Source organism: Budorcas taxicolor, chromosome 14 (genome assembly GCF_023091745.1).
Source record: "Budorcas taxicolor isolate Tak-1 chromosome 14, Takin1.1, whole genome shotgun sequence".
NCBI lineage: Eukaryota > Metazoa > Chordata > Mammalia > Artiodactyla > Bovidae > Budorcas > Budorcas taxicolor.
Window position 1 is genome coordinate 35,602,887 of NC_068923.1, and position 72,089 is coordinate 35,674,975.

A 72,089-nucleotide genomic window follows, 5' to 3' on the forward strand; every position below is an offset into this window, starting at 1 on the left:
TCTTTAAAAATATCTCTAACTAGAGTTTTAAGGGAATGGAAAACTGAAAATACCATCATAGAATTGTCTTTGAGGCCAAATTTTTAAGACATTAACCTAAGTAATGGCATATTTATAAAGAGGTGGAAGAATCTGGAAGTGTCTATCTCCATTTCCTCCTGATTTTTTTTTTTCTCATACTTGACATTCCTTTTATTCCCGAAGAGCAGGCTCACATCTGCTGTATGTTTTGCCTTCATTGATATGGATGCTCCAAAGTCAACAGGTGTTTTCTGATGTCAGAAGTCTCTGTGTTTCCTTTGGATACCTTCCAAGGCTGGATAAAGACATGTGTGGCTGAAATGGCTTATCTCTGTCATAGCACCAACCAGCTAGAAGATGCTGGAGGCTCTGTTGCCAGGGAATTCTCCATCAGTTTGTCCACATGAGTCTTCAAACTTCCAGCTCTGAGTTCCAGGTAGCGTGTGTCGTGTGATGTACACTGTGGCAGCGTCCACATGGAAACCAACAGAAACATTTTGATTCAAAACTTCGGTCTCTAGCAATATCTAGGACTTGCTTTTAAAAGGAAATTGATGTAGCACACGGCAGGCCTTGACGTCTTACAAAACTTTTGGTCAGAGGATCCACTGAGAATCTGAAGTCTGAATATATATTGCTGTCTTAAAGTACATTGTACTCAGTGTGATATTTAGAGAGTTCATATTAAACAGTCATCTTGTATGGCAGCCCATTAATTTATTTCCATCAAGTCACACTGAAAGAAAAATTCCCAAATTCATCAGAAAAATAATTAAGATACTTTACCATATTAGTACCTTTATGTTCATTGAAATATTTCATGTGTTTCATTACCGGTTTATTTAAAAGATATGTTTGGGGACTTTCCTGGTGGTCCAGTGGTTAGGACTCCACGCCTCCACTGCAGGGAGCATGGATTTGATCCCTGACTGGGGAACTAAGATCTCGCATGCCATGTGGCAAGGCCAAAGAAAAAGAGAAAGGAAAAAAAAAGAGACATGTTTGAATGTTCACTAGATGGACCTGTGAATTATATTATTCTCCTTTTCAACTTCACTGAAGGTCTATCCAAAACAGTAAGACATTTTTTGGTGTATTGTTAAAAGTAAAACATAGTCTACACACAGAACTTTGGGGACTAGAATCCTTTTTCTCCTGCTCTACTTGCTCATGCCCCTCGTGAGCTCAGATTCCTAAATACCCCCTTTTCCCATCAGGATTTACTTTGTTGACTTGCTCAGTGGCAATCAAGTTGGTTTTCCTTTCAAAAACAGATCCAAAATCTTACACTATCATAATATCAAAATCAGAACGTACTTAAGGCCTAACTTCCTAGGCTGTGGACAAGAGACGGAGGAGAACAGGTCCATCTTCCCGGGTATTTGAGATGAACGAGTCCACACACATGAATTCCTTAGAGCAGAGTTGGGCAGGACAGGACATCAGCACAAGTTTCGTGCTCACAGATCACATTAAAGGGCATTTATGAAGGGTGACATTGTCTACAGACTAATCTGAAAAAGCAGAGATGGTCCCAAGTTCCCAAGCCTTTGGGTTACCCTTTACTAGAGTTCTAGCAGTTTGGGACACGGCTCAGCAAGAGGTAGACCCTACTCCAGGATTTCCTGCTTATATCTGACTGTGTTCAGCAATCCCATGGAGGTCTCCCCCAACCTGGGTAGCCTTAGGACAAATCAGCAGAGAGGGAACAGCCCCTGCTCACAGCGGGCCTCCTAGGCAAGTGCCCCAACATCATCATCCCCTTGCAGGGGTCACACAGGCCCTCTGATGGGCTCCTTTCCCTGGGGGAGCATCAGAACAGTATCCCCCTACCCTCCTTGTCTCTCCACCTCCCTCTGACCTAGCTAGCCTCTGGCACCCACCACACTCCAGTGGCTTTATTTAGTGACCCCAGCCCTATCATCTCTTAGTGTTGGTGACCTCATTGGTTTCTGAGTGACCCTCCCTATCACCGCCAGTGCTGAAGTCTGACAGTTGATGCCTCTTGGACCTTTAGGCATTCCTCAGATTCACTCTGATTGTTCAGACAAGGTCTATTTTCACTCATCTCTTATCAAGCAGGCTGAATAGTGCAGTTTGGCAGGGTTGGGCTGGGGATTACCTCTGACTGCTTATTTTAGAGAAAGTGGATCACAAAGCAATGGAGACATCTGTCTTATGGGGGTAAAAGCAGAGATTCCAGATTCCATCGCTCTCATGTGTACTCGGTCGAGTCAGACTCTTTGCAACCCCATGGACTCAAGTCCGCCAGGTTTCCTCTGTCCATGGGATTCTCCAGGCAAGAATACTGGAGTGGGTTGCCATGCCCTTCTCTAGGGGACCTTCCTGACCCAGGGATTGAACCTGCATCTCTTGTGTTTCCTGTATGGGCAGGTGAATTCTTTACCACTTGAGCTACCTGGGAAGCCTCCATACTACACTAGATCTTAGTCAAAAAGCCTAGAAGCAATATCAGATTTGATGTTCTCCAGTTTCTGACTCTTCAGAGAAGGAAATGGTAACCCACTCCAGTACTCTTGCCTGGAGAACCCCATGGACGGAGGAGCCTGGCAGGCTACAGTCCGTGGGGTCGCTAAGAGTCGGACACGACTGAGCGACTTCACTTTCACGCGTTGGAGAAGGAAATGGCAACCCACTCCAGTATTCTTGCCTGGAGAATCCCAGGGACAGAGGAGCCTGTTGGGCTGCTGTCTATGGGGTTGCACAGAGTCGGACACGACTGACGCGACTTAGCAGCAGCAGCAGCAGCAGTTCCTGACTCTTAGGGCCTTTTGAGAGACAAGAAAAGACTGGAGAGTCTACTGAGAACCTGCGGGACTGAATTTCCTTGTTGATAATTTTCATCAGCTCAAACATGCCACTGCTCTTCTGACACAATTTGCATTTTTAGAATGAGCCTTTACTTTTCTGTCTTGTGGTGTAGTTTTTTTTTTTTTAATATATAGGAGTGATTATTTTAATATATGTCTTTAACCAGGTTATTTTATTTTGCTGAGATAAGTAATATTCAAAAAGAGGGAATCAGTTAGCATTATCTTAAAATACATATGAAATCTATTTCTATGTCTCAAGTGTCCCCAGCATTGATAACCCAACCAGCCCTCGGCAGTGGAGTGAGCTGAAGGAAGGAAGGAAGGAATAAAACCAAACTGCACCTTCAGAGAGCCTCTAGTGACATGTTAACCAGCCCCTGTGCCCAGACTCCTACATCCTACCCCCAGGAGTGGCTTTGATGTGCAGCTATTCATTCTCTGGTTCCTGCATTTACCCTTGTGACCTGCGTTCCCTACCAAGGGTAGCTGTAGCTTTGACAAAACAGAATGGTGTGAAAATGTACCTTGTTTGATTAGATGCTTCCTTTGCAATCTGCCAAGGCTAGCATTGAGGTCAGTGTAAGTGCATCCAAGTACCCACATGGGGGCCACCATCACACTGACCACAGCCATGGGATGTGGCACCATTATGTCCTGCTTTATTTATTGATCCTATTTCAATTTTTATAAGATTTTTATTACACAGGGAAGTAAAATGAGTATAAATCAAATAACACTGATATTAATTTGAATAAACTTCTACCTATAGCAGCATAATCTTCCACTGCCCATTTTTCAATCAATTTTTATTTCATATTGGACTACATTTGTTTGACAATGTTGTGTGAGTTTCAGGTGTACAGTTAAGTGGTTCCATTAAACGTATACATGTATCACTTCTTTTTCAAATTCTTTACCCATTTAGGTCATTACAGAGTACTGAACAAAGTTCCCTGTGCTGTACAGTAGGTCCTTTTTGGTTATCTATTTTAGATATACTGGTATGTATATGGCAATTTCAAACTCCTAATTTATCCTCCACACCCACCTTTCCCCTTTGATAATCAAAATTTTGTTTTCTGTGTCTGTGAGTCTGTTTCTGTTTTGTAAATAAATTCATTTATATCATTTTTTTTTTAAATTTCTCATGTAAGTAATGTCATACAGTATCTATCTTTCTCTGACTTACTGCACTTAGTATCATAATCTCTAGGTCCTTCCATGTTGCTGCAAATGGCATTATTTCATTCTTTTCATGGCTGAGTAATATTCCATCGCATATATGTACCACATCTTCTTTGTCCATTTCTCCACTGATGGACATTTAAATAGCTCTGCTATAAATATTGGGTGACTTGCTTTAAAGACAGGAGGCTCAAAATAAATAAAGACAGGAGGCTCAGAGAGATTTGCCCAACCTCACACACATAAATGTGCCAATATTTGAAATTAGACTATTAAACATCAAATTTCATACATGACATTTTTTTCTGTCATTGGCTTCTTTCCCCCGAGTTTGTAATGAGCTATTTATTGCAATTGGAACCCACAGGAACTGAGCTGCTTCTTACACAGTCTTGGTGCAGGAATTATGGATGGAGAGATGGAAGCAGCCTCCCATTCTTCCTCCATTGCAGGTGCTGGCAGAGCCCACCTTGATCGGAGTAACACACCTTGGGGATCACAGAAACTGGTCCTCCATGTCCGTCAATCCTGCTTCCTCTGCTCCTCCACCTCCCACCTCTCCTGACAGTTCAGCTCTTCCTCAGATTTTCTCACTTATCCACATCTCTCTTCACCCAGCCCTTTTGATAAAATTAGCCAGATCTGACTCCTGCTGTGGGCACTCAAGAGAACCTGCATCTTTGGAATTCTTATAACATTCATGGCATCATGTGTGACACCAGCTGGTTTAATCCTCATGGCAAATCATTCCCTGATTTATAAATTACCCTCCCGAGGCATCAGATGGTGACTCTCTCAAAACCATGTAATGATTGAGTGGTAGCACGTATTCAAATCAATTATTCTTTATCCAAAATTCTGAAATGCAAGCAGCTCGAAAAACTCCTGACAAAACCTGGTTGCAGTTGATGTGTGCTTTCTTATAGTTGTTGCATTATTCAAAGTAAAATTCAAGTGGATGTGACCAAAAACCCATGCTCTGCCCCACTTGAAAGGGCTTTGAGGCTTCATTGTTTGTGATGGGCCCATTGACTGAGCCCAACGGCCAAACATCTTTTCATGAACATCAGTAGCTTCCAGGGACTGAGGGTGGCTGGGGCAATACAGTCTCTCTTACAAAACTTGCAAACCTTGGGCTAAGTCCTGTCAAATGCATAAACATTTAACAAGTAAATTTAAAAAGTCATTCTTTCTGATCTTTTAGGCCAAAAGAAGTCCTTAAGTCCTTCCTCTCTCTCCTGAAGGTGTATGTGTTCAGTTACTCCGTCGTGTCCAACTCTTTGTGACCCCATGAACTGTAGCCTGCCAGGTTCCTCTGTCCATGAGATTTCCCAGGCAAGAATAGTGGCGTGGGTTGCCATTTCCTCCTTCAGGGGTTCTTCCCTACCCAGAAATTGAACCTGTATCTCCTGCATCTCCTGCACTGGCAGAAGGATTCTTTAGCACTGGATATTGGAGCAGCTAAAATCTGTAAACATGTCCCTGTGGAATCATTTTGAATGAAAGTGGTGTTCACTTATTGTCAGCTTGAATGTGACTATGAGGAAAAGAGTCCATTTTCTCCCAGTGGTTTTATATTCCCTATAGGGATGGTTTCTTTTCCAGTGGAAGACTATAGTTATTTATATTATAGACTATGGACAAATGAGGGAAATACCGACTAAATGTCTAGCGCCACCTATTGGTAGTCAAGTATACATTGACTTGGTGAATGACATTTCTGTTAAAAGGTAGAGGTGATTTTGACTCCTTTTTTCCCCAATGTATATGTCCATCTGCAAACTTGATGATACCCAATATATTTAAACATTGATGATAATAATAATCATTGAATATTTTAAAGTTATGGTTTGAATGATTCAGTTTCACAGTTCCTTTAAAGCATTACATGAAGTGATGGTCTACTTTTAAATAGTAAAACAAAAAAAGTAGGATTCTGAAATATAAGGAAGGAGCAATGACAGGATAATTTTACATTAAAAAATACTTGTCTTGAAATACAGATCCTGGGAGGGGGCTTCATTTTTGGGAACTCATGTACACCCACGGTGGATTCGTGTCGATGTATGGCAAAACCAATACAGTATTGTAAAGTAAAATAAAGTAAAAATAAAAATTAAAAAAAAAAGAAATACAGATCCTTACCCACAACACAAAGCATCTTGATTATACTATTATTCTATTTCTTTTAAACCAGTCTTTGCCTTTTCCCCCACCCCCGACATTTAAGCATTTGAAATAACAGTCATTTAAATTCAATTACTCATCTGTGCTAAGAATAAATGGGCCACAAATAGTGCCAAGACAACAGGATTTCCACATACAAAAGAATAAATGAAATTGGAATACTTCACACCATAAACAACAATAATGAACTCAAAATGGATTGAACACTTAAAAAAATGTGGTCTATACACACCATAAAATATTATTCAACCTAAAAAAGGGAGGAAATTCTAACAGATGCTACAACACACATAGACTTTGAGAACATTATGCAAAGTGATATAAGCAAGTCACAAAAGACAACTATTTTTAGGAGGTAGTCAAATTCATAGAACAGAAAGTAGAATGAGGGTGGTCAGAGACTTGAGGGGATTTGGCTGTTGTTTGATTGCTATCGAATTTAGGCTTTGAAAGATGAGAAGAGTTCTGGATATTAGTTGCACGATTCTTACACTATTGAATTGTACACTTAAACAACAGTTTTTAAATTATGCTATGTGTTTTTCATCAATTAAAAAATAAATAAAATTCTAAGAAATGGATCAAACATAAATGTAGGGCAAAAATTATAAAATTCATAAAATATAGGCATAAATGTTCATGATCTTGGATTAGGAAATAGCTTCTTAGATACAACACGAAAAAACACAAGAAACTGATAGATAGACAAAAATGGACTTCATCAAAATCAACAAATTTTGTGCTTCTAAGGACTCTATCAACAGTGAAATGACAAGCTGGGAGAAATATTTGCAAATCATACCTCTGATAAGGAACTGATGGTGGTGGTGGTGGTTTAGTTGCCAAGTCATGTCTGACTCCTGCGATCTCATGGACTGTAGCCAGGCTTCTCTGTCCATGAGGTTTCCCAGACAAGAATACTGGAGTGGGTTAACATTTCCTTCTCCAAATCCTTTTGGAGAAGTGAAGTGAAAGTCGTTCAGTCGTGTCCGACTCTTTGCGAGTCCATGGAATTCTCTAGGCCAGAATACTAGAGTGGGTAGTCTTTCCCTTCTCCAGGGAAGGAACTGGTATCTGAATATAAAAAGAATTCTTACAACTCAACAATAAAAAGACTGTCAACTTCAAAATGAGCTTAAGAGTCTGATTAGGACTCTTACTCCAAGGAAGATACATGAATCACCAATAAGCACATGAAAAGATGCTCAATATCATTAGTCATTAGGGAAATTCAAGAGAGACCACACGGAGAGACTGGTTCATACCCATTAGGATGGCCATAATAAAAAAGACTGGTAATATCAAGAACTGGTAAAGATGTGGAGAAACTAGAAACCTCACACATTGCTGGTAGGATTTTTAAGATGGTTTTTGGAAAACAGTGCAGTAGTTCTTCAGTTGGTTAAACATAAAGTTACTGTGTGGTCTAGCAGTTCTGCCCCAAGAGAACTGAAAACATGAATCTGCACAAAAACTTGTATACAAATGTGGAGAGTAGCATTATTCGTAACAGCTCCAAAGTAGAAACAACCCAAATGTCTGTCAATGGATAGATGAAACGTGGCGTATCCGGTCGATGGAATATTATTCAGCCAGAGAGAGGCATGAGATCCTGACACCTGCCTGACACCCACAGGGATGAGCCTGGAGAGCATCCAGCCACGGAAGTGAAGCCAGTCACAAAAGACCACACAGGCTGTTATTCCATGTCTGTGAAATGTCCAAAATAGGCAAAACTACAGAGACAGAAAGTCCATTATCAATTTCCTGGGGTCCTTGAGGTTGTAGGCGGTGAGGAGGAGGAGTGACTGCAAAAAGTTTCTTTTCAGGGTGATGAACCTTTTAAAATTGTAGTTAAGGTTGCAGATATCAGTGAATATAGAGCCACTGAATCAAACACTTTTAAAGGGTGAATTACAGGATACATGAAACTTACCTCAAAAAGAGTTGCTATTTAAAAAAGAGAGAGTGGATGGGTCAATACTGGATTCTGCATTACTAAACATTGATTAAACTAGCTTAGAATGAGTAAGACTAGAAAGAGCAATTCTGAACATCTCTTAATGGTATGAAGGCATATGAAACAAACAGGTGAGATTTAAGGAATGTGAGGCTTTTCAGTGATTCATAGTTTGAACTTTATTTTGTTATAGGAAATAATTCACACTAAAATTGAAAATAGGGACATTGTTCTTATCATTCTTTATCTCCCAGACTGTTCTTCACAACTAGCAATGGGAATGTGAAGCTTAAATCTAGAAATTGTCCCCCAGCTAAGACTAAAGCCCCTCTTCCTGGGATTGTCTTTTATATATGTTAAATTCCTAAATGCACAAGCTGTTATTTCCATTCAGAATGTTAAAAATACCCCTAGGTAAATTCGTTTAAAAAGTTCTGATTTTCACAGCCTTAGAAGCTTAAAGAATCCCGAGGGCAAGTCTTCCCAAGCCTCTTAAGAGCCATCTGGGTGAGAATTTCCTCAACTGCTTGGTAAAAATGCAGATTCATGAGTTACTTCCAACCTTCCACATCCCCAGGTGATTTTTATGCAGACTAGAATATGTAGATTTAGTAATACTCTACTCCCCTAATGCATCAGAGATCTGGGACTTTTCGAAATCTTGTTGCCATTTGGAGAAGTGCAGAATCCTAGAATGTGAAAACTGAGCAGCACCGTAGAGTCATCTGGTGCAACCCTCTCACTATGTGGAAGAAGACACTTGATGGTTAACCCCAAACCACACTGCTAGATAGATAGGGGTACGACAGAGACCAGGCAGACTGTGTTCTGATGTCAGAGCAATGCCCTGGATCACCTGGGACTGAACTAAACTGCCTGGGCACCAAGGAAGTCCATGCTCTGTCCATCTACTACTAGGAACCCTGAATCTTAGTTCTAAACATACATAGGGAACTCCAGAACAAAGAGGATGGAAATGGCATGAGAAAAAGGGAAGGATCCTCTGCAGAGACAATATTTTTAAATTTTCTCTACCACAGCTTTTTTCTTTTTTTAAAGCTTTCTTTCTCTCTCCCTCTTTTTTTTTTTTAAATCTTTTTGATGTGGCCCATTTTTAAAGTCTATTTCTTACAACACTGCTTTGTTTTATGTTTTGGTTTTTTGGCCACGAGGCATGTGGAGTCTCGGTTCCCTGACCAGGGATTGAACCTGCACCCCCTGAATTGCAAGGCAAAGTCTTAACCACTGAACTGCCAGGGAAGCCCCTCTATCACAGCTTTTTTACATTCAAACAGCTTAATATTTAGTTTTTATAAAGCATTTTGTGCTGTCTCTTAAATACTGTGTGTGTATGTAAGTGAGAAACTCTGGGAGATGGTGAAGGACAGGGAAGCCTGGCATGCTGCAGTCCATGGGGTTGCAAAGAGTTGGACATGACTGAGTGACGGAACAACAAGTAAGAAAGCTTACTTCTGTGTTGCTGGAGTTGACTATTTCCCCTTTTCTAGTTGCACGCTAGTGGCTCCCTATGTAGAATTTTCTACAAGTTAAAGTTCTTCAACAAAACATTTTCCCAAGATGGCTCTCTCTCTCTCTCCCCCGCTCCTCCTTCTTTCCTTCCTTCTTCTGCCCTGGAAATTGGCCAGCAAGATTATTTATGGCTCCTGGTTCACATCACACCTTAATAATAAACAGGAGCAGTTTCTCTTTGTTTTCCAGTTTCAACAGCATGGTAGTTAAAAATTGGCTCCCATCAGAAAACTCTTTCTCCAGATCTAATGTGTTGTGTGTATACATGATTAACCAGTACAATACGTACAGCAAAGAAACCAGGTGAGAGATTTATTGATTCTGGCTGAAACAAATTGAAAGGTAACCTTGAACACTGTGTGAGTCCATAATGAGTTCTGCAAATCAGCCTGGGAGCCACTGTAGCCCATCCATTGAGTTGAGGCAAAGAAACTGTTTGATCTAACTTAAAGTGATCAGAGTGAAAAAAGTAGGTCAAAATGATGACATTCTAAAAGTCAAAGATTTTTTTTTGACTAAGAGAAATGCATTTATTTTAAATGGGATTAATGAATTTGGTAAAAGACGGTATTTTGTTAGCTATTTTGAAGGTCCTTCTACCAACAAATATTCCCAATTGATCAGTGGGATGAATGACTGTCCCCAAATTCAGAGCCGATTCCAGGTAACTTTCAACAACTTGGCCCTTCTAGAAAATGTCCCTCCCTCTGATGAGTCAAAATTCAAACTGGGACTGTAAACTAGAATATAGAATTATTTAGTGCCATTCACATTATAGAACAAAATTCTGTTCTACTGACGATCATCCCATTAGGTTAAATGTTACCTGACTCTATTCAGAGGCTACATCTTCTGAAATTAAGTATAAACTTTTAAAAATCTGAATAGTCAGAACGGTATAGAGAGCAATAATTATTAAACCTTCCTCCACCAATTAACTTTCTGAAATCAGAAATGAAATGACTGTGTGTCTGTATAAGCATGTGATAGCAGATTTCTAACTCAATTTTCAAACTTAGATTTTTCACTGTTGATTTTTTTTTTGTTGGTTTGTTTGTTCTGTTTAAGAACCATAGGAAGAATATGCCTTTCCATGATCTTAAGTTTTATCCATAATGCTTTTCTGTTTATGTTAGGAATTAATAAGTTGTATAGAAAATAAAGAACTACATTTTTATGAGAAGAGGGAAAACTAGTTTGAAGTGGGTAAAGATAAAACGCCCACTTGGTTATTGAGAAATCTTGATTCTTTTCAAGGCTGCAACCCCTCTTTTCTTCCTGGCCAAAAATGGAAGTGACTAAGTTCCCCAAAGTGTGCCATAAATAAAAGAATCAAAAGTGAGTTAAAGTTTTCATTGTGATTACAATATACTACTTGTTTGGATAGGGAAAAAACCCACAGATTTAAAAACTGAATAGTAAGTTCTTGGTTTGTTTACCAATAGAAGAACTCTTGCTTTCTCGTCTAACAAAAACAGATAGCTTACCACAATGAATCGTAGAAAAATATTTCTCTGAGGACAAATAAGATGTTTAGAAAGCAGCTGGTAAAGACTCTTGGTGTGGAAGAAGGATGCCGACCTTCCCCACACCTGGGACGTCCCACCTCACAATGAAACCGCAGTGTTCTTGCACCCAAGAGGAACCTTCTAGAAATTGCCATATTAGGGTACGTTGCCAAGGACACTCAGGCTTTAATCTGAAAACTCTAGTTATAAACAGCTTGATTTGTAGAGAAATAATTATTCTTTTTTTTCATTTTGAGTTCTCAGGCATTTAAAGAAATGCTTTCAGCCAGAATATGGTCATGAATCTTTTAAATCCATTTGTAAAATTATTTTGCTTCTTATGTAAAAAGTTGAAATATTGACTAGTGATAAAAATTTCTTCCTACACAAATGTTTTTCAAGCTCATTTAGCCCCGACCTTACTAAACATTAAGCACAATTTTTCTGAAATATTTCTTCAAGTCCCAAAATGAACAAGTGAGATTGAGAAAAATCACTAAGCAGCATGTATTAGGGAAGTGAAAGAAGGTTGTATGTTAAAATTATCTTCCATTCCAATTACAAACATCATTTTAAAATCTTAATTTTATGTTGGAGAATAGTTGGTTTACAATGTTGTGTTAGGTGACTCAGTTATACATATACATATATCCATTCTCTTCCAGATTCTTTTCCCATGTAGGTTTTTACAGAGTATTGAGTAGAGTTCCCTGTGCTATACAGAAGGTCCTTGTTGATTATTTTATATATAGAGAAGTCTGACATTGACAGATTGATTAACTGAATGCAAACTTATCTTTTTTCTCTTTTAAATATTCATCAGTATTCCTACCACAAAACTTAATTGTCACTTAATCTTAGTAAGACTGAGAGAGAGAAGGTGAAAATTCACTTTATCCATTCCAGGCAGGAATCTGGGAGGAGGGTAGACATTTAGGATTCTGAATGAGATTTGCAGAATGCTTTAAGAAAGCTCCAAGGTAACTATGAATTCAAGTCTAAAGTAAGACATAAAATAGTAGATAAAGTTTAAAAGCAAACTTGTCAGATGATAGTATCATCCTATGACTAATCACAAATCAATTAGTTTATGTGCTAGAGTCTTTTTCTACTAACTACCCTGGAAGAGACAGTAATCTACTTAGTGCCAAGTGAAAATGTGCCTGGTAGGGGAGGGGAGAGGGGGGAATTCTGTATCAATTGATGTCATCTAACGTGACGCATTGTCCAACCAGTGTTCAATTTCAAATAAAACATTTAATATTGGAGTCTTCTCCAGATAGTCTCTAATTTATAATTTTTCAAATAAGAGTTTCACGAAAATATAATATTCTAAAATTTGCCCATTTAAAGTGTATAATCCAGTGGGCTTTAGTAAATTCAGTTGTGCAGTGATCACCACAATCAAGTTTGTAATATTTTCGTCACCCCCCAAAGAAACCCCGAGCCTTAGTTATCACTCCCTGCCTCCAGCTCCCTTCAGCCCTCTACCCCCAGCACCCCTAAGCAACTGATAGTCTCTTTTCTGTCTGTGGATTTGCCTATTCCGGGTATGTCATATAAATGGAATCACCTAGTATGTGATCTCTTGTGACTGGTTTCTTCTCTCAGTGTAATGTATTTTCAAGGTTTAATGTCTAATCAAAAAGCCAACTTTCATTTGGGAAGAATGTCAAACTAAGAGAAGAGTTACTAAAGATAAAAACTGTACACAAAAGGGGGAAGGTGGTGGGGGAGAAATGGATTGGGAATTTAGGGTTATCAGATGCAAACTATTATGTATGGAAAGGATAAACAACAAGGTCCTAGTGTATAGCACAGGGAACTATATTCAATATCCTGTGATAAACTGTAGTGAAAAAGAATACGAAAAAGAACATTATGTGAAACTGAATCACTTTACTGTAGAGTATAAATTAGCATAACATTGTATATCAACTATACTTCAATAAAATATATTTTTAAAGATTTGTACAAACTGCATATATCATTTTTCTAAGATATATTGCTAATCAGATGTCTAAAGGCTTTCAATGTCTTTGTTACTGCGGCAAAAAAATGTTTAAAATTATATTTATTTAATGAATGCTTATAAGGAACTTGGATTGCCTTTTTGAACCTTCTTAAAATGACTTAAAACCCAAGGGCTAACTCAGTGGTAGACACATATTTAAAACAGGCCAACTGATTTTTTTATGTGCCCAGCAGTACATGAGATTGTAAGACTCTAGAAACTGAAATGAACTGAAAAGAATACACAAAAAACAGGATTTCAGGAGGCCAAGAAGATACTAAGTTCTTTCCCATCTTTCTTATTAAATCAGACTCATAATCAATAAGCATTTATTAAGTACCTTACCTTGTGTCCAAAAGTGATAGAAAGTGATATACAGAGAAATAGGACAAGTAGTCAACTGTAACAAAAATAACCAACTGCAATATATTATAGCCTAAACTCTGTAAGCAAAATAATGAAAAATAGCTATAATTAATGTGCATAAATAAGGCACAAACAATTCTTTCTGGGAGGAAGCCACTCCAAAAATCTCAGAAGGGGTTATACCTCCAGAAAGCTTTGAGAGGTTTTTTTCCTATTGGTCAAACGTCTTAAAGATGTTCAAGGTTATGTCTTTTTTATGGAAAAAGTGATAAAATTAAGATGTTTCTTTCCTCTGAAATGTTATTTTTTTATGAATAATCAGGGAGCTAGGGCCCCAAGGAAGCTTTTTTAGTTTGTGTTTTAGAAAAAATAGTACTTGGGTACCCTAAATTTAAACTGGCATATATTATAACTTTCTTCTATGTTGCAACAATTTTAGTGCGCATCATTAACAATTTACTACTTCTAATATGTTAAAGCAGTGTTTTCCAGCCCTGGAAACGGCCCCACTAGGATGCTTGTAATACAAATCTGTGACTCTCTCCAGGTGGAACAGAATCTCTGCTGGCAGAAGTCTGGGAAACTTTGGAGCATGTTCCCCCAGGAGTTCATGATGATAAGCTAAATTTAGAATTCTGTTACCATATTTGTTATCAAAGCTTAGTTTATGGACATAGAAAGTGTCACTGCAAAAATACTGAATGAAAAGCATGTTGCCCTCAGTCTTCAAGACAGGCTGAAGTGCTATAGTAATCTAAGGGGACTGGAAGCCTTTAGGCAGTGGAAGAATCATCAGTGGCTAATAGGAAGATGGTAGAATGGTGTTTTTGCCTGTGTGAAGCCATGTTAGCATAATGGAATTGTAGAAAAAGCATAAATTGTGGAATCAAGTGATCCAGTCCTTCCTAGATTTGTGACTCTGGGTGAGTCAATTCATCTCTCTGAATGTTATCATCTTTCAGTAAACATTTTAAAAAAAATAAAAAGAAGTTTATAATAGCCAGGACACGGAAGCAACGTACATGTCCATCAGTGGAGGAATGGATAAAGAAGGTAATGGTACATATATACGATGGAATATTACTCAGCCATAAGAAAGAATGACATAATGCCATTTGCAACAACATGGTTGGACGCAGAGATTGTTATACTGAATGAAGAAGTCAGAGAAAGATAAATATTATATGATATCACTTCTATGTGGAATCTAAAAAAAATGGTACAAACCTATTTACAAAACAGAAAAACACAATAGTAAAGAAACTTACAGTTACTGAAGGGGAAAGGAAGGGGAGGGATAAATTGGGAGATTGGGATTGACATATACACACTATTATATATAAAATAGATAACTAATAAGGACCTACTGTATAGAACAGGGAACTCTACTCAATACTCTGTAACGACCTTATGGGAAAGGAATCTAAAAAAGAGTGAATACGTGTATATGTATAACTGATTCATTTTGCTATACACCTGAAATTAACACAATATTGTAAATGAACTATACGCCAATAAAAATTAATTAAAAAAGAAAGAAGTAAGAACTTCTAACTAGTAGGGTTATTTTAAAGATTAAATTGAAGTATGTATATAAAATACTTTTGAAGTAATATATAAACATTAATATTTTGTAAAACAGTGAATCACTTTTCCATATTCATATCCTTTAAGAAACAATATCAACTTTTTTTTAAAGGAACCAACATACCACTGTAAATTTATTATGCAAATCCATTATATCTGAAAATAAATCTACAAAAGAAAAAATTTTTCTTTTTGGTGTACTACTCCAGGTTGTGGCAGTTTTTATAATATCACAATTTTAGGTCTTCTCCTTACAGAAAGTTCTTGCTCTAAAAGACTTGAAGATATTTGCAAATGCCTGGTTTACAGAATACCTACAGATATATGAAATAGTAAAATAAGAGAGTTTGAAGATCATTTGAATTCAAGAAAGCTATTTATGAAAATATTTAAAACTGAGGGAATATGACTAGACAGTTTGAGTACCTTTGAGAGTCCAGTTAATTGTAATTTAGAATGGAAAGAATCTTAGAAACAGTATCTGCCTGGATAACACAAATTCACATCAATTAACGATTTAAAACCCTCTCTCTGAACAAAGGCCTTAGTATGGTGATAATATACAAATGGTAGCAAACAAGTCAATATTTTATTATATGTAAATAAGTTCCACAGATGGAAACTTGCAGTCACAGCCCTTTGTTGATGGTGATGGGGACAAAAGGAAGATGGAAAAGGAAGGGATTTGTGGCAGCCAGAATTTCAAGGGAACTCATCAAGTTAGAAGGCGGAATGAGTTGGGGGATGGAATGAGCAGAACTTGGCCAAAAAGCCTGATCCCATTAAAAGACAAAGGGTCCCCACAAGTCAGGGAGTTAGCCCTGGCTACCTAGAGGAGCAGCACACTGTTGCTCCGGTGTTGTCACAGCCACAGACACTTCAGGTGATGGACTGCATTCTCTAGCTTTGGCTTCGGGTTCCAGACCCCCTAGACTGACTATGTGAAACTTCAGTTTCCCCACCGCTAAAACAAACACAAATGGATATACACATACATTTTTCCTTTCATACACACTTCTGTTTTTATTATACATACATAATTATTTACAAGACATACAATAATTGTATATAATAAATTGTGTGCAATATAGTGTTTATATTTTATATATATCATTTCTATATTTTATATAAAATATAGAAATTATATTGAATCACCAATATTATATCCCATATATTAGATACATGCTGCCTAGGAGTAGTTACAGCTAACAATATAGCTTTAACTATTTGGCAGCAGAAGAAAGAATTCACTTCAGTGACATAGAAGCAGATCACTGAAGGGTTAGTGAACCTGAGCGATCCATCTGCCCGCTCTTTCCTCTTCGCCCCCACCTCGCTGGCCAGGCGCCCCCTCCCGCCCCAACATGAGCCCCCCAGCAGCGAAGCTGAATGCGTTCAGGGAGCCCCCACCCCTACCTCACTCAGAGCCACTGCCCAGACCCAGCTGTCAAGGTAAACAACCCCAGTGTTTAACAGTGAATAATGTCAATAAACCACCTATTGTTGAGTTGATGCTTATCTGTGACAGAACTTCTCATCTAATATCACTCATAATATCCATTAGTATATCCATTTTAAAAATTAAATAAGGAAGTAGGGATCTAAAACTGCAAAGTGAGGAGAGGACTGCAGGTTTAAGGCCAGTCTTCCGTCGAGGGCAAGGGGCTGAGGTCTGACCCACCCGGGTCTGGGGTGGGATTCCGGGATGCGGTTGCGGTGGAAACAGCCCTCGAACCAGGGGGCTGAGGTCTGGGGCGGGATGCGGAAAGCAGCTGGGAGCTTTGGGAGCAATTGAGAGCAGGTTGATGTCTGAGGATCCTCCTAATAAAAAGTGTGAGCTCGTATTAATATTTTGCTTGACTTCGTTATTTTATTTTTCTAGGTTTTTTTCTTTTCCTTTTTTTTTTTTTTTTTTTTTTTGTATTTTAAAAGTGTCAGTGGGTGACAGATTTGGAATAAAGGGGAAACCTGATCCTTCTGCGCGGCTACTTTCAGAAGGTCCGTTTCGGACCACCCTTCATTCTCATCAGCTTTTCAAGCCCGGAGGAGTCATTTTCCCTCCAGAAATAGTGACCCGGGCGAGGAGGGAGCGGGTGGGGCTGGGCTCGGGTCTTCAGATCTCCAGGCTGTTTGCGGCGGGCGGTGGGATCTCGCTAAGTCCACCCGCAGGTGGTTGGGCCGACATGCCTTCCTCCAGCTCCAGGCTCCAGGTGAGCGCTGCGGTCCCACCTCCTCGGCAAACACCTTCAAAGAGCCCGCTGCAGATACCAAGATGGCCTTCTCCAAACACAGCGAGATTGTGGAGGGGGGCTAGGTGAAAATCATATTCTTGATCACAAACAAACACAATTAACTGGCAACTGGATTAAGATACCTAATCAGCCCAAATTATTTAGAGGCTCTTGTAACCATCACCCTTCTTTTGAAAGTGCTTAGTTACTCTGGGAGATAATACTCTGTTAATGAAATACGTGTCCAGAGGGGGCATTCCTCTTCTTAAAGTGACAGGATGAGGCTTTAGCTAGGAGCGATACAAGCTCTGAGGGAAAAGGGTGTTTTCAAGAAAAATGAATGACTGTGCAAAAGACCAACCAGTAGTCAAAGCCTCTGCAGCTTTGGCAGGGGGAAATCCTCTGATGAGCTGTCTTGGGCTGTGTTTCATTCATTCAACAAATCTTGTTGATGTATCCCTGGGTTCAGGGATAGGGCAGTGCACAGCACCCATAGTATCTCAGGGAGTTAGCATTTTAATGGGGAAAGAGAGACAATAAACCGATTTAAAAACGTGATGACTGCCAGGAACAGGTACTTTAGGAAATTATAAACCAAGTGGGAGAAGAGAGTCTGACGAGTTTGTGGGGGCAGTGGCAGACATTGACTATTTTAGGTAGGATGGTCTCCTGGAGTTGGTGTCTTTGGAGGAGGGGGCTAACCATAGCAGAATCTGGGGGACCTTGGTTCCACACAGATGGAAGAGATTGTAGGCTTCAAGGAGGAAGGAACTTGGCATGTTTTAGAAGCAGCCAGAGGCCAGTTGGCAGGAATATAGCGAAGGAGGCAGAGAGCAGTGAGAGAGGGGTAGACGGAAAGGAGAGAGTCCCTGAATGTGAGGTGTATGTGGCTGTACAGGCTGTTGTAATGGACAGGGTATCTATGTTATGCACTTGCATCGGAAATGTTCACTAGTAAAATGTACCCAACTCAAAGGCTAAGTGGAGGTGTTGGAAAGTATTTACTAATTTTCTTCATAAATATACTATTATAATTCGTTTGTTACATACAATAAGTATTGGCAAAATCAAATTAGCAGAGGTCCTTGAACTACTGAAGACTTAACCTGCTCTTAAGAATTAAAGCTTCAGTATGAACGACCACCCTAAAACTGAACTGGTATATCAGATATGTTTGGTGAGTCTCACTACATATAATGCCCAAACCAGTTAATACATACCCATATGATTAAATATTTGTTCAAGCATTCATGCTTCTAGTCTTTGCTTAACTAGAGCCTGCCTTTTCTAGCCCTGGGATGTTTTATCATCACACTTTCTGTAGAAAGGACACAGTAACATTTTCCTCCTTTAGCTCTGGAAAAAGAGGAAAGATGAGTCAAGGAGAGAGGTCCTTGTTAGGTGTCCATGGCTGTCCATTGCAGCTGAACTTGGATTCGCTCACCTTCAGGGTTGTCCTGAGCTCTGCAAGGAGAAACAGCCATGGAAGGTGGGGGGGGGGGGGGGAGGCTGAGCCTCATCTGAAGGCTCAGGGGATTGGTCTTCATGTTAACATGGTTCCACAGAACTCTCTCTCTGAAGATGAAAATGACTCATGGGAATTCAGTCATGCATAGAAGCAGTGTAAATTAGATTGGCCAACCTCTGAACTTGGGGAGAGTCATGAAATCTGACTTGGTATGCCTTATTTTCTTCATTTAAGATCATGGAGAGTAATGTGTGTGTGGGTGTGGCTGACAAGAGGGGAGAGGCTGCGTACTTATGAAGTATTTCCTCAAAACTGCCACAAATTCTGTGAACGCTTCTGAAAAAATATTGTTTAATTCTTACTGCCCTTTCTTATCATTTTTAGTAAAAGAAAGCCTATTAGGTCAAGCCAATTTCTAGTTTTTGTTCTGGCCATGACTGAAAAGAAACATTTTTTTGGATTTTGAGATTCAAACTTACAGTCTCAAAACTGTGTGTGTGTGACCCCACTCCAAACAGACAAAAATAATCCCTTGTAATTTTGTTTTTAATTGAATCCTGAGGAATTTGCCACCAAGGAAAGGCAGTAAAGAAGGAACTTTTGTTATTATAGTTTATGGTCACATTTTATACTTAAAATAATTGAAAAATGGCTTCCCTGGTGGTTCAGCAGTAAAGAACCTGCCTGCCAATGCAGGAAACTCAGGAGACTTGGGCTCAATCCCTGGGTCAGGAAGACCCCCTGGAGGAGGAAATGGCAATCCACTCCAGGGTTCTTGCCTTGGAAATCCTGTGGACAGAGGAGCCTGGCTGGCTACAGTCCACGGGGTCGCAGAGAGTCAGACATGACTGAGCACACACACACAATTTAAAGATAAATTTAAGCAAGTAATTATTATGTTTTTGCCTTGCTTTTGAAAATGGAAACAGTGGAGCGCTGCAGGAGACCTGCACAGAGGTGCTGGCCTGGAAGTCAAGAGCAGGCAGGTGGGGTGGCCAGGATTACAGCAAGCAAATGGCAGGTATATTAGGGTAGTGGGAGCCAGGTTCTTTACATTCAGAAAAGGCATTTAGAAATACAGAGAGGCAGCAGGCTAGCAAGAACCCTCATATGTTGGATCAGAATTGGAGGAATCTTCAAGTAACTCAGAGTTTTAATAATTTGGGGAGGAAGATAAGAAATAGCTACAGATATATGCAAGATGCACATATATATATATATACTGCTGAGAGTATCTAGAAATGATGATAGCCCAGTACTCATGAGAACCCAGATTCTCGTTTCTAAACACCCTCTTTCATTAAAAGATGCTCTCAACTCATGCAGAAATAACTGAATCAGGGTTAAGGCAGGAAAATACAAGATGAACCTGGAATATCTTTCTTTCTTTTTTTTTTACTTTTTGGACGCCTCACGTGGCTTGTGGGATCTTAGTTACCCAGATCAAGGATCAAACCCACTCCCCTTGCACTGGAAGCATGGACTGCCAGGGATGTCCCAAGCCTGGAATATTTTGTTAAGCTAAAGTGTAAAGAAATAGTCAAAGAATGATTAGGACAAATCAAAAGGATACAGGAGCTAGCTTAAAAGGTGCCCCACATGCCAAATCGGTGACAACCTGAGCATCCAAACAAATAATATTAATTAAGGACAATAAAGCACTGAGTGAAGAAGGAACCTATGGCCTATGCTAATATAAAGGAAAGGAAAACTTTCTTACAGCAGAAGGAACACATAAATACAGAGGAATGATGGGAATTCAAAACCACCCTTTGTCACCCATCTTAGCAGATGCTAAGGCAGGTGGGTGAAGGCTTGATGAGGATACTGGTATAATATAGGGCACAGTTCCCCCTACAGAAAATACTTATCCATTGCACTTAGGGGAAATAATGATTTGAAGCTAGAGAAACTGGGCAGACACCAGCTGATCAGGTGGTCAAGGTTAACTCAGCAGTATGATGAGGCTTCAGGCAGCCTCCCTTGTCATGCTCTGGGAGGGGCACATCACTGTCTCTGTAGTTTTCCTGCCAGGAACGCAGGAGCCAAGACCAGACAGACTGCGTGTGAGACCCTTATGGAATGAAAGACCTGCACTCTTGAAAACCATAAAGAACTATTAGAAAAGATGGAAGTCTAAAGAGACATGGTACCTAGGGGCAATGTGTGATCCTGGATAGAATGTTGGACCAAAAGAAAGGGACTTTGTTTGCAAAATGTGAATTGGGCAAGCAGCTTAGGTAGGAATGCTATTTCCAAATAACCAATTTGTTGGCTATTTGATGGCTGGTTATACGGGAGAATGTTCTCTTGAGTATTTAGACTGAGTGAGACATTATGTCTCAGCCTGCTCTCAGGTGGTTCAGAAAAAAGGCTAATCGCACACATTCAGACATACACACATAGGTATTAATATATAACATGCTATATAGATGTAGTACGTATTTAGGTAGTATCTACAATGTATCGGTATATGTCAGTATGCTCTATGATAAATATGACTACATATTTATATTGTTATATCCATTTACTTACTTTTTAAAAAAGAGAGCAAGAGAGACAGCAAATGTAGGGAAATTTTTGTTGTTGTTTTAAATCGAGATGAAGCCAAAAGAGGTAAAATGCTAAGAAACTGGAGAGTCTTCTTTATACTATTCTTGCGACTTTTCTGTAAGTTTGAGGTTATTTTAAAATAAGTGATTTAAAAAGAATGCTGTGTACCAGAATAGCTGTATGAGTAACAAGTGCATTCATATATTAGCATTTAATATATGTTATTTCCTATATAAGGCATTCCCCTGTGTCCAAGTTCTCACTGGGGTAATTTTACAGAACCTGAAGAGTAAGGGTGGGTTATGCAGTTCTCTTCAGCCCTAGGACTCCCTGTATATGTCAGGTGAGTTCCAAGGAAGTGTTACATATCAATAATAAGAAAGTGTAAAAAAAAAGAACTGGTTGTCTGTTTGTCTCCAAATTTCAGTTTTAAATTAGCCACTGGGAAGAAAGAAGAAAAAAAAAATTAACCACTGAAATAATCGATATTTACTAAAATAATGGCTGTTCAGTAAATCCAGAGCCTTAGTTCACAAACACAGAACCTGGTTTGTCCTGGACGAAAGGTGGGACCTGTTGTGCAGTAACTTTTAAAACATTTTTGCTTTCAGAACAGCAGCATTCCATTATTTCCCAAAGCAGTACAGTCTTCTTTACAATCTCTATTTCCATTTTATCTCAATTTGCTAGTTTTCTTTAATGTACAAAAAACCTTCTCTGAATGTCCATAGACCCATATATCTGCAGACACATGAGCCCTGTTTCACTGAGCACTCTTATACTGCAAAACTGAGTGATCATTTGTTCTCTTTTTTACCTGGAACAGTGGGTAAGAGATTGGATATTTTCTCCTTTCTCATCTGAGAACACTGAAAATGAGGCAGTTTGAAGTGACTCGCAATTACCTGGCAGAAAGCTACTGAATAATAAAGACAAGAATTTGGGATCTTTTCATACTGAAAGAGCTAGGCAGGGCATGTACATTCATGGGTCTTTTTTCCTTTAAACATGTGAGTCCCGGGCATAGTTCTCAAAATTAAACTTTTCTCTGTGCCTTTAGGAGAAGAATTTAACCCAGGTTAAATGCTCACTGCAAGGTGTCTTTGAATTTCAAAGATCTTTTAGTGGACTACTGAATGTTTTACAATTCTGTGTATTTTTTTTTTCCTGGCCAGTCTTAACTGAGTTTTAGAAGACTGACATGCATAAAACACTTTACTTTACCACCAAAGTAAAAATGTTGACATTTCAAATGTAATTAGAAAATGCACAATAGTTAATACACCTCTAGAAAAGCTTTTGCCAGCATAACAAATAATTTTGATTAAAACATGATAATGTTAGTTATTACTCATTATCACAGATGTTACAATATTTTTTCCTTGAAAACATTTGTTTTAGCTGTTACAGTGTACATACATTCAGTATCATGGTCACCTTTTCTTATATATTCTCCCAATATGTCTTCATGTGCACACATTCATTAATTTAAATTTTATTTTATTATGAAATACCTGTGTAACACTTACTATGTGTTAGGTCATAGTCTAAGCCGTTAGTGAACAATTAGCTCATTTAATCCACATAAAATTCTCTGAGACCATTACTATAATTCTTCATTTTACAGAGTTGGTACAGAAAGATTCAGCAATATGTCCAAGGATGCACAGCTGGTGAGCTGCAGAACTAGGGTTCAATTCCAAGGAGTTTGACTCCTAAATCTGTGGTTGTAACCAATATACCATGCTGTACTGTGCCTTAGATTTACTGGTACTGGGGGAATTATTGGTTGATTAAATAAACAGATGATTCTCTCGTCTCTTAGACTGGTTTGAAAACAAGGAAATCACCCAATTGCTCCAAACTTTAATTTTCTACTTCATAAAATAGAGTTGATAATATTTGCCATCCATTTCTCTCCCAAACAAGAGTATACATGAAGGGAATTTACCTAGCTGCTACATGTATGTTTTGCTCCAAAGGTTTGGTCAGCTACAGGTGTAGAGGAGACCAGCAGCTTTGACTTTAAACATGTGACAATGCCACACAACTCGATATAGTTAACTATGTCTCTTTCAGTCTGAATGAAGTACAAGAGCAGAGCTTCAGAGAGCTCAACTTCTTTATATCTGAACTTTATCCCCGTATAACTTTGAACTGTTTTCATTTTTTCAGCTGAATTAGAATTTGTTTGTATAAAATGATACTCAAAATATATGAGATGTCATCTCGGGCTTTGATTATGTGATCTAATAAAATACCTAATTACAAATCTTCTAAATGAAAATGTTTTCTTGTTACAGCTCTGCAGCTATGATATTTAAAAAACAAAACAAAACGATCCTGCGATCGTGATCTGATTAGGAACCACACTGGAAGTTTCTGTGCTAAAGTCCTTAACCCATGCCTTCCTACGTTCTGGTTTTATTGAGTTTCTACAAATCCCATAAGGTCTATTCACTGGCACAGACAGGGCATGGAAAGAAACTCAAGACCCACCACTGTTAACAGCAATGGCAAATAGCTGGTCGGAGAATCCTTGCTCAATCCCCTCTCTGTTGCCCTGCCTCCCTCCAGGGCTCTCCTGACACTCAAATGAGTTAACCTACAAGAAACTGCTTTGTAAACTGTAATCTATGACTACAAAGAAATTAACACCAAAGGTTTGGGTTTTGAAAAGTCCCCCAAAGACAGAAATCTATGTATGCATATATCCACATGCAAAATTTTTCAAGTACAGTCTTAGCCTGGACTTACATGCTGAGTGGGTTCAGAAAAGCCAGAGGACTTGACCTCAGAAAAGGTGAGATTTCAGGTGTTTAGTGCCTGGAGATTGAACCTCTGGCAAAGGAGAGGGTGAGAGAGGATATTGCAGGCCTGAAGTCTGATGACTGTGTGTCTACACAGATGTGTCTCAGATGAAAACAGAGGTTTACAGAGATAATTCTTAGTGCCTTGCCTCCAAAGAAGATGACTCCACAATCTAATCAAGAACAACTGTGGCAGTCTGGATGGCAGGGGATTTTGGGGGAGAACGGATACATGTGTATGTATGGCTGAGTCCCTTTGCTGTCCACCTGAAACTATCATAATATTGTTAACTGGTTGTACTCCAATACAAAATAAAAAGTTTTTAAAAAAAAACAATTATTATAGTATCCCTGAGCATTTACTACAAACCAATGGACTGTGTATGCAAGAGGGATATAAACAGGCTGTTGAGGTGAGGGATAAACTGGGAGACTGCGACTGATGTATGCATACACCATATATGAAATAGATAGCTAAGGACCTATGGTATAGCATAGGGAACTCTACTCAATACTTTGCAATGACCTATATGGGTAAAGAATCTTTTAAGAAAATGGATATATGTATAACTGATTCACTTTGCTGTACATATGAAACTAGCACAGCATTGTAAGTCAACTATATTCCAGTTAAAAAAAAATAAAGAGGCCATTAAAGAGTGCTGATAAAGCTGTTGGCAAGGTCTAGAAATGGGCAGAGAAGAAAATTCATGTAACCGAGGTCAACCGAACACTGACTGCAGAGGAATCCAACAGGACTCAGGTTCTCTGCTGTTTAGAAACACTGGAGCTGACTCTGGCTCCATTTCCAGATCTGATAGGCTTGTGGTTGTGGTTCAAGTTGCACGGGAGGGTGGGTAATGAGTGTGTCAGGAGTGGCCCGTCCTATAGCCTATTCACTTTGATCATTCCCATGATCACAGGATGCACACCTTGCCCTAACCAACCACCTGGCAAAATCCAGCCCTGCTGACTAGGGAAGCTTGGCAAGCCAGTTTACAGGGTAAAAGGCCACCGATTGCAGGACCTCTACTAGAGAAAAAAAAAAAAAATTCAGAGCGCTTGGCCTAGAGGTGTCAGCATCACCTTTCCATGCCAGGCACAAGTAATTGAGGTAGAGAGGGCCTAGATTCTACCTGGGCTGCACGCGAATCAATCAGAGGGGAAGACTAATGGTACCGCACTGGGCATTTCTAAGATGCAGGGGCCTTGTGTGCTCCCCGCTGGGGGAAGAGGGGGGCGATGTGCAGGTGTCTGCTCCCGGGGGGACGTCCTGCTGCTGCTAAGCCTGTCTGCTCAGCTGACGACACAGCTCCACCAGGAAAGCCCGGGCCTTTCCTGGGTGCAAGGAAAGTGGGTCTGGGGTGTCAGCAGAAGTGGGCGCACAGGAACGGCTACTGAGATTGCAGTTAGAGCTCAGAGAGGCCAGAGACGAAGTGGGTGGTGAGCAGACTAGTTTGCGGCCGTAATCCGTCCTCGGGATGAGCTGGTGCCTTGCCTTCACCCCTGATGCCTCCCCCTGCGGAGTCGGAGGTTCTCCAAGCCGGGGAGTAAGGGGAAGCTGTCAGCACTCCCACCCGGGGACCCAAGCTGGGGCGGGAGGCGGAGGGGGGAATACAAGAAACACCCCCCGCGGACCAGTTTCTGAGCAGGGAAACGGACCGGGAACAGCGCATTTCCTGCTTCTCCTGTGCAAACCCCGGGCGCGGCCGAGCGGGAACTGGGTGACGGTCCGGGAGTCGCCGGCTGCTGGGGCGGGGTTCGGGGAGACCTCGAGGGGTCCGCGGACCAGGCGGGATGCTGGGGAGGGATGCTGGCGGAGGGCGTGGGAGAGGGCGTGGGAGCAGAACTCAAGTCTCCTGTCCTGGTGCGGAGCGAGCGTCCCCAAAGCCCTCTCGGCCCCGCGGGAGAGGCGGGCGCCCCAAAGGCAGGGTAGAGCGCCAGGTGAGAGGCAGGGGGGCTCTGACCCTCGGGGGCCTCGCGGTGGGAGCTGGTGGCCGTGATCTCCCGGACCCTCCTTCTTCCCCTCCCCTCCCATCTCACCCGCGACTTTGAACCTCGCTTCGCGGACCCGCCGGGGACCCGCCGGGGGACCGGGAATACCCGCGAGCGATACGCAGAGCCGGCGCGCGGCCCTACCTGGGCAGTGCGGAGCCCCGGGCGCGCTCCGTGCGGCGCGCCGCCTTCCGCTCGGCTCCCGGAGGCCGCCGCGGGCACGCGACTTATAAACGCGAAGACCTGATTGTTGTTCTTTGTTCCGGGGATACCATTGTCTGTCGGTTCCCGGTGCCCGCGGCGTGCCCCCCCTTTCCCTCCGCCCTCGAGCCGAGCGGGGCTGCCCGGGTGCCCACGGCCTTCCCCGGAGGCCGAAGCGTCCTTCGTCTGGCTCCCGCTTCCCGAGCATCGAAACACAAAAGCCTGCAGGAAACCCAGGGCCGGTGCCTGGTCACGCAGGGGTCCGAACCGCTGCTCACCACCTACCCGGATTCTTCGCTGCGCCCGCCGGCCACAGGCCCGGCGGGGTAACGGGCATGGCTTCGCACCGCGCTAGTCGCGTCCTTGCCCAGACTTTCCAGCCTTGGGCCCAGCCGGGGGACTGGTCACGGATTAGCAGCCAGTAGTCAGAGGTCCCAGTCCCCGCGCGCTCCGGCCACGCGGGCGGGTGGACACGGCTCCTCCTCGCCAATTTGTCTGCCCCCCTCCCCCCGCGTAAATCTCTCGTGATGAGAAAAGCAAGGCTAGCAGGAAGCCACTCCGGATGTTTGCTGCTTTTCATGTGGCATTTGTGGCTGGCTCTGATAACATCCAGAACTCGACTTCCAACGCCGCGTTTAGTTAAGAGACTGAAATAGGAGAGTCCACACACACCTCGTGGACGGTCTGCGGCGCCGCCACCCCCCACCCCAACACGCTCCCCTCAAATCTATGACAAAGGCAGGATCAGAAGCCTGGATGAAACACAGGTAACCGCCTGCAGGAGGGACTCGTCTTGGAAAGGCACCACAATTCCTCTCTTGTAAATATAAGTAAATCGTTACTTTATAACTCCAAGGGAGAGTGTTACAATAAGTAGGGGGTAGGGGGGACACCAAAATCTGAAGCTACATCTCCATCCTATGCATCCTGCGCTCTCACCTAATTTCTCAATATCTTAAAAAAAAAAAAAAAAGCAGTAGTTAGACTCCAAGAACAAGTGCAGGTAATAACAAGAAACTCCCATCAGTTTCTCGACCTTCTTGGCACCTCTTCCTGTAATCAGGTGGCCAAGAGGCACCCAAGGATGAATAAAATGTACAGGGTAAACCTGTGCATATATATTTTTTGAATTCACACCTGGATTGCATTTCCTGTACCCTATGTTATTTTTTTTTTATGGAATTCATCAAATAGATTCATCTAGAGAGATAAATGTAGTCTGGAACAGGCATTATTTTTGTTTTTCCATCGATATTTTAAGAAAACTCCTATTAGTTCACAAAACTTTTGCCCTAACAGAAAATCCTGCTTTGAGACCTTTGGAAAATATTTATTACTTTGCAACAAAGTTAGATGTGATTGCCAAGAAAACATAAAGGAACAAGGCCCTACAGGTTTAATTTGTTCTCTCTATTCCTATAGTTTCCTTACTTAGATAACCAGTTGCAATGCAATTATGCTTAATTTTCAAGCCCATATTTTTCTCTTACGGAAAAATAAGCTCTTAAAGGAAAAGTGCATAATCAGTTAAATGTGTTTAAGATTATCAGTTATTTCAAAACCATCTATTAAAAATAACACTTCTCTATTATTTCCTTAAGCAGATTAACTTTTTTTCTTGTCTGAATCTCAGAGACCCAGGAACCAGAACCACTTTTTGGCCACTGAAGGTGGGGGTGGGGGGCAGCCAACGTCACAGATCCTCTAGGAATTAAGTTGGCTTAAAACAAGTGTGCAGAAGTTCTTCAGAGAAATAGCAAACTCAGAGAAACTAAAGGCCAATTGCTTTCAAAGGCTTTTTCTTTGTTTTTATGAATGTCCCCAGTAAGCAGTCTTGATAGACTACTTGTCAAGCAATGCCACACTGCAAGCTTCAGGCCTTACCTCCCAGATCCCGGATGTAAGCCCTAGTTTCCATCATCTCTTCACAGTAAACAAAACAAATCTCTTGTGGAAATTGATAAAAGTTGTCTATTTATGCAGGAGCGGCTGTGGTCACTGCTTTAGCAAACAACACAACACGTAAACAAATACACAAATACAACAGCTTGGGTTAGTGGTTAATAGCACCAAGTCTGAGGGCAGACTTCTGGAGGTGAATTCCACTCCCCAGTGCTGTGCTAGTGGGCAAGGTCCTTAACCTCGCTGGGCCTCAGCTTCCTCTCCTGTAAGACAGAATGGGCTCTACCTCACAGGGTTATAAGGATAAACTTGTTGGCTGATGTTTGGTGTGCTGTATGTAAATTTGACAGAAGGGTTTATTTACAAACCCACAAAAAAGGCCTCTCGAATTTAAACAGAAGTTTAAATCTTAAAAGTTTTCATTCCAGTCTTGAGAAACACTGAAGAACCCACCCCCTCCCAATACCTTGAACTGATTCCAAGGGCCACAGGTATTTTGTTCCTCAAAGGTTGCTTTATTTCCTCCATTCGACAGGCGTTTAGATAAACATCGCTATCTTTACCACATTTAAGAAATCAAAACTAAATCTTCCTTTTATTCCTGAACACATAGGAGGACATTTTGTTAAGTTTTTTAAACATTTCCTGTACACATTTTCAAGGGTGGGTTAGTCTCTTTGGATAAAGCTTAAAAAAAAAAAATTCTTCAGGATTTGTAATCTTGTTTTCGAAAGTAGAATTTACCTCGGACATAGCATTTTGAATATAATACAGGTACGTCGAGTCCTTGGGGAGAGAGTATTTTCCAGTTTGGAGACGGTGTCCGTGGGACTCTGGGAAGAAGGCGAGCCCCCCACTGCTGAAACCTCCTCAGCTCCAGGTTGAGTGGGTGCTTCCTGCTTCGATCCGGACTGCGGTGGCCAAGTATTTCTAGGCAGCAGGGCGATCAGCACCCTAGAAGGTTGATCAGGGGGTCCCCCTTGGAGGGTGGGAGCCGCCGACGCGGCGCCAAAGCCCGGCTCCAACCCCTTTTCTCAGGGGCAGGTGTCGCCCTGGGCGCGGGGCCGGGGAGGGGGGAAGGGCGGGCGTGGGGTTGAGCTCAAACTTGGGACCTGGGCGGCGGGCTGGGCGTGGGCCTAACGTCGCCGGCCGGCCCGCCCCCGCCGCTCCATTGGCCGGGTCTGTGCAGAAAAGGCCCGCGGCCGGGGGGCGCCCGCAGTGGCACTGGGCTGGCGGGGGCGCGGGTTGCGCCAGGGTCTGCGATCGATCTCTGCCAGGGACGCGGGCGGCTGGCTCCGGCCGGAGGACGCGAGCGGCCCGCCGGGCATCTCCTTTCTCGCTCCCCACCCCCTCCCCCCGGCAGGGGGAGGCGGCGTGTCCGGCGGAGGGTTGCGGGGCGCGGGGCCGGGCTGGAGCGCCATGAGCAGCCCGGATGCGGGGTACGCCAGTGACGAGCAGAGCCAGCCCCGGAGCGCGCTGCCCGCCGTGATGGCCGGCCTGGGCCCCTGTCCCTGGGCCGAGTCGCTGAGTCCTCTCGGGGACATGAAGATGAAGGGCGAGGCGGCGGCGAGCGGCGGGGCGCCGGCCGGGCCGGCGGGCCGAGCGAAGGGCGAGTCTCGCATCCGGCGGCCGATGAACGCCTTCATGGTGTGGGCGAAGGACGAGCGCAAGCGCCTGGCGCAGCAGAACCCAGATCTGCACAACGCCGAGTTGAGCAAGATGCTGGGTGAGTCCGCGCCGGGGCCCAGGCCCGGCGAACCTTGAGGCTCAGAGGGTGCGGACCTTGCGCCCGAGGCTGCGGGTGCGCGGCCCCCACGTCCTTCCCTGGGGACCCTGTTTCTTCCTGCTGCCCGCTCTCCTAGTCTCCAAGCGGCTTTGGGCCTTGGCCCCCGGGTTCACCTTCGGCCGGGGCTCCGGGGAGGCGGCTCCCCGCGCGTCCCAACGGCGGCGAGGGCACCCTGGCGCGGGGCTGGGTGGGTCGTCCGTTCCCCCGACTCCTGCCTGGCCAGTTCCTCGAACGAGCGCGGGTGGTGAGCGGGAAGCCGCTTCCAGGAGCGACAGAAAGGCGGCGGGGGGCATGGGGGGAATGTCTTGGAGGGCCCGAGATCTCTTGTCTTCCCCCAGTGCCCAGCCTCCAGAGCCCCAACCTTCAACCTTTCCCTTAATCCCTTCCCCCTCCCCGGGAGTGGCACCAGCCGAGGTCGCAGGGGGGCGGTAGTGCCGGCTTGGGCCCGGGAGCGGGGGCTCAGACGCTAAACCCGCGGCCCGGTCCACCCCGCGTCCCGCAGGCAAGTCGTGGAAGGCGCTGACGCTGGCGGAGAAGCGGCCGTTCGTGGAGGAGGCCGAGCGGCTGCGCGTCCAGCACATGCAGGATCACCCCAACTACAAGTACCGGCCGCGGCGGCGCAAGCAGGTGAAGCGGCTGAAGCGGGTGGAGGGCGGCTTCCTGCACGGCCTGGCCGAGCCGCCGGCGGCCGCGCTGGGCCCCGAGGGCGGCCGCGTGGCCATGGACGGCCTGGGCCTGCCCTTCCCGGAGCAGGGCTTCCCCGCGGGCCCGCCGCTGCTGCCCCCGCACCTGGGCGGCCACTACCGCGACTGCCCGGGCCTGGGCGCGCCCCAGCTCGACGGCTACCCTCTGCCCACGCCCGACACGTCCCCGCTGGACGGCGTGGAACCCGACCCGGCCTTCTTTGCCGCGCCGCTGCCCGCGGACTGTCCGGCCCCTGGGCCCTACAGCTACGCCCCGGCCGCGGACTACGCTGGGCCCCCGGAGCCACCCGGCGCGGGGCCCCTGCACCCGCGGCTGGGTCCGGAGACTGCGGGCCCCGCGATGCCGGGCCTCCTCGCGCCCCCCAGCGCCCTGCACATGTACTACGGCCCCGTGGGCTCCCCGGCGGCGGCGGCAGGAGGCGGGGGACGCGGCTTCCAGATGCCGCCGCAGCCGCCCCCGCCCGGCCCCGGGCAGCCGTCGCCCCCGCCAGAGGCGCTGCACTGCCGGGACAGCGCAGAACCGGGCGCTCCGGCCGAGCTCCTCGGGGAGGTGGAGCGCACAGAGTTCGAACAGTACTTGCACTTCGTGTGCAAGCCGGAGATGGGGCTCCCCTACCCAGGACACGACGCCGGCGTGACCCTGCCCGACGGCCACGGGGCCCTGTCCTCGGTGGTGTCCGATGCCAGCTCCGCGGTGTATTACTGCAACTATCCGGACGTGTGAGCCGTCTCCGCCCGCCGGGCCTGCGGCCAAAAGCGCGCACAGTGTTACACACCTCCCCAAGGATCGAGGGACACTCAGCCTCGCGTCGCATTGTGTTGTTTTTAAGTTGCCTTGGCGTATAATTTATGGTAATTTATTTTGTCTGCCACTTGAACACTTGAGGGGGGTGGGGAATAAAACGGGGGAGGTGTTGTCTGAAGATCGGTTCAGACCCTTGTTTCCCACAGTGGCCCTTGTCAAAACCACATTTCCAAGTGCAAGTTCACAAGTTCAAGTTCACCAGTGGGTCCGGGAACAACTCGCTCCGTTTTTCAAAGCTTTATTGATCAACGAAATTTTTATCCCGGGTGTTTTTTTTTTTTTTCCCAATCTTTAAAAATAAAATAAAATCTGGAATTATAACGCCTCTGTCACAAAGGCTAGTTTTTGAGATCCCTGTTAAAGTAACTATAACACTAAACATATAGTCACAGTGTATTTCTCATTCTCTTGTAATAGTAGACCTGAATGACTTTAAGGGGAAGCCCTCAAATAAACATTTGGGCATCCCTAGTTGATTTGCTAGGGGAAAGGAAACTCACAGAATGAGCCTAACTTATGCATTTCAGGTGACCCTAGTTTCTACATAGTAATGGTTAATCATAATTCTCTTAACTATTTTCAGTTTTGGTATATCACTTTCAAACTCAGGAGAGTATCCAGGTAACTTTGGTTGAATCTTGAGACCTGCATAAAGAGGCTTTTGGATATATTTTTTCTGCATTTCACCATGAGTCGTTAAAACTCCCTCTCAATACTGAAATCGCCAGTTACCACAGGTCTACACCTTGGAAAGCAGTGTTGCTGGGTTAAAACTAATTGGAAAGAGTCATAGGAACTAATCAAAATAAAATGTGCATTGTGACCTCAACTGTTAGTGAAGCTTAGCACCTATCATTTCAGTGGGATATTTTGCTATAAGTTGCATATGGGGCCTGCTGCAGTTCCTGATACCTGCAGTTCTTAGCTTGGGAGGAATCCGAGGAGGATACGTAGGCAGCATGCTTTGCAAATGCATCTACAGCTGCAGTCCTGGGGCATCACTGTCCTGCCCTATCAGGGAAGAAACTGAGTCACAGGTCTTGAAGCTGATCAGCCTTGCTCTGTGTTTGTGGCCCTTCCCATCACACTTAGTAGATGAGACGTAAATGGATGGATACAGATGATTCACAATGGGCATTTCCTGTACCAGGTATTTCATGAATGCTTGTACTGATTTGAGCCTGATGAAGCCTGGGAGTTTAGGTGCAATTCTCCCCATTTTGCAAGTGACACATGGAGGCACAGATCCCTTACTTGCTCTGTACATGGTGAAAGCCTGGTGTTGCAAGTTCTGACAATATATTTGTTCACATTTGTTTTTCCTTTGTGCACAGTATATCCTTGGGCACTGGGAGAACTTGCATTCTGGTTGTGGGAAGCTACCATTGTCTATACTGATAAATGCTATAGAGAAAAGGAAGGGGTAGGAAGGCAGCTTAAAGCATTTATCTTGAGGGTTGTCTGAACTGAGATGGTCAGCCGGCTGGATTCTCTGGAGAAATAGGGCATGTCTTTTTTTTTTTTTTTTTAAAGAGTTCCTAGATGTTTGGAATGGTCAAGGTAAAAATTTCAGTGAGGAAAATAAGTCTATTTTGTTAGGCATAACAGTTTACCTTAAACATTTGATGTGCACACCTTCACTTCAGTGTTCTAGCTATCCACTTTATTTGCTTCTAGTACCCTACACTATTCTTTCTTCCTCTGATCCCAGACAGGTTCTGTTTCCTGCATTCTTGGTGGATAAAGTGAGCAGAGGTACCTACTGAGGGTCAAGGCCGGGTCATCAGTTCAGACCCCACCAGGCATTTTTAGGGCACACGGAGAGTCAGTTCTACCTTTTGCTGCTGCCTCTCAAAAAAAATTAAGATGTGGACTTCCCTGGTGGTCCAGCAGTTAAGATTCTGCTTCCACTGCAGGGGGCACAGGTATCATCCCTGGTAGGAGAATTCTGCATGCTGTTGTGGTATGGCCAATAATAATAATAATAAATAGGGAAAAGAGGAAAGGAGAAAAGAAAGTGTTTCAAAGAAGCAAAAGTCCCATGAAGTCACGTTCTTAACTACTCACCAGGGAAAGGTCAAATAATGAGAGGGAAAATAAGAATTAAAACGGTTCAGCATTTCTAATGCCTTTAACTCCAAATGGAGGGAAATTAGTTCTCAGAATAACTCTTAGGGGCAGAAGCTCTTGCCTATTCCTTGTCTGTCCTCAAGTGGACTCAGAGGGAGCGACCTCAGGTGCCAGCTAGTGACTGCTTTTTGTTTTACTTTGAAAAATACCTAAATGATCTAATTATACCCCACCCCACCCTCACATCTGTACTTCTGAGATACTTTAGAAGTTGGTCAGGAGGTAGAAATCAGGATTGCTGTCCTGAGCTCCAGGCACCTTGGTCATGCTTATTTGAATTCGTCTAAGGCTATAGTCTACGAAAGCGAGGAATGGCCTCCCCGGACGCAGGCACACACGCACATGTGGAATATTTTAGACGTAGTTTTAGGCACGACTTCTCCTAACTCGTCCAGAGGCTATAGGAATATGAAAACCTCAGATTTAGAAGCCCTGATGATCAAGGTTTGTTGGGAAGCATAGGGCCCAAGCTTTGAAGCAAAAAGGCAGTTATTTTCCCTTTATTTGAGAAAACAGGGAGATCTCAATAACTCTCTCCTATTACTGAGTTTTGAATCAAGAAGCAGGAGAGCAGTACATCTCAAAGCAAAATTCGATGCCCTACCCAGGTGAAGATGTGGGGTTCTTCCTTTGTGCGGTGTGGTGGGCGTGGCTTTGCTCCCTACCTTGGGTGCTTACATCCTTGTATCAACCCCTCCCACCTGTAATCTGGGTTGGACTTGCTACTCTAACCCAATAGAATGCAGCCCAAGCAAGGCTGTGCCAGCTCCAAGAACCAGCCCTCCGCCAAGGCTTGGCAGTCATTCTTGTGCTCCTGAGTGACTGTGTAGGAAGCCTGGTTATCAAGGTGGTGAAACCACGTGCAGAGGCTGTGTGGAGAGGAGAGGCCGCGTGGCTGACTCCCATCTCTGGCCTCCAGCCTGCGAAATGGAATGCAAGAGAGGTAGGAGAACAATGTCAGAATGAGCTCGATCAATTCACAGGTAGGAAAGATTTTAAAAAAAAAGAAAAAGAAAAAAAAAGATGGTGGTTGTAAACTATGAAGTACTGGGGACCTTGGTTACTTAGCAACAGATTATCCAGCAGTGTTTTGGCCTTAAATGACCCTTTCTTATTTTGAAGTGTAAGAATGTGGGTCCTCATGGAAAAATCAGGAAGAATTTTGGGTCCTGTCAAAGACACCAATGCAATTTTAAAGTGAAGGGCAGAATGTAGAATTTGACTCGGGTTAGAGGTCTTTGGTGTCACATGTTCAGAGTCCTCTTTCCTTAAACGATTCAGATGAAGTGACTGTAAGGACCAGCTCATGACTGGTTGTTTTTTTTTTTTTTTTTGATTGGAGTATAATTGCTTTATAATATTGTGCTAATTTCTGCTGTACAACGAAGTGAATCAATTATATATATGCATATATCGCCTCCCTCTTAAGCCTCCCTGCCACTAACCCCATCCCACCCCTCTAGGTCATCACAGAGCACTGAGCTGAGCTTCCTGTGCTTTACAGTGGCTTCCCACTAGTTATCTGTTTTACACATGGTAGTGTATATATATATGTCATGAATTTGTCTCAATTTTAATGGTTTTATTTGGGGACAAATACATAAAGGACACACTGCTTCCCCTGCTCCTTCTTGCCTTGTCTTTACCTTGGAAGTATTTTAGAATTATGCCAGGAGGTAGGAATCCAATACCCCTCCAATACCCCTCCTGGGTACCAGGAGGTGAGGTACCCAGACTGGAAGCCAGCAGAGTCTACACACCTTTGAGAGACTCAGAAAAGAAGAGAATATTTTCTTTTCCACTGAAACACTGCCTTCATCTCTATTAAAGCTGCAAGGGCAGGTCTGATGAATTACAAATAAATGTGTAAGCTCCTTATGCAAGCAACTGTGAGACAGTACCCCAATGAAGCTATTTCTTTCACTTACTGTTCTTATGTCAGAAGATGATTGTACCTTTAATCTGAATTACACTGCAAAAGACTTCAGATTTTTACATAAATTTGTGCTGATGTCAAGAAAAGCACATATAAACAAAAGAATTTAAGAGAAAATGGAATAGGTGCTACTAACCAAAATATATCATTGTGGTCTAACTTTCTTAAGTGTCCCATTTCATTTTGTTTCTATTTTTATTAATTTTGTTTTGTTTTCTTCCTTGTTACTTCCCCCCCCCCCCGCCCCCGCCCCGCGTTGGGCACACATCATGCAGGATCTTTCATTGCAGGGAGCCTTCGCTCCATTGCCTGTGGGATCTTATTTCCCCACTCAGGGATCTAACTTGCCTCTTCTGCATTGAAAGGCAGATTCTTAACCATTGGCTCCTCAGGGAAGTACTCATTTTGTTTTTAATACTCAGAACTGCCTTGGTCACAAAATAGATGTTCAACACTGCCTTCCTCCTCCTATTCTCCTTTGATTATTTTTGACAGCACTGGCTCGGGGAGAGAGATTTCACATATATTATTTCAGCATTGACTTATTCTTCCTGCTTACAAGGTGCTTCCTTCTGAATCCTGAGTATTCATCTGAGAAAAAGTGGTTTTAGTGTCCCTGCTCATCCTTGTCTGGAATAGGATGAGGCATGTCTTGCTCCTTCTTCAACATGATCAACCTGAGACTCACAGAACCTTCCTTGAGGTTCCCTGATCTATCAGCTGCATCCCCTTAATTTTTCACTGTAACACCTTCCTCAACCTTCCCTCCAGCGAGGAAGCTCTGTGCCTTCTCCTGAATCATTAGGCAGCTTCCTGTAAATCAGTTTGCACTGTGTGCCTCTCACAAACACTAAACCCTCACCACTGGCAATTCTCCCAGCTTTATTCAAAATTCTGGATATTAAAAGTTCTCAGTGTGGTACAAAATAGTATTTATATCATAAAACAGTACTTCTTGGAAAAATATAAAATTTCTTAGCATTGACAGCAAGTGTTAAATAAGCTATTGCTACAATAGTAATAACGTTCTTTAAAGTAAACATTCTCTGCAGCTTAGGCCCAAACAGTTTGATTAAATAAAATAAGAAACTTTTCATCGTATTCTTACTGAAGACAATTAGCTTCGAGGGTCTTCTTTCCACTTGAGCCAAAGTCTCAAACACTTTGTCAGAGTCCAATCCATAAATCCCCAAACTGATGTTGCTCAGAAGGATGGTTTGTGAAATTCCACTCTGTGTGATTCGGATGAGGGTCAACATGCCGCAGCAGCCGTGCTGCGGACCCAGATTCCTCCAGGGTCATGGTCAGCGCCCTCTCACGTACTTGACCTCTTGTAAGGCAAGGAAAAGTGGTTAGCAGTATTCTGGTTTGTCTGATTCCTGGGAGGTTTCAAGGAGCACTGGGGCACAACGACCGTGTGTTCACTTTGTGTCTCCTAACTGCACACCTTCTAAGTGACTGAGTGACTGGCTTGTACTTGGTACCTCCCTCAGTTTTCCATTGGACATTCCTGAAGGAATGGGAGTTCCTGTTTGGCCTCTCTTCTATTTGAGACAGTCGCCAGTGGCTAGAAGTCCTTTCTGCTGAATACGTGTCACGACTGCAAGCCTAGCAACACAGAGCATAAGCTTTCGGAGCAGAGCAGAGAATGGCTGAATAAGCGGAAGTGTTTCGAAAGGAGAAAACTCTTAGGCTTTGAGTCAGAAGTCCTCTCTGGCTTAGCATCGTAGCTTTGTGAGTTTGGTAAAGGCACTAACCTTTCCTGGTCTGCTCATCTGTAAAAAAAGTAGGGAGGACAATACTAGCCCTATCTGTCTCCCTTACTGGCTTGAAAGGGACGAATTAGATGGTGTTTAAAGGATTGTTTCTGCACCACAGAAATCGCTTCCTCTTTTCTCTCCCCTTCTCAACCTTTTGATTCCACGTGTCTCCATCTTTCCCAGTAGACTCGAGGGATTTGATTTCGTTATTTCATTGGGAAAGAGAAACAGCAGTAACTCCCCTCCCCTGGTGCTTTGTCTGGTGGATTGAGATTTCCCAGCCTCACAAGCTTGCCCGTGTGACCTGGGAATCCAGATTGTGTGTTTCAGTCTGAGCTCTGGGCAACTCAGCCTCTCTGGTTTTAAAATGGAAATGATTGTCACTTGAAGAAGAACTTCACATAGAATGCCTCAATTCGTATCAACTCTCATTTTGTATGAAAATCTCAAGGTCTTTATAAAAGGGACAGTTCACCAGGACACACTGCTCAGTGCCAAGACTGCTGGTATTCACCTTTTAGTCAGCACTTTTCCCCACCAGTCATAGTTTCTCAAGTCCTGAACTACATGGCCATGCCATTTATTTTTTTAAGGGCATGAAAGAGTTGAAATTCTTGAGGATGAGTAAATAGAGTGAAATGAAGAAAGAAAATCTGGCTTCCAGGCATTCCAAGCAACTCCAGCAGGTTTAAGTTATGTTGGAACTACATAGAAGGCATTCTGAACCACTCAAGCCCTTGGAAGTTATTTCTTCCAGGGTAGTGGTTGGATACGGTGAAGACAAGAAAACTCTGACCCAACCATGAAATGAAGGGACAGTTTTAGAGTTGTTCCCTATGTACTGGGTTCTGCTAATTTTTCTATGTGTATGTTTTCTACTAAATATATTCTTTTTAAATTTTTATTTTTAATTGGAGGATAATTACAATATCGTGTTGGTTTCTGCCATACATCAGCATGAATCAGCCATAGGAATACATATGTCTGACTCTTGCAATTCCAGCGACTGTAGCCCTCCAGGCCTCTCTCTCTATGGGATTTTCCAGGCAAGGATACTGGAGCAGGTTGCCATTTCCTTCTCCAGTACATAGGTCTGGATTCTGCTTATTTTAACAAATCTGTTTGGGTGTCTGAAAAAAAAGACTTCAGATTGTAGACAGACACACACACGAAAAATATTAAACTGAAATGGGAGATTACAGAAGGGAGAAATAAAATAGAAATTCAAGTTTGCAATTTCAGTAAAGAGGTTGTGGGTATGGAAAGTGTACAGCTTTTTAAATTCATTAAAATGATTTTAAAATTTGTCCTATTTAATTCATCTTTTTAATTTTATGTATTGGTTATAAGAAATGATTCTTGCCTGACAACCATTACTTCATGTCAGCTTTCAGAAAAATGCAGGCATCCAAAAACCAGTCAGCTCCCCTGTCTCCCCTTTTGGTCCTATGGGTCTTTACCTACATTAGTAACTGGTCCTCTGGCGATTAATTTTTTAATGTGCCCGAGAGGCTAGTTCCACGTCCTTCAGTGTTAGACACTGACTTCCAAGCTCGTCGTCCCGGGCCTCCATTCACCGAACAACCTTATTTCCATTTGTACTACTGATTATATTTGCTTCTGGGTAAACTCCTCCCTCCATTTTGTTGTTGTTGTTGTTGTTGTTGTTGTTTCATTCCAAAGGCAGGAAGTCCTCTCTCCCCTCTGCGAAGTAAGAATATCAGTGCCCCCTATTTTTCCCTGCGGCTCTCCTCTGTCCGGCGAAAGGGGATGTTTGGGGATAAATTTTCCGTGTGTGAGGTGAGGGGAGGGAGCAGACGGAATAGTGATGGTGATGCATGTGTTATACCCAAAGGCATCTGTGTTCACAGCATTTCAATCAATTCCAGTCAGTCGGGAGAAACTGCTTCCCACCATGGTTGTGATTTTAGATCCAGTCCCTTCTTCCTCCCAGTAGGAAGGAGAAGTAGTGTCGCTGAAGTTTTGCACCAAGAAAATGAAAATCATGTTCAGGCGCGAAGCCTGCGCTCGACAGTCAGTTTCCACGCCCACCCCCACCCTCCGCCACGCGCGGGCCCAGGTCCCGGGAGGCGGCGGAGAGTCCCTCCCGCGCTGTTGTCTCCGGGCGCAGAAGGCACTGGAAGCCCAGGGCGCCGCGCTCCGCTTGCGGGGAACCGCGCTCAAGCTGCTCCTAATTCAGGGACATTTCAACCAGACCCTGAAGTGACTCAACCTAGAAGGTAAAAGCTCTTAGCTTTGGTGCGGGTCAAGGAGGGTACAGCCCCCTGGTGACCCGGACGGAAAGACCGCAACGTCGTGCTCTTGCTTCGAGGCGTTTCGCTCGCTCCGGTGGCTCTGCGCCCTCGGGCGGGCTGCTTGGAGCCGGTGTGCGCGACCCGGAGCGAATCGGCCTCGAAGGGTTTCCCTTCCGAATCTTACAGGAGGGGGTCCGCCGCGCGGGGACCTCAGAGGTCCCAACGGGACATCCGCGTCTGACTCTCCCCCGAGGAGGGGAGACGATTGGGGTCTCTGCCTGTAACTTTCTGCCGAGAGAGAAGATCAACCCAGACTGTACGCCGCGCCGTAGGGAGCGGGTGGCCGTGTTCGCGGTGCTCTGGCCCGGGTTCTCGGCCGCTCGGGTGCGGCCAGCGCCGGGAGCAGGGCTCTCGAAGGGTCAGGAGGTCTGTGCAGGAACGACCCCAGGGCCGGGAGGAGTCCGCAGCGTCCCTGAGCCGGCGGGGTCGCCGACTGAGCCTTGGGCTGAAACTGGGGCCGGGGCCGGGCTGGGGGCTCGGGCATCTCCTCGTCCTGTTCCCCACCCCTCCCCTCTGGCCGGGCGAGGCGGCGTGTCCTGCGCGGGGCTGCGGGGCGCGGGGCCGAGCTGGATGGCCTAGAGCAGCCCGAAGGCGGGGTACGCCAGTGACTTCCGAGCCGGCCCCGGAGCGCGCGGCGCGCCGGCACCGCCGGGCTGGGCCCCGTGGGGGTGTGAAACTGAAGACAAGGCGGCAGCGAGCGGCAGGGCGCCGGCCGGGACTGCGGGCCGACGGAGGGCGAATCTCCACCTGGCGCCTTCGAGGAGCAGCGCCTGCGGCCCGCAGGACGCCCGGGCCGGCAGGACGCGGTGCTGCGCCGGACTCCCTCCCGGAGAACCCAGGAGGGAGAAAGGGGTGGGGGCGTCTGCCGGGCTGGATGCGGTGGGGTGGAGGGGACGCTGGCTTGGGGAAGTCTGCGTGCGTTTACCCCTGAGAACTCGCTCCTACCTGGAGCCTTACCAGCAGGAAAGCAGTGATCAGGCAGGTGCAAAATCATCTTGGGAGCAGAAGATGAAATCAGGTTCAAGAATCAGGTTCACCGTCTCCAGGGGTAAATCGTAAAGAAAATGTCTTTGCGGTCTTCGGAATGTTTCTAAAGATGTCCTCTAATCAGGCAAGTTTCTGTAAAAAAGAAAACTCGAGTGCTTTTTTTCTTTAAGTTTTTAAAAAACAGCTGATTCCCTCTCTATTTCTCAGGTAGAAACTGAGAGATTTACGGCAGACAAAACTGCTGGTCATTAATAAAGCTGGAAATGAATTAAGGGCACTTTTCGGAAAACGTGCAGAGCTTTAGAATTTCGAGTGATATAGACTGCTCATCTTGAGCTGTTTTTTTTTGATGCTGAAGTTGGTGTTAGAAAGGCGGGAGCCATGGCCTCTGGCTGTGAGGAGTTAAGCTCCTTTTACTTTCAGTCTTTCCGACTTGGGGGAGAGTTAGTGCTTTTTTTTTAAAGGAAAAAAAATGGCCAGGCTTTATTTTCATCTTACCAATGCAAAATCATTTGTGTTCTGCATAAATAGCTTCATTAACACTTATAACATTTCTTATTTTTTTGATAGTCATATAAAGCAGAACATCAAGGGAAAAAGTAGTGGCCTCTACCTGTCCTGTAGGATTCTCCCCTCTTCCTGCCCTCACAGACGAGATCCGGCCAGTTCAGGGTGGTATGGCCGTAGACTTTCTGGCCTCACAAATGGGATGTGTTCTCCCTGTTATTCTGCAGCTTGCCTTTTCAGTTAAATATATATATATTATATAAATACATATATATGAATATATGTATAAATTCATATATAACATATACATTGTTGCTGTTCAGCCATCCAGTCGTGTCTGACTCTTTGAAACCCCATGGACTACAGAATACCAGGCTTCTATGTCCCTCACCATCTCCCGAAGTTTGCCCAAGTTCATGTCCATTGCATCGGTGATGCCATCCAGCCGTCTCATCTTCTGATGCCCTCTTCTCCTGCCTTCAATCTTTCCCAGCAGGAAACTTTTCCAGTGAGTCAGCTGTTTGCATCAGATAACCAAAATACCGGAGTTTCAGCCTCAGCATCAGTCCTTACGAGTATTCAGGGTTGATCTCCCTTAAGACTGAGTGGTTTGAACATAATGGTACATAAATACATATATAATGTATAAATACTTATATATAAACATATATATAATATATGAAATATATTTATATATATGAAATATATAAATACATATGCAATATATAAATACACACACATTTGTGTGTGTGTGTGAGAGATTTGGCGTTCCTATGTTCCTACAGGCTGAACCTCTGTTTACCTCATTGGTGGTCTTCCCCACTCTCCCCTAGGGTCAGACCCACTTGTCCCATCTCCAGTGCCACATAAGTTTGTATACTAATCCTTTCATGCACAATTACAGTCCTAAGACTGTCTCCTACTCATGCAAAGACAGCCTGTGCACATGAACGGAGAGGCCCTGCATTTAAGCAGTAGGGGACCCCTGGGGGAGTGCCTTTCGCCCGAGAGGGAGTGGCTGGGACTGTGCGGGTCCTCTTCGGTCTGGGGTCTTGGGGACGCTGGCAGCAGGGCGGTGGGTAGAAAACCCCGCCGACTGTCCTCACTCCAGGTCACTGTCCCATCGGTCTGCCTCACTGGGGCCGGGGTCGGGCTGCGGGGGAGTGGGGCTTCATGGGCACTTCTAGGACCCTGGTAACTCAGGACTGAGCGGCCACCCGAGTGACTCGTTCGGTCGCGGTGGGTGAAATCGGCCGCAGTACCTCTCGGGGGACCGAGTTCTGTCTGACAGATGGCTCATATTAAGCTCCGCGCCGTCTTCACTCTGATGGGGAAGATGTGGGGCACCCCTCTGCGGGCCACCCCTCTGCGGGCCTCCCGCCAGTGGGACTCAGGCCAGCGCTGCGAGATCCAATCTGGGAGCGACTCGGTCTCCAGGGAGGCGGGATGGGCGGTGCAGTGGGCTTCCTGGAGGAGGTGGCGCTGCGCTAGGGTCTTGCTGAACCCATGGGACAACCGGACCGACTCCCCCCGCCCCTGCCAGGGCCTGGACGCGACCCCGCTCTACGGATCCCGTCTGCCCACGCCCAACAAGACCCCCACCCCCGGACCGCGTGCAGCCAGACCCGACCTTCTTCGCCGTGCCAATGCCCAGATACTGTGGGCCGTCGGGTCCCTGCATCCCCGGCTGGGCCTGGAGCCCCCCAGCGCACGAAACTCACCCCTTACTCCTCCGTCAGGGGACCGCGACGTCCCCCACCTGCCTACTCGCCGTCACGATGCTGGCTTAGACCCGGAGCTCTGTCCTTGGAGGTCGGCTGAATTACAGCCGCCGGCCTATGAAACTTTGCTGTTTGTCCCCGAATGAAGGTTATAATAAGAACAACGTTTAACACTGTTACCATCTCGGAAGACGCGATGCAGTGTCCTCGGCTTCAGTGAAAAACTGATGAACCGCGGTAGAAAGCGCTTTCTTCCCCCGGAAAGCTCTCTTACCCCAGCTGGTTTTAAACCTTTAACATTGACTGTGTATCTTTTGCATTTCAAGCCACTCTTTCTAGACTTCTTGGTTATGGACACCTGTAAATTTGTAAATAAAGCTTTCAAAAAGTATCTGCATGTGGAGATTTTATATTCTTTGGCAAAATAATTTAATAAGTTGTATCTGTGTCAGTCAGGGTCTTAATTAAAATGGTGAAAGAAGGGAGATTAAGGGGCAAAGAGAGTGTTTATATAGGGGGCTCTTCGGAGGGACCATTGGCTTCCTAAGCCAGGCAGTGGCTCAGAGCGTCACCCATCACTGGTGTGTGGAAGAGGGAGAGGCCTTACCAGATCCCAAGGTAGTGGTAGACTTAGGGATCCTGCTGGCCAGGCAGGACTTCTGGCTAGGGGACGAGGAGTGAAGCTGTGTCAGTCAGAGCCCATCAGGATGGGGCCAGGAAATAGACCCTGGAAGAAACTCCTGTCACCCTCCTGACTTTCTGAGACTGCTCTTCCTTGGCCAGACCTACCTACAGACCTAGAGGACAGGGGGGCATGGATGCTGCCCCAGGGAGGGGGGGTGGGGACCGCGTCTCTTGTAGAAAAAGTCCAGGCTTTCCTGAAATTGGCTGGATGGGGGGAGCTCAGCACAGAACTCCAGACCAAAGTAGCTGCTGGGCTCTGTGTGTGACCTGTAAGGGATACCAGGAAGGACCCTCAGTTAGCTGCTGCTCTTCTCAGCCTCGGGATCCTTGGGTGGAGCAGGGGTGAAGCCACTGCTGCAGAGGCAGACTGGGCCACCACAGAACCTGCATTCCAGGTGACAGTACTGAGCCAGGCTCCCAGGAAGAAGGAGGGCCAGGCTTCTGAACTCTTCAGGTGTGCGTGTACGGTTTAAAAGCCTTAGTGTTGGTGTCTTTGTTTAAAAGGCAGGGATTCCTAACAGATGCCCAGGGAGCAAGCAGGCTGTAGATTTAATGATGAATTCCTCCAGTTGTCAGATGTGGGGGTCCCAGGACAGCAGCATTTACCCTGCCTGAGAGGTGGTTAGCAATGCCAGGTTCCAGGCCAGGGCAGCATTTCTGTGTCCAATCCTGAGTTACAACAGTGCTTCTCAGACTCAGATTGTGTCTTGTTGTTTAGTCGCTGAGTCCTGTCTGACTCTTCGCGAACCCATGGACTGCAGTACGCTGGGCTTCCCTGTCCTTCACTATCAGAGTGTGTCTGCCTCTTGCTTAATACAATGCAAATTCTGACTGAATAGGGCCCAGATGCTGCATTTCTAACAAATTCCCAGACGAGGCTGACACCCCACTCTTGCAGTGTCAGACCCTAGATCCCTTAGCCACACTGACTTCTTAGGGACCATTCATGACCTAACATATGCCGTGTTCAGGAACAAACACAGAGTCATTTCAGAAGAGCCACTGGACAGTTCTGGGTCATTTTTGCCCACTGGCCATGTGTGCCCTGCTCTTCCCCTCTCCCCCACCCTCCCAGCCCTCCCTTCCACCTCGCCATGGTGATCTCGCTTTCATCCAAAGTCCTGTGAATGCTCGACGTAGAACCATAGCTGTGACAGCCGTGGGAAGCCATGATGCTCACTGAGAGGATCATGTACTGTGCAGCTTGCTTTGTTAGTCACTGGCTTATGGAAGGTAGAGGGACTCAGAAGATTTAGAAGGCTCTGAATTCTCAGATGTCGTACTACCAGAAATGCCTGGCTGTAACCTAGGAAGAAACAAGCAAATAAGAAATAGATTCATGAAATGTTAAACAAGAGCTAATTTGGGGTGAGACCAGTGGAAATGCCCAGTGGGTGTGGGCGTGACAGCAGAGCAGAGCTGCACCAGCTCAAGTTGGTCAGGCCCTCTCTTCCTCACCCTGGTGCAGCCCTGCTCTTGCTGTCATGCCCACACCCACTGGGCATTTCCACTGGTCTCACCCCAAATTAGCTCTTGTTTAACACTTCATGAATCTATTTCTTATTTGCTTGTTTCTTCCTAGGTTAGAGCCAGGCATTTCCGGTAGTATGACATCTGAGAATTCAGAGCCTTCTAAATCTTCTGAGTCCCTCTACCTTCCATAAGCCAGTGGTTAACAAAGCAAGCTGCACAGTACATTCAGTCTTTGAGAAAGAAGATCTCCCTCTAAGAGATTCTGACCAAATGGTTTGGCCTAAAAATTCCTACTGAATAAAATATAACTCTCAACTTTGAGGTTGTGACTTTTTTAAGTTGACAGCTTGTTTCATACTAGATTACAGCCAGGTATTTCTGGTAGCACAACATCTGAGAATTTGGTACCTTCTAAATCTTCTAACTGATTATCAAAGCGAGCTGCACAGTGTGATCTATCCTTTAGAAAGAAGACTGAGGCTTGATCTCCTTCTAAGAGATTTTGACCAAATGGGTTTGGCCTACCGATGGACAGAGGAGCCCTGCAGGCTACAGTCCATAGGGTCGCATGGTGAGTCAGACATGACTTAAGTAACTCACCTCTTGCACATACACACCATCAGGGTGTTTCAAATTTTAAAAATCTCTTGAGGTGATTGGAATTGTGGCTGTTAAATAGATGAAAATATTGATATCAGAACTACCCAAGAAGTCAGCTGTTTGTATATTTATTTCATCAAATGTTTATTGAGCATCTATTAAATTCTAGGTACTATATTGTTTCCAAAGATAAACAAAGTCACATTCTGTGTTCTCAAGGAACGTAAGGTTTTTTTTTACATGCGGGAAAGGCATGTAGACAAACAATGGTTAATGGTGGTCAGGGCAGTAAAGAATTGTTCTGGCAGAAAGCAGAGTGATGGATTCTGTGTGAAGGGGCCCGGATTAAAAATAATAATAGCTGATCTGGACTTCCCTGGTGGCTAGGACAGTAAAGAATCTGCCTGCAATGTAGGAGACCCTGGTTCAATCCCTGGGTCAGGAAGATCCCCTGGAGAAGGGAATGGCAACCCACTCTAGTATTCTTGCCTGGAGAATTCCATGGACAGAGGAGCCTGGAGGGCTACAGTCCATGGGGTTGCAGAGAGTTACAACTGAGCAAGAGTCAGACATGACTGAGAACTATTTCTTTCTTTCTTTTCTGAGCACTTCCTCTGGATAAGAAGGCCCCAGGGAAGCACTGTTGCTCACCTGAGGCCTTAAAAGAGGACAGAGCCAAGTGGGGAAGGTATTTCTGAGCCAAGGCTGGGAGGACGGTGACAGGGTGAGGAAACTAGGGGAGGTTACTCCTATTTTCTTCGTAAAATCAGGGTGAAGTCTCTCAGCTCCGGTGTACTCCGTGTACTACGAAGGCCCAGAGGAGACAGTGGAGACAGTTTTGCAGACTGACTTCCCTCTTCAGGGTAATGTGCTCAGAGCTCCAGATTAGCATCTGAGAAGTGGGACTGGAGGAGGCTTTTGAAGCTGGGGTTTTAGAATCACCTCAAGAGATTTTAAAATTTGAAACATTCTGACGGCAGGCCAAGGTGATTTGATCAGAATCTCCTAGGAGGAGGTCTTCTTTCTAAAGGATAGATCGCATTGTGCAGCTTGGTTTGATAATCACTGGTTTATGGATAATCCCTCAGAAGATTTAGAAGGTACAAGAGGGTCAGGGAGTGTTGGTCAGATTTCAGCTCAAAGATTTAATGAAGTTGAGTATGGAGGCAATGAGGTCTGGAGAGAGCTGTTAGGCTGGAGGCAGAAAAAAAGGAAAGACATTTTTTTTTAAAGGGGAAAAAAAAAAAAAAGAAAAAACTGAGGGAGAAGCCGGAATGCTAAGAGAATGCATCAGAGGGGACTTCCAAGATGACCTGGGTCAGGGTGCTGATAGTGAGCCAGGTGGGGCTGGGGTGGGGCTACTGGGGGTGGGGGAGGTGAAAGGGTGCAGCCAGGGGACAAGGACCCCGTGTGGTCCCTGGAGCCCCGCAGGGGCAGTAGAGGAGGGGGAGACCGTAATCCTCTCCGTGCAGATTTCAAGAACCTCTTGCCAGGGGGAGCGGATTTAATCAAGTCATCCAGGATATGAGGAGGGAAGTTAGAACAGAAGGCCAGGAGCTGGCCATTGAAATGCAAAATGGAGCGATGGTGAAACAGGAAAATCCACTCATATTGGACCACAGGGAGGAAGAGGTAGCAGAAACTCTTAGTGATAAAGGAAGTTTTCCACATCTCTCTGGAAACCAAGAGATGGATGTTTTTAACTCAGGGGCATGAGATCCAGAGTTGGGACGTGTTGCTGACAGCAGCAGCAGCTCAAGGCTAAGCAAGCCCACGTCTCTTATCACCTTTGTAATCATCGGTGGGGTTTACAGATAAGTGTGATTAGCAATGCCCTGCTTCTAAGAATTTCCTGTTTGAAATAATTATTCTTGATCACTAAGGTGCTAAACTTGAAAAATCATTATTAACAAAACCTTTTTTTTCCCTTCCAACCAGCTCAATATTGATTCCTGAGCCAAAGCCTCAGGCTTTGGTTAGGGTTCTGCTCAGCCCAGATGGCCGGACTTCCCACACTTGGCCTCCAGGGAGACCCTCTTATTCCTAATATTGAGCAATGCTGATCAGGCTCCCTGACTGTCCGACAGGCACAGGGATGATGCCCTTTGTCAAGACGGGCCCTGCTGCCTTGAGGCCTGACTGCAGGTACAGAGCTGGTGGCTTCTGCAGAGTTGCCCAGGAGGGAGGAGAGCACACAGGGACCCGGAACCCTGGGTTCTCCCCAGTGTCTCCAAAAAGGCCACTCCGGAGACCCTAAGAGGCGCGCCCCTAGGAAGAGAGACAGCCGTCCAAGGACCTTCAAATTCAAAACCAGAGGCAAGCTCCACTCATGCCCTAACAGAAGCATCACCCGACCCCTCAACCCTGGCGGCCAGTACCAGGCCTCACCAGGGCTGCTCATGCTTCTCAGGAGAAAGGTTCAGGAGGTCAGTTCTTGGCTGTCCCCAGGCATTTTCTGTGGGGTGGCCAGCCTCTCCACCCCAAAACCCAGTGAGGTGTGAGGGAGCCTCAGGCCGCCAGCCTCTGGCGTTACTCATCCCGCTTGGCCCGGCTTGAAAGCATGAACAATCCCTTCCAGGCAGTCTCCGTTCTCACTTCCCTCTTCCCAGAGGGCCCCTCCTCGGGTCTGGTCTGACCCGTGGGGGTCAACATCCTCTCCAGCAGACCACCCCTCCTCCCCCGCCCACTTCCTCCCTGAGGCTGTGCTCCAGCCTGTTTTTCTTTTTTGGTTCAGGAGTGCCCAGAGAAGGGTTTCCTCTGCTTGGCTGGTGATCATGTCAGACATTCTGGGTTCAGGGTCTTGGGTTACTGGGGATTTAAAAGCAGAAAGATCGGGGAGCCGTGGGAAGAGACATTCTTGGAGGACAGAGAAGTCCACCTGGGAGGCAGGCAGAGGGTCCCCCAGGGGAGGAAACGGACAGAGGAGCTGCGGGGTGGGGGTGGGGTCTTGTGAGGGGCGCTGAGGACAGTCACCGGCAGGTCAGGGCAGAGACACAGAGAGAGGGCCACATTGCAGCAGGGCTGCTGTCATCTGACCACTCAGAACGTCTGTTTCTTCTATACAGTGTGGGTCATAGCAACTACCCGTGGAGTCTTTGAAAGGGCTAGAGACACGTGTGGCATGCTAACAGAGTGACGTGGCCAGTAGGACCTCTGCATTCTCATGACCAGGTGTATCCTTGCGGGTTGGGCAGGGGGAGTGGGTGGCATCTGCACCTCACCCTGCCTGAGCCTGTAGTGACCAGGTAACTGACCAATCTCAGTTCACTGGGATGTAAACACAGAATGGTTTTGTTTCTTTCCAAGTATGGCTTCCGTGATGCTCTCCTAATTCTCCCTGACTTGCTCTTTAGTGAATTCTTGGGAAGAATTTATTACTTTCTAGTTACTTTTAGTTGTTAAAATCTAACCCGTTTTATTTATTTGGAAAATGAAGAATGTGAAAGGTCAGTTCACCGTCAAGCCTCAGTCTTAGTTGAAATCTTATCCTTTCCATTCTCCTCCGGAGGGCGTCAGCAGGGACCTATCTCTCGGTCCTGGAGGAGGGTCTTGCTTGTCTCACAGATACGCCCTCCCCAAGGCCAGCACCTGCTGTGCGTGCTGGTGGTGGAGTGTGGGGCAAGGAGGGGAGGAGGACAAATGCCTTTTTACTTACCTGGCCACTGGTAGTTCTCTTTCTAATGCGCCTGTGGAAATCATTCACCGGTTTTAAAGCCCCAGCGTGACAGGGCTTGGCTGTCTCGTGGCCACAGTGAGGGCCTTGAGGGGCCTCCACCCTGCCCCCTTCTCTGATGGGAGATGGACTGTGGCTGGATGCATCCACATCCACTCTCCTCTCAACCCCTTCCCTGGGCAGTGAGCCCACAGCTTCCTGGGAAGGTTGCTTCTTTGTGGTGCACCAACAAGAGGGCTGACGCCTGGCCACTTTGCATGGTGCCCTCTATCATGACTCAGATGGTAAAGAATCTGCCTGCAATGCAGGAGGTTCCATCCCTGGGTCAGGAAGATTCCCTGGAAAAGGAAATGGCAACTCAGTCCAGTATTCTTGCCTGGGAAATCCCATGGACAGAGGACACTAAACAGTCCATGAGGTCACAGAGTCAGACACAACTGAACAGTTAACACACAGACACACTTGGACCCAGGGAGACTCGTGTGTCTATGGAGGTCATGAGGTTACCCGGGGTCACCCCTGCCGTCCCCTGTCCCTGCCACTTCCTGCCACTTCACCTCTGTTCAGGCAAGATCTCAAGTCTGATTCTAAGCTCACAATAAAATAGAGCAATTATAACAATATACTGTAATAAAAGTTATGTGAATGTAGTCTCTCTCTCTCTCAAAATATCTTGCTATCCTATAGTCACCGTTCTTGTGATGATAAAATGTCTGTATGATGGGACAAGGGAAGGGAATGAGGTAGGTATTGTGATGCCGTATTGGCCACCACTGACCTTCTGACAATGTGTGAGGAGGAGGAGCCTTGCTCCAGCTGATGTTGGATCTTCGATTGTGATGACGTCGATGATTGGATGTCGGGAGCTGATGATGCTCATGGTTGGGCATCTGGGACAGGATGGAGCTGGATGACTTGCGATTTCATCATGTTACTCAGAATGGCACACAATTTAAAACTTGGGAATTGCTTATTTCTAGAATTTTCCATTTAGTATTTTCAAACCTCAGTTGACCATGGGCAGCACAAACTGTAGAAAGCAAAACTATGGATAAGGATTGCTAATTTGCATCTTCTGTCTTTCTTTGTCAGTCTTGCTGGAAGTGTGTTAATCTTACTGATCTTTTCAAAGGACCAGCTCTTTGCTTCATTGATTTTCTTTATTGTTTTTCTGATTTCAGTTTCATTGATTTCTTATCCCACCCCCCACAGTAAGGTATTCTTTTTCTCTGGCTTTAATGCTGCTTTCAAGAATTTTACTTTGTCTTCAATTAATTATGATGTGTCTTTGACCACATTTCTTTGAGTTTATCCTGTTTGGATTTGCTCAGGTGACTTTAATCTGTAGATTTATGTTTTTGACAAATTTGGAAGGTTTTGGTTATTATTTCTTCAAGTAATTTTTCAGCTCTGTTGTCTGTCTTTCTGGAACTCTTGATAGCTCCTATGTTAAGAGTCCCAAAGGTCACTGAAACTCCATTCATTGTATTTTTAAAATCTGTTTTCTCTGTTGTTCAGACTGAGTAATTTCTATTTTTCTCTCTTCCATCACTGATTCTTTCCTGTATACCTTTTATTCTGTTGTTGACCCTTTTTTGTTTTGTTTTGTTATTTATCCTTGGTAGTGGATGTCCAAGGGATCTCTTTTCGGACTCTGTAAAGCTAGGATGAGCCAGAAATGGATAAGAGAGACTCCTAAGAGGGTGAATTGTACTTCCTGTTACTCACACACACATGGGGCATCAAATAGGTTTTAATTTAATTGAAGGAAGTGAAATAAATAAACAGTAGTTGAACTCCAAGTGTTTAGCATTTGTTTATGTTGATTACCATGAATTGGTAAGAGACATCACTTTGCTGATAAAGGTCCATACAGTTAAAGCTACAGTTTTTCCATCAGTCATGTATGGACGTGAGAGTTGGACTGTAAAGAAGGCTGAGCGCTGAAGAATTGATGCTTTCGAATTGTGGTGCTACAGAAGGCTCTGAAGAGTCCCTTGGACAGCAAGGCAATCAAACCAGTCCATCCTAAAGGAAATCAACTCTGAATATTCATTGGAAGGACTGATGCAGAAGATGAAGCTCTAATAATTTGGCCACCTGATGCAAAGAGCCAACTCATTGGAAAAGACCCAGATGCTGGGAAAGATTGAAGGCAGGAGGAGAAGGGAGCAACAGAAGATGAGATAGTTGGATGGCATCACTGACTTAATGGACATGAGCAAACTCTGGGAGATAGTGAAGGACAGGGGAGCCTGGCATGCTGCAGTCCATGGGGTTGCAAAGAGTTGGACACGACTTCGTGACTGAGCAACAACCACCACCATGAGTTGAGGTCAGACTATAGAAGCTTTTGAAAATCAGGCAGATGTGTTTGAATTTTAATTCTGTAGGTAAGCAGAATCATTAAATGTTTGTGAAAGGACATGTGAAATATCCCATGGGCAGCTATATGCTAGGTGCATAGTATGCTCACAGAGTACAAAACTTGTAACGTGTGCAGAAGACTGTGGGGTCAAGCAGACAAGCCAACCAGCCTGTCTGGAGTGGAGGAGAAGCTATAAACCATCAGGAAAGAAAAAGCCCTGAGTGACGCTTCTTAAAAAGGGGTTTCCCACAAGGAGTTAAAAACAATTCCAAGATCTGAACTTATTTCCACTCTCTTTCTTATCAGAGTAAATGCATTTCAGTGGATATTTCTTGGAGTTATCAAGGGAATAGGTTTATTGTTCATGCAGAGGGTGGCAGCACCATTTACCAGGGAGAACGTATTTAAGAGTCTTGGGCTCTTTCCAAGGCATTGTAAAAGTACTTTACAGTGTCGGATTTACTTTAAAGCTCCTTGTTATTGCAGTTGAGAAACAAAATGTATCCTGCACACATCCTATTCAAAACAGAAATTTTCTCCTCTGTTGAACATAGATAAAGAATGCAGGAATATGCATTTCATAGTGTGAGTTCACCTTGATATTAGATGAAAATTGGACCTGGGGCTTTTCATGACCAGGTTCATGGTAGAAGGGGGGCAAAAATCAAACTTCATTTGGAAATGTGATTTGGTTATGTCTTCAGTAGTCTAATGAGAGTGGCAGTCAGTTCTTAAGAAAATAAAATGAAAGAAAATCCATGTCTCTCCTCCACCACTTCTCTCCCTCCTCCATCCCCTTCTTCTTTAGAAATGCTGCCTGTGAAAGTATTTATGTGCAGCATCATGACACTTCTTAGACACGTAGAAACTGTTTTCCCTTAGAAGAAACCTGTTCACTCCCCAGGCTACACTTCCCTGTCTGATATAGAGACTAGTGTCTGCCTTTGGGAGCAGCTCGGTGCCATGGGGAACCCCGTGGGCAGCACAATTTTTTTTTTTCTCTTCTCAGCTCGCAGCAGACTGACCTCAGTAGTTGCAGTGCTTGGGCTTGGTTGCTGCTAGTCATGTGAGATCTTCCCAACCCAGGGATTGAACCTGAGCCTCTTATGTCTGCTGCATTGGCAGGTGGGTTCTTTACCACTAGCGCCACCTGGCAAGCTCATAGAAGAGTACTTGAATGAAAAACATACTAAAAGCTGCTGCTGCTTGCCAAGTTTTATAAACAGTGAGAGAACCTAGGAGAAAATTTCCAAGTTTCTTGTTCAGCCTTTCTGGTTCTGAATCTTCAGCTCACTCATGAGAAGTGGCCCCTCCTGAGCCCTGCCTAGGGAGGGCAGCTGGGGTAAGAGTGTCAATCAGCAGACCTTTGAGCTTCACTCAACTCTCAGACATTTTGCCTCTGGGTCCTTAAAACCACACTGGGCATTGTGTCTGCTGTGTCTAACTAGACACAGTCATTGAAAGGCAGTGAGATAACAAGAGAGAAATCTGGTAATCTTGTTTTGAGAGCAAGAGATTAGGAGATTCTTAGTTGTTTCTAGACTTGGCTGCTTATTCACAATACCTGATGAGCTTGCTAAAGAAAATACAACTTTTATTTTTTAAATTTTACTGGAGTGTAACTGATGGACAATGATAAAAATATATAGATGCTGGAGATGTACCCTCTTCCTGCTCTTTCCACCTCAAATCCCAAGCTCCTAAGTCGGGTACATGTATGTGTAGGGGTGTGTGTACATGTATGTGTGTGCACACATGTGCATGCATTTGTGCTAGTGGTATACAACAATCCTTCATTAATATTACTGTTAAACTGTCATTACTAGTATCTTTTTACAGTTCTGGGAGCAGACAGCCCAGCTTGGCAGGTCCTGCTCTGGGTCTCCTATGTGGGGCTGAAGGAAGTGGCTGATGCTGGAGCTGTCCTGGGGGCTTCCTTTCTCGCACGTCTGGACTGTGGCTCAGGACACCTACACTCGGCTTCTTCTGATGGCCGGCAAGGAACCTAAAATTTTTACAAGTGCCCCCCTCCTCCACCTTTCCCCTCAGGGTGACTCTTGATGAGGTAGGCAGTGATTTATGATTACTTTTAGGAGCTACTGGACTCCTCCTGCACTCTGTAAAGTCTCTCTGTCCTTTACTCCTGCCAACGCAGGAGACTTGGGTTTGATCCCTGGATCGGGAAGATCCCCTGGAGAAAGAAATGGCGACCCACTCCAGTACTCTTGCCTGGGAAATCTCATGGACACAGGAGCCTGGTAGACTGCAGTCTATGGGATCACAAAGAGTTGGACACGCTAAACTACCGGACAAGCATGCATTTTTTAGCCCCTTGTTGTTGCTCAGTCAACCAGTTGTGTCTGACTCTTTACAACTCCACAGACTGCAGCACGCCAGGCCTCCCTGTCCCTCACCATTTCCCTGAATGTGCCCAAGTTCGTGTTCATTGCATCGGTGATGCCATCCAGCCATCTCATCTTCTGATGCCCTCTTCTCCTTCTGCTCTCAATCTTTTCCAGCATAAGGGACTTTTCCAATGAGTCGTCTGTTCACATCAGATGACCAAAATACTGGAGCTTCAGCTTTAGCATCAGCGCTTCCAGTGAATATTCAGGGTTGATCTCCCTTAAGATTGGCTGGTTTGATCTCCTTGTTTTCCAGGGGACTTTCAGGAGTCTTCTCCAGCACCACAGTTTGAAGCTATCATCAATTTTTCGGCATTCTACCTTCTTTACAGTCCAACTCTCACAACTGTACATGACCACTGGGAAGACCATAGCCTTGACTATACGGACCTTGGTTGGCAGAGTAACGTCTCTGCTTCTCAACACTCTGTCTACGTTTGTCAGTGCTTTCCTGCCAAGAAGCAATCATCTTCTGATTTTATGGCTACAGTCACTGTCCTTGGTGATTTTGGAGCCCAAGAAGAGGAAATCTGTCACTGCTTCCACCTTATCCCCTTCTATTTGCCATGATCTTAGTTTCTAAAATTAAACTCAGTTTTTAGTCTTAAACTGGCTCTTTCACTCTCCTCCTTCACCCTCATCAAGAGGCTCTTTAGTTCCTCTTTGCTTTTAGTCCCTTAAAATTGTAGAATTCTAGAATTCAAGCCATCACTTTTCTTTTGACCTATAGATCATCTTCTAAGAGAACACAGGTGTTTCTCAAAGCAAACTGTCTTGTTAAGACAAAATTTCCAAATATAGGATTATCAGGAATCCTAATAAAAAACCGAGAATGCTGCCCACTGGAATCCTGTTTACTCAGTTGGACTTGCCTTTATTGAGTCATCCCCATGACAGACACTCTCCTAGAAAAGGGTGTAGTCTTGTATTCATTTTATGGCTGCCAACCAAAGTTACACGTTATCCAGAGAAGTAGCTGAACAGATGGCTGAAGCTGAAGATCCAACACTTTGGCCACCTGATTCGAAGAGCTGAATCATTGGAAAAGATCCTGATGCTGGGAAAGATTGAGGGCAAGAGGAGAAGGGGGTGACAGAAGATGAGTTGGTTGGATGGCATCAACAACTCAATGAACATGAATAAGAGCAAACTCTGGGAGATGGTGAAGGACACTGAAGCCTGGTGTGCTGCAGTCTGTGGGGTCACAAAGAGTCAGGCACAACTGAGCAACTGAACAACAACAACAAAGGGTACATGTTATCCAGAGAAGCAGGACATTGCAGCCAGGTCTGTGTTTCCTGGGGACTCACACTCCTCCTGCTGCCTGTGGGACTGTAAATGTGGGGCAGGAGAGGAAATGAGAGCCTTTACGGAGGGTAGAATTTCCTATGAGGCTACCTGCTGGGTCTGGCTCTGGATTGCCTCATATATTGGGCCAGGACTGGAGGCAGCCATGAAAGCCTCGAGTCCCAGGGATGTTCTACTTTCCAGCATTGCAGAGTGAGGTCCATATGACCAGTGCACTGGCAAGCTTGGGTCACCCACCACAGACATCTCCTTCCCTGTAACATGATGCTACCTGATTTTAGCATTTGGGTCCAGTTGATATCTTCACTAGACTTCCCAGGTGGCTTATGGGTAAGCCACCACTTCCTCCTGTCCCCCGGTAATACAGAAGATGAGAGTTTGAGCCCTGGGTGGGGAAGATCCCTTGGAGGAGGAAATGGCAACTCACTCCATTATTCTTGCCTGGAAAACCCTATGGGCAGAGAAGCCTGGTGTGCTACAGTCCATGGGGTTGAAAAGAGTTGAACACGACTGAGTGACTGAGCATGTACGTATGGCTTCTTCACTGGGTATTCATTTCGGGACCTTTCTAGAAATCACTGCTAACGTGTCCCTTAGTAACGTATATGGCAAAATCTGGTTTTTCTTTGAACCAGATTTTGGTCATTTCTAGCATTAAAAGGAAAATGTAGTTAACACATAGGAGTCAGTTGTTACTGCTAATCTCATTAATCTACAAACATAAGTTGATGGTAGATGTCATCACGTTTTAAAAAAAGATGGACAACCCCCACATTGATTCTTACTGAAATGAGTTTTTAAAAAGAGAAACTAGAAGCCTCCTCATATTAACTGAAGATTGACCAATTTAATAATTTAAGCAAGATTGAATGATGAATAACAATATTGTAATATTTTGTGTAAACGAACCACCACTGTGTTTTCTAATGATTCTTATTTTCTAATTTAGAATTGCCACTGTATCTACGAATTCTCACTCTCTGGTGTAGAATGAGAACATTTTATGGGTTTCTGTAAGTCTGTTTAAAGCAGAAGGAAATGTATAATAGACTTTTTCCTTGAACACTCTCCTTCTGGGCAGGAAGTGGATAATGTCAACCAAGAAAGGGATCCTTGGAGGGAGGAAAACCTGCCAGTGTGACAAACATCTCCCTCCTGCCTTGCTGTGCTTTCTTCTTTAATATTTCTTACTTAAAACTCAACTGACGATCATCAGCCCTTTGATATCAGGGAGAAAGGGGTCAGACCACGGCTTAAAGTGATTAGAGGGGACAAGGCAGCCTAAGCCCATCTTACTGTGATAAGAACTTCTGGAGTGTTTTCTTTTCGAAACAAAAGTAAGTCCCATCTACAGGAGTGAAGGTTAGATAACAGCCAAGCTCTGGGGCTCACTCGTTGGATGTCTGTAGGTCAATTTCATCTGAATTTCTCCATCTTTATAATAACAACATTGAAATCTCTATTGTGCTAACTTGAGATAATTTATTGAAAAATGTCTTAAATTCTCAAAAAGTACTATCCACGTTTAAGACAGTGGTACTCAAACCATCCTGATAAAAATGCATTTCTGTTTTATCTGGTAACAATATGCATATTTGCAAATCATTCTATATAAGTTTGGGTCACTGAAAGCAGTGCCATATGGGAGGAGACGTTTGAGTATTTAGTTTGCATTTCTGCACATTCTTAATTTTCATAAGTTTCTTTTCTTTTGTTGTTAAAAATATAACTCTTCTGGGACTTCCCTGGCTGTCCAGTGGTTAAGACTTTGCCACCCAATGCAGGGAATAGGAGTTCGATACCTGGTCAGGGAACTAAGATCCCACATGCCTTGGGGCAAAAAACCCCCAAACAAACCCAAAACATAAAACAGACTCAGTATTGTAAAGAATTCAATAAAGACTTTAAAAATGGTCCACATAAAAAATATTTTTAAAAAACCCAACTATTCATTAAGTAAATAATTATTGATTACTTATAATGTAGAGGGCTCTGTTATACAATTCATTGTGGGACACATAAAAGTGATAAAACACTATTTTTGTCTTCCCAGAACTGTGCATATTATCTGGAACCTTCCATTTTGAATCATTAAACTTATCTGCAGATGGCATAGGTGTCTTTCTTGAAATCATTCATTGTGTGGTGAACAGAATTGATCATCACTAGGATGTCTACAGATTTGCAATGTAACAGCTTTCATCAGATAATGTGTTTCTTAGAAAGGAAGTTCAAAAGAACCAATTCTGTTAGATTGCTGACCTTGACCTCCTGTGGCCAAAAATCCTGTTTCCCTGTGTTTTGAAAGGAAACACGTTTTGAGCAAAGCTCCCAATCCCAGATTCAGTGGTTTTCCTTAAAGAGAGACAACAATGGAATTCTGGGAGAGACCTGAGCGAAGCGGATCCATCTGATCCCTCTCCGGAGAGAGCAGTGTTTGTTTACTCTGCTCGGAGAGCTATATTTCTATGCATGTTCTATTATTAGAGTCCTTTGAAGTAGAAAAGTCATATGTCATGGACCTCCTTGGGATTAAATACGCTGAGGCTGTTTATCTGATGTGTACGTAAAGTACATAGGAAAGGAGAAACACCTGTTTGTTGAAAACGGACTCTGAGGAATTAGGGAGCAAATGTTTGTAAGTTTTGATTCTCTGCATAGTGTCACACTTGTTTATCTTACATCACAGGCTGCTTTGCAGACAGATGGTTTTAAAGGGGAATAAAAGCCAAGAAATGTAGATAGAGAGTTATGTGGTATCTAGAAATTGTGTTGGACTGGAAGGTAACCCAGGGGTAATTCCTGCCCTGATTATGTATGTTGTGAACTTCTGATGAGAGAAACCATAAGAAGTTGCTTTCGGAACATAGCTATTAACAAACTAAAACATTTCTTATTTCTTTGTTTTGATCATCACTTATTTATTTTTAAAGCTCTTGTAAAAATTAAAAACAGGAAAGCTTGAAATATTTTCTAATTGTTTTAGTCTTATCACAATATATCTTAAATAAGTAATTTTTATTTGGCTGTGCTGGGTCCTTGCGGCTTGCGGGGTTTTCAGTCGTGGCTTGTGTGATCCAGTTCCCTGACCAGGGATTGAACCTGGACCCCCTGCACTGGGAGCGTGGAGTCTTAGCCACTGGACCACCAATGAAGTCCCTATCTTAAACTTTTTTACACATAAATTTGTATCTCATTTTTAAAGGGCCTATGTACTATTCGCCTGTGTGAAAGTAAAAATCCATGTCCTTTATTGATAGATATTTGAATTATTTGGTTAAACTACAAAAAAGTCAAAGCCACAGGGAGCACTTGTGTTACATATACTTTTATTCATTCTCAAACATCTCTTACTGAAAGTAAAGTGCACGAAAAGAGAGGAAAGATGATATTTGTTCAAGATGATATTCTATTGAAGATGTGGGCTAATATTGTTTATAGTTATGGAATAAAATTTTGTATCAGGTAATGAGAGAGCCAACTGTAAGGGTAAGTGCATTTCCGAATTGGTGAAGACAATCCGTCTTGACTTCTGTCTTTAGGAAGATGGTTTTGACAGTCTCTTCCCTGTTCCTCTTGCTAACTAAAAGCACTGGACATTTTACATAACATTAATTTTAGAAGACTCTGAAAGATGAAAAACAGAAACTAGACTGGCTGGGGACCTTGGGACCTAGGCTTTAGTTTTTCTCATGTATCCTAGATCAGGCATTAAGGAAACTGGCAACCTGGAAACGCAAATGGACCCAAACTAAAAAAGCCTCAGGAAAAGTCTGCCATCTCTACACAAAGGACCAAGAAAAAGGAACCCTAACAAGAAAACTTTTAGAGAATATCTGCTCTACTGCAGCCAAACACCCCAGAAAAAACTGGTCTTATCTCTCCCCCTGCAGCTCCCCATCACCTCCATTGCCTTAACAGCAAAAACCTGGACTTCCATCCTTGCCCTGCTATAACAAGGTGCCCTCACCCACCAGTGGGGCTTTAATGAGGGCTGAGTGGGGAGTGGGAATGTCTACATGGACCCCCATCCCCCTGTAATGTCAGTGGAGACAGCATGGAGTGACTGGACTCACACCTCCTCTGTGGTTGGACAGGTGTCAGAGGAAGTCACAGAGTCAGGGCTCTCACTACTGCTACATTTAAAGAGGCTGCTCTCCACATGCGAATGCAGATCATGGGGGGAGCAGTTATGAAGAGCCTTCCCCCCAGCATCAAAAGAAGACAAATAGAAAACTCTGTATTAATGAGTAGCACTTTCCTTCCTCCACCAGAACGGTTTCAGAAGAGATCTTCCAAAGCATAAGATTTAAATGAGATCCATTCTATAAAATAATACCCCCTATGTCCAAAGTTCAACTGACTATTGCTCATTATAGCAAGGATCAGGAAAATCTCAACTAGAATAAAAACAAGGCTGCCAAGGAAAGCCAAAGATGAGATGTTACACATATTAGATTTATCTAACAAAATTTCTAAAGCATCCATAATATAATACATTTCGGTAAGCAATTACAAAGATGCTTGAAATAAATGGGGAAAAAAAGAGAAAGTCTCAGCAAAGAAATACGAACTCTCAGAAAAGAAAGAGAAAATATAAGAGAACCAAATGTGAATTTTGAAACTGAGAAACATAATAATCAAACAATGAGAAAAACGACCAACTAACCAAATAAACCAAAATCCAACTGAATGGATGGGCTCAACAGCAGAATGGGGAATACGGGTGAAGGAATGTATAAATCTGAAGAGGGAATGATAGAAACTGTTTAATCTTAATAGCAAAATGCTAAAAAATGAATAGTGCTTCAGTGGCATGTGGATCTGTCATAAAAATCTAATATTCATGTCATCAAAGTCCCAAAGGGAGAGGAGAAACCAGGTGGGGTTGAAGACAATGAAATAATAGCTGAAAAGCCCCCAAATTTGGCAAGGGACATAAACCTACAAGTAGAGGGGCTGAGAAATCCGCAAACAGGATAAAGTGAAATATTTCTGTGCCAAGACGGATCGTAGTCAAACTTCTGAAAATTAAAGAAAGAAAACTTGAAACCAGGCAGAGAGAAAGGCTGTACTACCTATAGGGGAAAAAGCAAGCCAAATGAATTCCTCATGAGAAATAATGGAGGCTGAAAAGGAGTATCAGCATTCTCAAGAGCTGAGAGAAAAGAACTCCTAACCCAGAATCCTACCTCCAGGGAAAATATTCTTTAGGAATGAAGAGAAGAATACAGAAAAAACCACTGTGCCCCAGACTGGAGAGACAGGCATATGAATACAGCATGTTCTGGCTTCTTGGAGCAGAGACTTCAGTGCTGGGGACAGAAGTGCTGATATGTAATTGACAAATTGCAAGAGGCTCTAGGTGATCATTCTGAGGGTCAAAAACTCCAAGGACACCCACAATTCTGTGAGATTTACCTTTAGGAGCTTGATTCCTATGGTACCAGAGAAAAATCCTCTCATGCTTCCAGCAAGGAAAGAGGAAGAGGAACCATTCTGAAACAGAGCAAAGCTTTCTGATTTCTTTCTTTCTTTCTGTAGATGATATGATAATATTATTAAGGATCCGAAAAATTCAACGAAATTGTTAAACTATTGAGAGAATAAGTTGGCTATATGTAAGACAAAATACAGAATAAATATTACTTTCCTTTTTATTAATATTGAATAATTAGAAACTGAAATGAGAAAAATCATATTCAAGATACTATCAAAATTAGTCTGTAAAACACCTGAGTATTTAATAAAAGAATTATATATTTTTATTAAAGAAATAAAATAGGACTAAAATAAGTAGACATATCATAATTTCTAAGAGCATGCAGATGCTGTTTCTCCTCAAATCAATGTACAATTATAACACAAATCTGACTAATAATCTGAGGAATTATTCTGGGCAATAAATTGATTCTAATTTATGTGGAAGAATAAGTTTGAAAAAGAAGAATTGTGAGGAGGAACTTGCTAAGATTTTAAAATACACTTGTAATTATTTAAATGAAAAGAGGCAATCATACAAAAGCAGATAAATACATCACATTCCAGCTAAAGCAGGAACAGACACGTTTGTACAGGTGGGTTTAATATTATGATAATGAAAGGATTTTGAAGAAAATAAAGTCACTCCCACACTGCACACTTGTAAAAGTTTTAGGGACTTCCCTGGTGGCCCAGTGGTTATGACTCTGCACTCTTCAGTGGAGGGGGCCCAGTTCGATCCCAGGTCAGGGAACTAGATGCTGCACGATGCAGCTAAAGATCCCAAGACCTGGTGTAGTACCTGCCCCCGCCTCCAAAAAAAGGGTATAGTATGAATTGAGCCTCTAAATGTAGAAGAAAAATTTATACTGTATTGTTACGTTAAGGTAAGTGTATTTAGTATCATAAATATCTTAGGGTTACAGTAGCCTAATGCTCTACTGTTAATATAGGAGAGCATCTTGATTGTACAGAGAGTCTGAGTTTGAAATTCTTCAGGGTACCCCTTCCAGGTGATAATTCAGCTATTGAGGTTGAGGCTGCTCCATCTTCTAAGCAATTTGAAATATGTGGTTTTCAGCTATGCTACTGAAGGAGAAGAGAGAGCTGGAGGGTTGAACAGCGGTGCCCATGGTCAGGGATCACAATGACAAAGAAATGAGTTGCTTCTGCCCACTTCTTATTGGCTAGAACTAGTCATATACCAAGAACCTAATTCTAAAATGTGCTGAAGCCCATGGAAATGTAGTTGATATGAAATATGTCCATCCAAAAATATAGATACATATATTAAAACCTCGGGGCTGGGAGAACATTTCTTTTGACTGTCTGGAAAAGAAAAGGCAATAAAAGGAAAAATCAACTTGACTCCAAACAAGTTTTAAGGCATTAAGCAGTGAAAGATGCCAAAAACAAGCTCAAAAGGCAAGCAACAGATTGAGAGAAGATATTTGCCACACATGTAGATGGCAACATGTTAAAATTCCTGCTGTGCAGTTTCTATAAAGAAAAAATGACAAACCAGTTAGAGAAGATAGCAAAGGATATTAAAAACTAAAAAATGCAGATGGTCGGACACGTATGTACAAAGAAGTACACTGTGGTATTGTTAGCAATGGCATAAAAATGAAATAATTTAATTTTCAGTTGGAATCTGACTGAATTGCCTATGGTGTGTCTATATATTAGGATACCATGTGGTCATTAAAGGAGAACAGAGTTGATCTCTATGTTGATATGAACAGCCCTTGATAAATAAGGAGAAAAAAAGAGATCTGGATCACTATGGGAAATATGATTATAATTTGAGGAAAATTAAATTTAATTGAAAATGTTAATAATATAGATGATTGATAAATAATATAGATAAATAGATAATAATGCAATGTGTATTAGTCACTCAGTCGTGTCTGACCTTTGTGGCCCTATGGACTCTAGCCCACCAGACTACTCTGTCCGTGGAATTCTCCAGGCAAGAATATTGGGGTGGGTTGCCATCCCCTTCTCCAGGGGATCTTCCTGACTGGATCTCCTCCACTGAAGGCAGATTCTTTACTGCTTGAAGCACCAGGGAAGCCCAATAATACAATATAAAATGACAAAAGCATATGATAAAAATATGAGCCAAACTGTTAACCTTTTTTTCTGAAAAGCAAAGGAGAGGACATTCCCTCTAATTCATATAGTTTTCTAAGTGGTAGCTGATTTTTTGAGTCTTTCTGCATTGTTTAAATAAAACTCCATCAGTAATATTAATTCATTCATTTATTCCTCCACTCATGTACCTGTTCATCCATCTATCCCTATACCCATCACTCCATACATTTGTTTTATGGTAGCCAAGCAACAGGTCATAAGGACCAATTCTTAAACACTGTGTTTGCCGTGAGTATTGCAGTTAACACTGGGTTGAGCTCAGCCTGGAATAAGGAGGATGCCCAAATGTTGTTTCCTCTTTCTTGACCATTGATTTAAAAACAATCCAAGAAAACAAGAAGAGTCTGGCCCTGGTCTTCTTGAGCGCACCATCTGGAATGGCTTCCCTCCTCTCTAACCTTTGTCTGCCCTGTGGATGACACATTGGTGGGGAACATCCTTTATAGTAGGAAATGGAGGTCAATAAAATTTGCACCACGCTTTCCAATTTAGTATCATCCCAGTCAGGACATCCCAAAATAAAGTGTGTTTCAAAAATAGAGCTGGGAGGAGAAAAAGCCAGGATTGAAAACAAACAATTAATCCTCTTCTGTCACTGATTCTGTGAGAAAACCAGATTTAAAAAAAAAATCGGTTTCTTGTTCAGGTGCATTGATTTTGCTTGTTGGGAAAAAAGCTTAAGAACAAAAATAGTGCAGCGAGCTTAGCGTTGTAAACCATCCTATAGAAGAAAACAGGAAGTTGTTTAACGGAAGAGAGTAACTGACCTCAGAACCTGAGACGTAAATGGCCCCTTTGTATCTGCAAAGTGTTGTACTGATTCTTTATTGATCAAAGTTGAATTGTACACCATGTGTTCTTTTGTGGCGACCTGTCGGTTTATCAACAAAGTGAAGAGGTGGGGCATCCACAGTGTGGAATGATAAGGCATTCCAGCTGTTACACAGGAGAGGGAAACTCATCTGTCTCTATTCCAATATGTGTACTTCCACATACATATATTTTTGTGAGTGCATGCATGTGTGCATGAGATTTTGTACTCTACGGATCTTTTTTATAAATTGAAGTATAGTTGATTTACAACGCTGTGTTAGTCTCAGGTGTACAACAAAGTGATTCAGTTATTTATATATAATATATATTATTTATATATAAGTAAATATATTTTATATATTTTTATTATATATATATGCACATGCTTCCCTGGTAGCTCAGCTGGTAAAGAATCCACTTGCAGTGCAGGAGACCCCTGTTTGATTCCTGGGTCGGGAAGATCCCCTGGAGAAGATAGGCTATCCATTCCAGTATTTATGGGCTTCCCTGGTGGATCAGACAGTAAAGAATCTGCCTGCAATGAGAGAGACCTGGGTTCGATTCCCTGGGTTGGGAAGATCCCCTGGAGGAGGGTATGGCAACCCACTCCAGTATGCTTGCCTGGAGAATCCCCATGGACAGAGGAGCCTGGAGGGCTACAGTCCATGGGGTTGCAAAGAGTCGGGCATGATTGAGTGACTAAGCACAGCACAGCACACACATAGATATAATATACACATATATGTGTGCTCAGTTTCTCGGTTGTGTCCGACTCTGTGACCCCATGGACTGAAACCCACAAATTTCCTCTGTCCCTGGAATTTTTCAGGCAAGAATACTGGAGTGGGTTGCCATTTCCTACTCTAGGAGATCTTCCTGACCCAGGGCTTGAACTGTGTTACTTATGTCTCCTGCATTGGCAGGCATGTTCCTTTCCACCAGCACCACCTGGGCAGCCTGTATGCATACATATATATGTAATATATAGATACACTTTTACAGATTCTTTTCCCTTATAGGTTATTACAAAATACTGAGTATAGTTTCCTGTGCTGTTAGTTCGAGGACTGTTAGTCTCGTTGTTTATCTATTTTACATACAGTAGTGTGTATATCTTAATCCTAAACTCTTGATTTATCCCTCCCTTCCCTTTCCCATTTGGTAACCATAAGTTTGTTTCCTAGTCTGTGGGTCTATTTCTGTTTTGTAAATAAGTTCAATAGTACCTTAAAAAAAAAAAAGATTCCACATGTAAGTGGTATCTTATGGTTTTTGTCTTTTTCTCTCTGACTTACTTCACTTGGTATAAACATCTCTAGCCCATCCATATTGTTGCAAATAGCATTACTTCATTCTTTTTTACGGCTGAGTAATATTCTATTGTGTGTGTGTATATATGTACACACACACACACACACACACACACACACACACACACGTAGATACCACATTTTCTTTATCCTTTCCCCTGTCAGTGGACATTTAGTTTGCTTTCATGTCTTGACCATTGTAAATAGTGCGGCAGTGAACACTGGGGTGTATTGTCCTGTAGGGTTCTTTAATTGATTTTATGTGAAATTGGACAGACATCCCAAACCAACTTGAATTTTTTTCCTTGTTATAATCTTTAAAAGAATAGCTTCATTTTAGAAATAAATGTTTTTTTCCTATTTTTCAGACTATTGGGGAATATTTGTTCAAAGAATACAGCCTTGAAAGGGAGAGAAATATTTCTTCCTAATATTCCATACAGTTGGTTCTTCTTATAGTGCTAATGTGGGAAAATATCCACCTAGAGCAGTTTCCTGTCCAAGAGCTTGTCTCGATGCCAAGAAAAACTGTCACTCTCAAACATTCTCCCTGTGTAACAAAGAGAATTGGATTATCTTAAGTCCATACCCTGAAAATGCAGGCAAAATTTCTCCTTATACGAAGCAAAGGTGAGTCTCCGGGAAGTAGGTAGGAGAGGTTTTATTTTTATTCATTTTCCAGGAGAAGAAAGGAATACTCCATGAGATTTTGTAACTCATTCAAGATAGCGCTGGTCAGTAGCAAAGCTGATCTCAAACCAGATAACACCAGTCCTCAAACTCTGGCCAAATGCGCTCTTGATGTATGATCCAAAAAGCTTATTTATAAGATCTGCTGACCTCTGTCCTCTGTGATCTTAGTTGTTTGGAGACTCAGCCTGAGCTCACATAAACTGCAGGACAGTGATTCCAGGACTGAGGAGGCAGGATCCTTGGAAGAGAAGAGGCTGTTTTGTTTTGTTAGTTGTTGTTTTCCTGGGGTCGACCCCTGTCATCACTTTCAAATACACAGAGGCTATTTCCTCTAAGCTGGTCCCTGAGAAGGACCTTTTTTTCTTTCCACCCTGTTTCTCGGGGGCTGTAGGCAGAGACTCTACTGGAGGGGAAAGGGAGCAAGCATCCCAGAGGACCTGCCCTGTCCAAGGAGAGAAAGCCGAGCAGATGGCAGCTGACACGTAGAGGGCACTTTGGAGGAACCCTGGCCCTGAGCAGGCTTCCTGAGCCGCGATCTGGGGTCCCTCCCTTGCAGAGCAGCCCAGAGGAGTCTGATGAGTTGGCCGAGAACCAGTGGGCTGGTCGCCAAAGGGCAGTAAATCAAAGTGAAAAAGAGGTGATACTTTAAAAGCAAACAACACTTTTGTTTGTTTGTTTTAAAGAGCAGAGAAATAAGTTTTTCTAATGGTCAAAGGGTAGGAGATATAAAACAACACTGCCATGGAATAATTCAAAGTGATTTGTTTGTAAAAGTCCTTTTCTGTAATGAGCATGCGCTAGGATTATGAAACAAGATTCTCAACATTTCTCTAGACGAGGATGTGATTTTTACCTGGAAACTGGTGATCCAGTGTTCATGAGGTTTTTCCCGCATTAAAATAAACAGAATACTATAGTTCATAATGTCCACACAGGTGTTAAAAATCTCTGTGTAAAATTGCTAGAGTCAAAAATCTTTCTTTTTTAATCTTCATTCAAGTTCTGTTTCTTCTGTCCTTGATGAGTTTTCTTCACTTGGACACTCAAACTTGGAAAAATGTTTCTAAATTCTCACCTCCTGCCATCAGCTGAGGATGGATTTGCAACCAGAAGAAGACGCTAGGGGAAATTAGAACTGGGTCTCAAGAAACAAGATCTCAGGACTGTGGATCTGGGGGTGTGATTCCACAGAACCGAGGTGACACCTAGGTATTCACTTGTTTATTGTGATTGTTCTTTTAATAGATTTTACATATAAGTAGAAAATGTTTCCAGAATATAAAAAATATGTATAAAGAATAATATCATGAATACTCAGACACTCATCACCTTGATTAAGAAATAAGTCAACTCTAATTATAAGTGAAAGATTTGTTGTGTTTTTCAGTCGCTAAGTCATGTCTGACTATCTGTGACCTCCTTGTCTCTCACTTTTCCTCCAAGGAGCAAAGGTCTTTTAATTTCATGGCTGCAGTCACCATCTGCAGTGATTTTGGAGCCCCAAACAATAAAGTCTGCCACTGTTTCCATTATTTCCCCATCTATTTGCCATGAAGTGATGGGACCAGATGCCATGATCTTAGTTTTCTGAATGTTGAGCTTTAAGCCAACTTTTTCACTCTCCTCTTTCATTTTCATCAAGAGGCTCTTTAGTCCTTCTTCACTTTCTGCCATAAGGGTGGTGTCATCTGCATATCTGAGGTTATTAATATCTCTCCTGGCAATCTTGATTCCAACTTGTGCTTCATGCAGCTTGGCATTTCGCCTGATTTACTCTGCATGAAAGTTAAATAAGCAGGGTGACAATATACAGCCTTGACATACTCCTTTTCCTATTAGGAACCAGTCTGTTGTTCCATGTCCAGTTCTAACTGTTGCTTCTTGACCTGCATACAGATTTCTCAGGAGCCAGGCAAGGTGTTCTGGTATTCCCATCTCTTGAAGAATTTTCCACAGTTTGTTGTGTCAAATGCTTTAACGTAGTCAATAAAGCAGAAGTAGATTTTTTTCTGGAATTCTCTTGCTTTTTCAATGATCCCTCAGATGTTGGCAATTTGATCTGTAATTCCTCTGCTTTTTCTAAATCCAACTTGAGCATGTGGAAGTTCACGGTTAACATTCTGTTGAAGACTGGCTTGGAGAATTTTGAGCATTACTTTGCTAGGATGTGAGATAAGTACAATTGTGTGATAGTTTGAACATTCTTTGGCATTGCCTTTCTTTGGGATTGGAATGAAAACTGACCTTTTCCAGTCCTTTGATCACTGCTGAGTTTTCCAAATTTTCTGGCATATTGAGTACAGCACTTTCACAGCATCATCTTTTAGGATTTGAAATTTAGGAGTTGGAATTTCATCACCTCCACTAGACTTGTTTGTAATGATGCTTCCTAAGGTCCACTTGACTTCACATTCCAGGATGTCTGGCTGTAGGTGAGTGATCACACCATCGTGGTTATCTGGGTCATGAAGATCTTTTTTGTATAGTTCTTCTGTGTATTCTTGCCACCACTTATTAATATCTTTTGCTTCTGTTAGGTCCATACCATTTCTGTCCTTTATTGTGCCCATCTTTACATGAAATGTTCCCTTGGTATCTCTCATTTTTCTGAAGAGATCTCTAGTCCTTCACATTCTATTCTCATTCTATTCTTCCAAGAATCCTTGGAAGAAAAATTATGACCAACCTAGACAGCATATTAAAAAGCCGAGACATTACTTTGCTGACTAAGGTCCATCTAGTCAATGCTATGGTTTTTCCAGTGGTCATGTATGGATGTGAGAGTTGGACTATAAAGAAAGCTGAGTGCTGAAGAACTGATGCTTTTGAACTGTGGTGTTGGAGAAGACTCTTGAGAGTCCCTTGGACTGCAAGGAGATCCAACCAGTCCATCCTAAAGGAAATCAGTCCTGAATATTCACTGGAAGGGCTGATGCTGAAGGCGAAGCTCCAATACTTTGGCCACCTGATGTGAAGAACTGACTCATCTGAAAAGACCTTGATCCTGGGAAAGATTGAAGGCAGGAGAAAATGAGGACAACAGAGGATGAGATGGTTGGATGGCATCACAGACTCAATGGACGTGAGTTTGAGTAAGCTCTGGGAGTTGGTGATGGACAGGGATGTCTGGCGTCCTGCAGTCCATGGGGTCGCAAAGAACTGGACATGACTGACTGACTGAACTGAACTGTCTCTTGCTGTCTCCAGGAGTTTGCCCAAATTCATGTTCATTGAGTCAGTGATGATGCTATCCAAGCAAGGGAAAGATGCAAAGTCATTAAAGCATAAATTGAAAACAATATACGATAGAGTGAAAAGAACACTAACTTTATTGTTCCTTAAAATTCACTATGAATCAAGGTAAATTGGAAGTGGTCAAATAGGAGATGGCAAGAATGAACATTGATATTTTAGTAATCAGTGAACTAAAATGAACTGGAATGGGCGAATTTAATTCAGATGACCATTATATCTATTATTGTGGGCAAAAATCCCTTAGAAGAAATGGAGTAGGCCTCTTATTCAACAAAAGAGTCTGAAATGCAGTACTTGCATGTAATCTCAAAAATGACAAAACGATCTCTGTTCATTTCCAAGGCAAACCGTTCAAAATTATAGTAATCCAAGTCTATGCTGCAGCTACTAATGCTGAAGAAGCTGAAGTTGAATGGTTCTATGAAGGCCTACAAGACCTTAAGAACTGACACCAAAAGAAGATGTCCTTTTCATCATAGGGAACTGGAATGCAGATGTAGGAAGTCAAGAGATACATGGAGTAACAGGTAAGTTTGGCTTCGGAATACAAAATGAAGGGCAAAGGCTAACAGAGTTTTGCCAGGAGAACACACTGGTCATAGCAAACACCTTCTTCCAACAACTCAAGAGACGACTCTATACATGGACATGGTGAATAATGAAATCAGATTGATTATATTCTTTGCAGCTGAAGATGGAGAAGCTCTATGCAGTCAGCAAAAACAAGATGAGGAGCTCACTGTGGCTCAGATCATGAACTCCTTATTGCAAAATTCAGGCTCAAATTGAAGAAAGTAGGGAAAACCATTAGATCATTCAGGTATGACCTAAATCAAATCCCTTACAAATATACAGTGGAAGTGACAAATAGATTCAAGGGGTTAGATCTGTAGATAGAATGCCTGAAGAACTATGGATGGAGGTTCATAAAATTGTACAGGAGGCAGTGATCAAAACCATCCCCAAGAAGAAGAAATGCATGCAAAAAAGCAAAATGGCTGTCTGAGGAGGCCTTACAAATAGCTGAGAAAAGAGGAGAAGCAAAAGGCAAAGAAGAGGAAAGATATATCCATCTGAATGCAGAGTTCCAAAAAATAGCAAGGAGAGATAAGAAAGCCTTCCTAAGTGATCACTGCAAAGAAATAAAGGAAAACAACAGAATGGGAAAGACTAGAGATCTCTTCAGAAGCATTAGAGATACCAAGGGAACATTTCATGCAAAGATGGGCACAATAAAGGACAGAAACAGTATGGACCTAACAGAAGCAGAAGATATTAAGAAGAGATGGCAAGAATACACAGAAGAACTATACAAAAAAGATCTTCATGACCCAGATAACCATGATGGTGTGATCACTGACCTACAGCCAGACATCCTGGAGTGAGAAGTCAAGTGGGCCTTAGGAAGCGTCACTATGAACAAAGCTAGTGGAGGTGATGAAATTCCATCTGAGCTATTTCAGATCCTGAAAGATGATGCTGTGAAAGTGCTGCACTCAGTATGCCAGCAAATTTGGAAAACTCAGCAGTGGCCACAGGACTGGAAAAGGTCAGTTTTCATTCCAATCCCAAAGAAAGGCAATGCCAAAGAATGCACAAACTACCGCACAATTGTACTCATCTCACATCCTAGCAAAGCAATGCTCAAAATTGCAAAGTAATGCTCAAATTAATGCTCAGAATTGCAAAGTAATGCTCAAAGTTCTCCAAGCTAGGCTTCAACAGTATATAAACTGAGAACTTCCAGATTTTCAAGTTGGATTTAGAAAAGGCAGAGGAACCAGAGATCCAATTGCCAACATCCTTTGGATCATCGAAAAAGTAAGAGAATTCCACAAAAATATCGACTTCTGCTTCACTGACTACGCTAAAGCCTTTGACTCTGCAGATCACAACAAACTGGAAAATTCTTCAAGAGATGGGAATACCAGACCACCTGACCTGACTCCTGAGAAATCTGTATGTAGTTCAAGAAGCAACAGTTAGAACCAGACATGGAACAGCAACTGGTTCCGTTTTGGGAAAGGAGTATGTTAAGGCTGTATATTGTCACCCTGCTTATTTAACTTCATGAAAAGTACATCATGCAAAATGCTGGGCTGGATGAAACACAAGCTGGAATTATGATTGCCGGGAGAAATGTCAATAACCTCAGATGTGCAGATGATACCACCCTTATGGCAGAAAGTGAAGAGGGACTAAATAGCCTCTTGATGAAGGTGAAAGAGGAGAGTGAAAAGCTGGCTTAAAACTCAACATACAGAAAACTAAGATCATGGCATCTGGTCCCATCACTTCATGGCAAATAGATGGGGAAACAATGGAAATAGTGAGAGATTTTATTTTCTTGAATTCCAAAATCACTGCAGATGGTGACTGCAGCCATGAAATTAAAAGATGCTTGCTCCTTGGAAGAAAAGCTATGACCAACCTAGACAGCATATTAAAAAGCAGAGACATTACTTTACCAACAAAGGTCCATCTAGACAAAGCTATGGTTTTTCCAGTAGTCATGTATGGATGTGAGAGTTGGACCATAAAGAAAGCTGAGTGCCAAAGAACTCAGCTTTTGAACTGTGGTGTTGGAGAAGACTCTTGAGAGTTGCTTGGACTGCAAGGAGATCCAACCAGTCAATCCTCAAGGAAATCAGTCCTAAATATTCATTGGAAGGACTGATGCTGAAGCTGAAGCTCCAATATTTTGGCTACCTGATGCAAAGACCTGATTCATCGGAAAAGACCTTGATCCTGGGAAAGATTGAAGGCAGGAGGAGACAGGGAGGACAGAAGATGAGATGGTTGGATGGCATCACTGACTCAATAGACATGAGTTTGAGCAAGCTCTGGGAGTTGGTGATAGACAGGG

The 72,089-nt window shown here is 43.6% G+C and overlaps 1 protein-coding gene across 1 annotated transcript; it reads left to right on the forward strand.

Annotated features, from left to right (window-relative positions):
- Positions 1 to 29,592: 29,592 nt before the first annotated feature.
- On the forward strand, positions 29,593 to 31,970 carry SOX17 (SRY-box transcription factor 17). Its single transcript, XM_052651857.1, has 2 exons — positions 29,593 to 30,078; positions 30,641 to 31,970. The coding sequence occupies exons 1-2, from the start codon at positions 29,772 to 29,774 to the stop codon at positions 31,564 to 31,566; spliced, it is 1,233 nt and encodes a 410-aa protein (XP_052507817.1). The 5' UTR covers positions 29,593 to 29,771; the 3' UTR covers positions 31,567 to 31,970.
- Positions 31,971 to 72,089: the final 40,119 nt, after the last annotated feature.

Bases quoted from the DNA above. Each gene is read 5' to 3' on its own strand.
- SOX17 (XM_052651857.1), top strand. From the start codon at position 29,772: ATGAGCAGCCCGGATGCGGGGTACGCCAGTGACGAGCAGAGCCAGCCC. The intron at 30,079-30,640 runs GTGAGTCCGCGC...CGCGTCCCGCAG, and splicing joins CGAGTTGAGCAAGATGCTGG to GCAAGTCGTGGAAGGCGCTG.